Genomic DNA, 72089 nt, shown 5'->3' on the forward strand with positions numbered 1-72089 from the left:
GCTGACAGGGGAGACAGAGCAACTAGAGACGACAGAGACATAAACCATAAGACAGAACTCAAAGAAACCAAAGACTAGAAATTATAAATAATATAATAAACTCAAAAGCCCTGGGTCAATGACCCAGGCATCCTAACAGTTTTTGGCAGTGACTTTTATATATCCTTTATTTATCCAGTTAAAAAAAAAATCTTATTGACATTAGAAATTTATTTTTTAAGAGTGATCTGGCCAAGAGGACAGCAGACAGCGCAACACATATATCAATTGTACCTACATTATAACCAGAGTTATAAAGATACTTGAACAACAGGTAATTATTGTATATATAAACCCCTTAGTAAACCATGTTCACCAAGTCTATTTACCAATATACATTACACATATTACACTCGGAAACATTGGAAATCAGTTTTGGCAGGCGAACACTTTTTTGGCACAACGCCGGCAATATTTCAATTATCCGTGTAATTAGCTAAGTAATTCCTAAATGCGTGTAGATTAAAGGAAATTATTTTACCTGGATATGATTGTCTCTGATGAGCCTAAGGTACAAAACGATGGGCGGGCGACGAGGATAAGGTTTTTCTAGCTCCTCGAGAAATAAAATTGTCCAAACAACGGAGCAACATTTCTGGGTCCATTTTAAAGTTTTCACGCTGTGGCGCTAGCGATCGGGAAAAACACGCAAGTAAGGGCGGAGTTGAAGGCTAGGAGGCTGTCCACAGCCCATCTGTTATGTTGGATACTCATTGTTTGTTCAATAAAGTTTCTATGGAGAAAAAAAGGGGGCTGTCCAAGCCGCTCACTTCCTGACTACCCGTCCGTCTAAGGACACTACCTTGTGACGTAGGTAGGTAGTGTCCTTATGAGCATCCTTCCCCTGAATTCGGACACAGCCGCCATCTATGTCCACTGTGAGTGACCATCTTTGAACAGAGGTGGTGGTTTACGACACCAACTGTCTGCCATCTATAATCCAGTTTTGAGTTCCCTCCCCAGACGCCTTAACGCCCACTCACATCCTGGGCCATCTGACCTCAGGAATTCACATAACAAGGTGGGGCCAGGTTTCACAATGAGCTCACTCGGAACCCTGGCTGATTAGGTCCCACACCCGCTTTCACACCTTGGCTCGTGTGATTAGAGGATCACCAGGGGGTCCTTTGTCCCTCTTTGGGGGGGATACTCCCACTGGGTTTAAATCTGGGACTCTCAGCCATTTGACCTTAGAACTGAAGAAGCTTCTCGGATGAGAGGTGAAACGTCTTCAAGCAACTTAAAGAAGTCCAGACGCTTTTCTTCGCAAACTCCTTTGACTACTTGTAAATCAGTTTTGTACTTGTAAATCAGGATTTGTATGTGTAAAAAGAATTTGGGTGTGCGTAAAAGAGATTTGTATTTGTAAAAAGAATTTGTGTGTGGACTTAGCCAAAAAATACCTGTGAAACTCTGCACTCAAGTTTCAAGTTACAAGTACGAATTTTGACCCTATTTTTCTTCCTTTCATATGATTGGCCAATGTCATGTCAATCACAAATTTAACTATCCAATCAGAGAACAGATGTTTTTGTCCATGTCTCAGAATTGTCACAGAATTGTGACATGGACAAAAACAATAATTGCTAAAAGAAATTTTATTTGTAGTTGTAAATAAATTCTAAATGCATTTAGGACGTTTTTTACTCACTTTATGTCTCTTCCACGATGTTATTTCTCTCTCCAACAACGTAGGTTACAATTACATTAGCATGACCAATTATGCAAATTAGGCAATGACGTCATTTAGCGACTTCTAGCGACTTTTAGGACAGCCAATAGCGATTTTTCCTTACTGAGGAGTTGGCAACACTGCTGTTTAGTTTTAGCAGCGGCAAGCCTGCGCTGCGAGAACCTGCAAGGAGGAGAGGAGGATGGCAGCCAAAAGGAAGAACCTAGAAAGTATTTTTCAAAGAAACCTGTAAGTCACTTAAAGCCAAGTTAACTCATAAAATGTGTCCGTCATAATAACGTTACAGGCTATGCTAGGCTTTGGCCCACATCAGTCTAAAATTGTATGTAACCATGAATAACGTGTTTTGGAAACTGCACAACAGGCAGCACTATTAGTTATCTCAGTCTCCCAGAGTAGCATTTCTAATTTTGACTGAAACTGTCAGAGAAAACGGCAGCCTCGAGCAAGCCAGGATATTAGTTTACAGAGGCTGTTAAAATTATATGTCTAACGTTAAAATGTTGGTGACACAATAATTTCATCCTAATGGTACTGACATATTCATAGGGTTAATTTTTGAGACAAAATATCATGAGGTAGTCATGATTTTGCAAGTATTCCACCTTGTAGTGCAGTTTGCACAAATTGTTTTAAAAATGCACTCACCCTACAAACATTACTGATGAGTCAAGATCTGCTCAAATTGACAGAAACACTGAAGCAGCTACCCATTTTATTTATTTATTACCTATTTTTCAGGTGACAGAAGAACCAACACAAAGCTCAAAGAGTCATGGTGATACAAGATCACAGGTGAAATTGGATGATGACTTGGTGGTTCATTACTGTATTTGAAGCACATGTGTGACTGCATGTATTTGGAATGTCTCACTGTTATTTATCAGGTGACAGAGGCAGCTCTGCCATGTTGTAGCGCGGACAGAGGTGAAGAGGCAAGGTCACGGGTGACTGACTGGTGTTTTGGTGCTATAGATTAACGAGAGGAGAAGACATGTGTTTGGCTCCTTCACATAGTGGACATTGAGTTGTTGTGTGGGACACCAGTAGTCCATGTCTGTTGCTGTAACAGTAGTTCATGTTTAGAATAATACATCCCAGCTCAGTGACTTGATAGGGGCAATAGTGTGCCTAAAATGTTGCATAATTTTGCTGAGAGATCTTTTACTTTATGGACAAAAACCACCAGGTCATTCAGTGTTCCCTTACTGCTAATCTATAAGAGATGTTGGTGTACTATAACTGAAGTAATGTTGTTAAGTCCTTAAAGTCATATTCTTTTACTGTCATGACTGTATTTGAAACTATTTTTATTTTTGTATGATACCTGATTTATATGGAATATGGCTGAAGTAAACTAGTCTAAAATTCTTAGTCAGTCATTTGTTTAATAGTAATTTAACATTATATAATTAACATATAAAACTATGAATTGTAGTTTTAAATGGTTTAAAAGCATGTAGAATAGCATATTTAGGCAAGTATATTTCTCCTTTATTGATCAAGAAGCAAAGACAAAAAGGAAAAAAAAAGAAACAGGGCAGGGTTCGGTGGTTGAATCATCCGTCCCCACCAATGCCAAAACCAAATCTATGCCCTTGGGTTCTTTTACATTTTGAGAGAAGCCAATTGAGTCTAATAACAGATTAAATGCCATGTTGAGGCTGTCATTTTTAGCATCTACATGGATATGTCTGTGAAGGTTCTCAGTCATCCAGGTCATCGTAGTCAAAGGAGTTTGCAAAGAAAAGCGTCTGGACTTCTTTAAGTTGCTTGAAGACGTTTCACCTCTCATCCGAGAAGCTTCTTCAGTTCTAAGGTCAAATGGCCGAGAGTCCCAGATTTAAACCCAGTGGGAGTATCCCCAAGGAGGGACAAAGGACCCCTGGTGATCCTCTAATCACATGCGCCAAGGTGTGAAAGCGGGTGTGGGACCTAATCAGCCAGGGTTTCGGGTGAGCTCATTGTGAAACCTGGCCCCACCTTGTCATGTGAATTCCTGAGGTCAGATGGCCCAGGATGTGAGTGGGCGTTAAGGCGTCTGGGGAGGAACTCAAAACTGGATTATATATATATAATTATATAGTATTATAGTATATATAATACTATTATATATAGTATTATATATAATAGTATTATATATAGTATTATATACTATTATATAGTATCAGAGAAACTCAGGAGAGTTTTCTCCAAGCACGACATCCCAGTTTACTTCAGACCCAGCAACACACTCAGACACAAACTGGTTCACCCGAAAGACAAAACTCCAAAACACAGACTGAACAACGTGGTGTATGCTGTACAGTGCAGCGAGGAATGCCCAGACCTCTACATTGGCGAGACCAAACAGCCACTTCACAAGCGCATGGCACAACATAGAAGAGCCACCTCCACAGGACAAGACTCAGCAGTCCACCTGCATCTTAAGGATAAAGGTCACTCTTTCGAGGATGCCAACGTTCACATATTGGACAGAGAGGACAGATGGTTTGAAAGAGGAGTGAAAGAGGCCATCTATGTCCACTGTGAGCGACCATCTTTGAACAGAGGTGGTGGTTTACGACACCAACTGTCTGCCATCTATAATCCAGTTTTGAGTTCCCTCCCAGACGCCTTAACGCCCACTCACATCCTGGGCCATCTGACCTCAGGAATTCACATGACAAGGTGGGGCCAGGTTTCACAATGGGCTCACCCGAAACCCTGGCTGATTAGGTCCCACACCCGCTTTCACACCTTGGCGCATGTGATTAGAGGATCACCAGGGGGTCCTTTGTCCCTCCTTGGGGGGATACTCCCACTGGTTTTAAATCTGGGACTCTCGGCCATTTGACCTTAGAACTGAAGAAGCTTCTTGGATGAGAGGTGAAACGTCTTCAAGCATCTACATGGATGTTAAAATCACCCACAGTAATTATTTTATCTGAGCTGAGCACTAAATCAGATAAAACGTCTGAGAAATCAGACAGAAACTCTGTGTAAGGCCCAGGTGGACGATAGATGATAACAAGTAAGACTGGTTTCTGAGTTTTACAGCTGGGTTGGACGAGGCTAAGCATCAGGCTTTCAAATGAATTAAAAGTCTGTCTTGGTCTTTTGTTGATTAATAGGCTGGTGTGAAAAATTGCTGCCACACCGCCCCCTCAGCCTGTGCTTTGAGATTTCTGGTAGTTAGAATGACTCGGGGGTGTTGATTCATTTAAACTAACATAATCATCCTGCTGCAACCAGGTTTCTGTAAGGCAGAGTAAATCGATTTGTTGATCAGTTATTAAGTCATGTACTAACAGAGACTTGGAGGAGAGAGACCTAATATTTAATAATCCACATTTCACTGTTTTACTCTTTGGTTCAGATGTGGATACTGTATTGTTCTTTCTTTGTGATTTTTTTTTTTTTTTTTTAATGTTTAAGTTGTTTGTTGCTGGTTTTTAGTTTGTTTTTTGTCTGTTTGGGAGCTGACACAGTCTCAATCGAGATGGGTTTTTTGGGGGGTAGCAGGAGGAGAGAAGCTGCAGAGAGGCGTGTAAGACTGCAACTCTGCTTCCTGGTCCCAACTCTGGATAGTCATATTTTGGGGGGTTTAATAAATTGGTCCATATTTCTAGAAATGAGAGCTGCTCCATCCAAAGTGGGATGGATGCCGTCTCTCCTAACAAGACCAGGTTTCCTCCAGAAGGTTTGCCAATTATCTATGAAGCCCACATCGTTTCTGGGACACCACTCAGACAGCCAGCAATTTAAGGAGAACATGCGGCTAAACATGTCACTCCTGGTCTGATTGGGGAGGGGACCAGAGAAAACTAGAGAGTCCCACATTGTTTTGACAAAGTTACAAACCGATTCAATATTGATTTTAGTGACCTCCGATTGGTGTAACCGGGTGTCATTACTGCCGACGTGAATTATGATTTTACTGAATTTACGTTTACCCTTAGCCAGCAGTTTTAAATTTCCTTCAATGTCGCCTGCTCTGGCCCCTGGAAGACAATTTACTATGGTTGCCGGTGTCTCTAGCTTCACATGTCTGAAAACAGAATCGTCAATTACCAGAGTTTGACCCCCGGCGGGTGTGTCGCCAAGTGGGGAAAAAACGGTTAGACACATGAACAGGTTGGTGGTGTACCTGGGGCTTCTGAGTCTCCAATTCAGTAATCCTGGCCTCCAGTGCTGCAAATATGCTACATTTGTTGCAAGTATCACTACTGCTAAAGGAGGCTGAGGAGTAACTAAACATCTGACACAATGAGCAGGAAAGTGCAGGAGGGACAGGTGAAGAGGCCATGCTGCTAGTGAGTTGGCCACAAGTTGAGTTAAGCTAGCGAAAGAGTAAAGACAGAGTGAGTGAATACTTTGGCTATAAATTAGGTAGTGAGTACACAGAGAGTGTGCTTCAGATGAAGCACGTGAAGATTATACTATGAAAAAAGAATGTATTTAAAAGTTTTTAATTAAATTGCTAAGCAGATAAGCTACTCAGAAACACCACTGTGTGTTGAGCAGGAACAGGAATTGATACTCTACCGCAGAGAGAGCGAACACCAAGTGACAGCGATGACCAGAACAAGTAAGTTCTGCTTCTTTGCCACTTTTCAGCACAAAGTTAATCTTTCTTTGCCTCATTTCACAAGTAAGTTCTGCTTCTTTGCCTCATTTCAGCACAGAGGTAATGAAAGCAGAACTTTGTGCTGAAAAAAGGGAAAGAAGCAGAACTTGCCTGTGAAAGAGGTAAAGAAAGATGAACTTTGTGTAGTGAAGTAGATTTTGGGGTAGGATTTTATGTGGTGTCCGCGAATGCAGCACTAACATCCACATCTTCCCAGCTGATAATTAGAGGCCCTATAAGAAACAGCTGCGCTTCACTACCACAAGGAGGCATCTGGCAGTTTTTTCCCCATCCAAGGTGGCCAAGAGCGTTACATGGTTAAGCACTGCAGAGCGGTTTGCTTTCTTTAGGAAAGCTGCTCATTGTAGTATTCCCCTTTAGAGAGTGGTAAGTGGGACTCTTGTTTACTATAATGTGGCATATAGTAGGGTGGACCTTGACGACTGTTTCCCTCTTTTGTTACAGGATTGTGCCATACTGCTGCTGTCTTGTTTCGTTTTGTTCTGTCTTGTTCGGTTTTATTGTGTCTTGTTGTGACCTGTTGTCATCTTACAAACGTTTATGGACTGGCCTCGACTGACTCCTGGTTTTATGGTCTTTTACTCGGAATTGTTTTATATATTTTAATCATGCTTTTGTAAAGACCTGTAACTTGGGGTGTATTTGTTTTATTTATCTCTTTTACTAATTTGTTTTATGCTTTGTTGCTTTAGTGGAGGTGCGGCCGCTTGTTGAGGGGCTAGGCACTTGAGGTGGAATCCCCTCCCCGATGCATGAGAGTGTACACACCGGGCATAGGTAGATTGCACCTTTTAGATTTCAGTGTGAGTGACAGTGAGGTTTGCAGTGGAACTACACAGGTGAGTAATTGGTGGCACCCTTGGGCACTCCTCTCTGTAGGTGGCCTGCTCAAGTGGCCGGTCTCCACCATTTTTAGTTATTTTATCGAGTTGTTATTTTACTAGGGTGGCAGCGAGCCTTGTCGCTTTAATCATTGTTTGTTAATAAAGTGTTTTAACTGTCTTGCAGTCTCAGCCCTGCTACCTTAAGAACTTTTCTGATTTTTACAGTTCTATGCTTTTTAGTAGTTTTTCTGCTGCTAATAACGAGCCTGTGGTCTTTGGTAGCTAGTGTAACATCTACATTGGCTTTAGAGATCTTTCCTGGGGTGTCAACCCCCCCGCAGGTGGCGTTGTCAACATTCCTTAGTCACGTTTACTGGTTAACCTCCTTCACGCCGCCACATTCGTGCTGAAAAGAGGTAAAGATCCAGAACGTACTTGAGGGCGCCAAACAGCCTAGGACCGCCACTGTGAATACTGCTCTGGTTACAACAGTCAGAGTGATATTTTAGAATTGTCATTTGTACTTAGCATAAATGATTGTTTCTAAGAGGTATATAATCATTTGTAGATTGCTAGAATGTCTGCTCCTCGGTAATCTGCAAAGACTCTCTGTACCATAAAAAGGGGGGTGCGTTCACTCCTTTTCCAGAGTGGTCTGGCATACCACACATGTCATGAGAGAGGTCGTACCTTCTCTTTCTGATATATAGTATGGGAGGACACCTACTCTTTATCTGTTTAGGTATAAGGGCCTTTTGTTTAGGTGAACTGCTGGGCTCCTTGGTGCCAGCAGGTCCGGGGAGCCTTCACAGGTGACAGAGCGTTTGTATCAGTGGCTCCCAGACTCTGGAACTCGCTCCCTTTGAGTTTGACACACACACACACACACACACACACACACACACTCACTCACTCACTCACTCACTCACTCACTCACTCACTCTTTGTTCACATGTATGCCTGTTTAAGATGTCATATGTTAATGAGACTATGCATATTCATGTAACCACAATAAAGAGCAGTGTCATGGAGGGGCTGACCGAGAGTGACTGGGGTTTGAGCGGCAGGAACAGCGCTTGTCTCGGTCATCTCCCTCGTGCACCAGATCACACAAAGAGCTCTGGTGTCTGATGTGGTGTTTTTGCCATTGTAGTGAATTGTCTCAGTTGTTCCAGCAATAGGTTTATCTAGGCACAAACCTATCAACAACTGTACAATACACACCTTGAAATGTATTATTCCTCATTTATTCCTTTCTTATTTATGTCCTTCTTCCAATAAAGATCAAGGTCTCAGCATCAAAGCAAATTATTTTTCCATTAGTTCAATCAAAGATTGCTGTTGTTCTAAACCACGGGGCAAAGGACACAGACAGTAAGTAACTAAGCAAGTAACATTTATAAAGGTTATCAAAGTGTTTCTAAAGTGCCTTTCATAGACAAGTGGGCACAAAACATTTTTATTTTCTTAAAATAAATAAAATTAAAATGAATAAAAAGATGCATAATAAATTAAAATCAGTAAAAGTATCAACTGAAAACCAAGTTTCAAAGTCCACAGAGTCATCTAAATGTAATTTTAATAGGTGACTAGCCCAAAGCCTTGGTGCCACAGACTTTCAATCTATAAACTGTTGAAAGTATTGTTTCAGAGCTCTTAGAAATGATCCTTAGTTACTTATAAAAGACAAAGGCTAGAGAGATGAGAAAAAGAAATGGATGGTACGCTCTTACAGCTTCAGCCATACGAACAATTGATTACTGAGAAAGGAAGTCAAATAATATTGTGATTTGGAAATGAAGCAGATAAAGAAAGCTGCAAGGAGGACACAGTGAAAAGAAGACTGCTTTTTTTTTTTTTTATCCTGAGCAAAAATGAAACTGAACAGCTGAGTCTTGATTTATTTTTGAAATAGAAAACAAACGAGCACCACATCCTGAAGATGTGTGCGCGCCATGTTTCTGCAGAGCATCCGTTGACTGGATTAGTAACTTGGTGTTAAAGCAAGTTGAAGCTATATTGAACGACAGCCCATTACCAGAGTTTCAGATGACTCAAATGATCTCAACGTACTGACACCCAATCATTTGTTGTTGCTGAAAAACAAAGCACTTTTACCACCAGGACTGTTTGTTCAAAGTTATCTTCATGTCAGGAAAAGGTGGAAACGGGTACAGTACATGGGAAAGTTGTTCTGGAAAAGATGGCTTTCAAACTTTTGACAACCTTGATGGCTTTCGAAGATTCCTTTCAAACTTCTGATGCAACAAAGACAAAAATAGACGATGACTAAAAGATGTCTTATGCCTGGAGATGTTGTTTTGATTGCAGACGCTACAGCTCCAAGAGGATCATGGATGATGGCAAAAGTCTTAAGTGTAAACCAGAATGCAAAAGGCTTGGTGCATTCTGTGAGACTACAAACAAAGAGCAGTGATTTAGAAAAGCCAGTGGCAAAACTACTTTTGCTACTGGCGTCATCATCTTGAAGAAATAACATCATCAACAAAGATTAAGGACCTGCCTGAGGGAATAGCTCCTTTTTAAAACAAAACAAAACAACTTTAAAGTAATTGTGATTGAATGCACAATTAGGGGCCGGAGCGTTGGAGCTATTTATTCTTTACTTTTATTATTTTGAAATTTGTTAAAGTTTGTTGTTGTTTTACATACATTTTTGGGGGTTATTTATGAGTTTTATTTGTAGGTTAATACTTCCTTGATTTCTTTTGTTTTATTTTGTTGTTTATCTTGTTAAGTCAGCCAGGAAGAACTGTAGGGCCATTTTTTTAATAAGGGACTGGTGTAGGACCAGCATGCTGGGGTGCATGGGCCCACCCCAGTATGGTTTAACAGAGCTGGGGAATCAGCAGGAAGCAACAAAAATGGATCTTTGTTAATTGCTTTTCAAACTGGATAAATAAACCATAAAACTTGACTTTCAAGTTTTGGACATTGGACTTCTTTTGCCTGCATACAAAATATTACAGCATAATTGTTGAATGTTGGTTGAACAAACAAAGGAATTGCAACCACAGTGAGAACTGAAGCACGGTTGTTACAAGATAGTAGTGAGACTTGATGAAATGTATGATTTGGAGATGGTGGTGCTGACAAAAAGACGAGAGTGCGAATTGGACGGGATAGGGTTGAGGATGTTCAGATTTTCATTAGGAGTGATCAGGCTATCAGAGGGTCAGCTCAGGCTGAATTATTTGGAGACAAAGTTGATCTTGATACTCACAGTTTTACAGCTGAAATAAAGATATTTACGGCGTATCACAAAATTATTTTCATTGCGCACAGAGTAATGCTTCTGTGACATCTGCAATGGGTTTTTGTAAAAACAACAACAAAAAAAAAACAACTTAAATTGTTTAAACTGTAATAAAGGAATGGAGGGACTGAAAGTGCCTTGCTTGTGTTTTTTCCTAATATTATGTGTTATATAGGTTTGCCTGCTTTAGCTGACAGGTGAGTGCGGACATGCAATCTAGCTGTAAGCTCAACAGATAAGAGACATGAGACACTGTGAGAAATAATAGTGTTACACACAGTGGCAAAATACTGACTGCACATGTTCTGCACTGCAATTTTCTTCTTTTTTTTTCAATTTTTTATACTGAACTTTTCTTTTGTCTTGAGTCTTTAGGCATGAAATATCCTTCTGACTGTAGTACTCTTTATCTTTAGCCTAACACTCTGTTGTGTTGTGAAATCAGGACTGAACCGCTTTAGAGAGGAGAAACCAGGCCAGTGATATTAGGGATGTTTCCCAGTAACATTGGCTTTGGAAACTGGGATTTCCGTCGTGTTAAAAATGTGACCCTGCATTCCTTCGACCTGCGTGGCCAAGTTATGGGAAGAATGTAGAATTTCATCGAGGAAAGAGGTAAGGCAGGCTGATAGTTGATGAGGAAGCAGTTAAAGCTGAAGTGAGGAAAAACTGAAGAGAGATGGACTACTTTCTTTGAGCGACACACCTCTCTGCACAGCTCCTCCCCGTGAGGAAAAGCTTTCTCCTCTCACTTTTAACTTTCCTGATGTAGCAACGGTTTGACTCAGTTGTTAGAAGATAGTCCACTGTTTGTCTGTTTTTTTGTTTGTTTGTTTGTTTGTTTGTTTTTGGAAGCGAAAGCGAAGTTTGGACATGAAAGTGCTCAGCGAGTAGAAAAAGCAGTAGAATCCGTTCTCGCAGCGTGCGTCATCATGAAGCCGTTACTGCGCTTCAGCGTCCCTCTGTGGACTCTTCTGGTCTTCAGCGCCGTAAGAAAACTCAATCCTCTTTACATTATTACAGAAATTAAACACAGCACTATAGCATTTTCACAACTATTGCAATGCGCTCTGTGTCGGTGGTTCCTGCACCTGTTGCGCAGGTACTAACACATCCACAGCAATCGGTGGAGTGTAGCTCACGCTTAAAGGGCAAGTTTATGGAAAAACATTTCTGCTGTTGTAACACAATAATTTTGTGCTGATACCAACAAAGATGTAATAGCAGAATAAAACTTGATCCTCTGAGTTTCAACTGCATAAAGATTTATGTCAGCAGGTAGATAAAACACCAGCTCTAGTCCAGCATATTAACAATGAAGGACTATTAAAATGCATTTCTTTCTAATAATTAAGGCCAAAGTAGACTAAATGACTGTTTTTGGATCAAACACAACCATTGTTGGAAACTGGAATTGGCTGGGCCGCGCTATGAATTCTGGGATGTGGTGGGGCACGAAGGATACACCCGACCCATCCTTCAAATTTGGGGCAAAGGAGGACGCATGTGGAGGAGTCTTCAAATTTGGACAGTCTTCGTCGCATCACTGTCACGTAATCCGCCTACAAATGCGGCTTCAGAAGGATGCGGTCCCTAAATTTGGACACAGCTTTCTTCTTTGACGTTGCTACCATCTTCTGTTTCAGTCCGTTATTACATTCTTAAATCCTACTATTACTATTCTTGCGTCTTTCACGATCTTACAAAGCTTCAAACGACGCGTTGACTATTAAATTTGCCATCGCCGATTTTGGCAGTGGATGTAATCGTGACTAGTCGACTAATCGTGGCAGCCCTACATTAAACAACAAAGACTCACCACATAATTCTTTGGCAGATACAATAAAATGCTTACAATTATCCAAGAACCCTATTTTGAACCCGAGTTGCCTCTAATGCATATATCGGCATTTGAGTGTGTGCGTGAATGTTAGACACACTGCTTAGGTTTAGAAAAAAGTGCTTGTATGTGCTTGTGTGTGTGATTGGCTGAATGAGGGGTGTATCAAAAAGCACTTTGAGTGGTCAGTCATATATATATATATACACGAGGGCATATTAGTTTCAAAGACTTTTTTCATTGTTGCATCTCTAGACTCCATCAGATGCCACAAAGCATTGTTCAGCCAAGGTACTTGCTGCCTTTTATTGTGTTTAAGATACATCTCTCCATTTGGATCATAGCTTTGTAAAAGTGCTAATTTTCTCCTGTGTGTTTTATCAGGCCACTTCATATTAAAATCTCAAAAATTCAAGTTTGGAGTCAGTCAACAACTCAAGTTGTGCAGTCTTTAATAAAACACTCCTGATGTTCAAGCGACTAAGGATCAAAGATCGTAAGACCCATACAGTTGTGCTCATTATTGGACCAAATGTAAAAAAGTGTCATGATCTGTGAAAGCACAAAGAAACACTGCTGAGCTTTTGAGTGTTTTTTTGAACCATCAAAATAGAAAATGTGATACCTAAACTAGTGTGTGTGTGAACATTTTGAAGTTTGTAAATGAATTCCTGATTACTAAACACTTAAACATTGTTTGTGGGAAAATGTACAGATGAATTAATTGTAATATTGAGATACTGGATGTATGGGAATCTCAATCTTCACATCAGTGTGATTTCAAGTGCATGGATTTTTGCATAAAGAGAAACAGCTTGACGCTGCCATCAGGTCAAGTCATGTTTTCGCTGGATTGACCTGATAACAGGTTCACCCTCATTTCACACAGAAGGAACAAAAACATCCTGCATACATATCCAGCTTTGAATTTCAGCAGTACCCTGTGACATTGAACAGCTGGTTGGTTTTGATGCTTTCAATTTGTTCAAAACAAAATGCTGACCTCTGCTGGTGCAAAAATTACCTTGTTTTTTTTCTGTGTTAATCTCTGCAGAGCACCCGAGCACAATGTATCTGTAAGTACTGGTTCCTCATTTATTCATGTGCTCTCAGTCTGATATTTTTCCTTTGTATAGATTAAAACTAAAATTGTTCTGGTTTCTCACTGTTGTCTTGAATGTCTTATTTTTCTTGTTCTTCCTTCTAGCAAATTGTTCAACAGGAACATTTAATATTATATCCACAACAACGACAAATGTCACCTTTGAACTTAAACCAAACTGCAGCTTAACAGTTGGGAATATTGCCTCTGGAAATGGTTTAATAACTGGTCTGACTCCTGGAGCTGTCTATGAAATTGTCTTAAACTGTTCACACTGCTGCAATGTGTCACAAATCACAACAAGTAAGTCAGTTTACTTTTCTTAAATATATACACCAATGATTCTGTGAGTTGGATGATAGTGATGATAATATTGTTTTATAACCAATTATGAGAATATGATGAACTGATTCTTTTCCTGTTGACATCTCTCTAATTCACAGAGCCAGAAACTGTCAGTTTAACAGTCACTAATATCACAACATCCTCTATATTTGTGAACTGGACTGAACCAGTGGGAATGAGCTCCTTCTATAAAGTACAGTGGACAGGTGGAGGAAGGAACGTCCCTGTAAATGTCTATGAGACGTTTTATAACATTACTAACCTGACTGCTGGTGTCCAGTATGAAATAACTGTCACTGCAGTGGCTGGTGATAATTATACTGAAGGACAGAGTGCTACTGTCATCAAGTACACAAGTAAGTGAGCATTTAAATGTTTTTCATACTGTGAATTAGTGACTGTCTGCAGAGGATATTAGAGATGGTATCGGTCCGATACTGACCTAAATTACTGGATCAGATATCAGAGAGAAATAAAAAATGTAATCCGATCCGAAGTATCACAAAATCACCTCACAAAACGCGCTACTTGGTGTAACCCAGATCGGCGCATCGGAGCAGTATGTGTCACGTGATAGAGCGGCTGTTGTCTGCGAGACCTGTCGGCGGTCTGTTGGAGCATTTGGAGCCTCGCTACATGCTTCCTAACCGCGGCATTTCATCTCGGCGAAAACTATCCCAGAGAAGTAAAGCAAGTGTGTAAGTTCATCCCTGAATGTTTGCATAGTATTTCCACGTTAAGCTTAAAACTGATATACTGAGCCACAGCTGGACTGGCCATCGGAGTTCCATATAGAGGTGAAAAAGAAGCGATTTGTCCTGTACTTCAGCTAGAATTAAAAAAATAGACAAAAAGCTGGACTTATTGTCTTTGCTGTGCCGTTGCATCTACTTCTCTCATTCACTCCCCCTTCCTCTCTTGTTATTACTTCAAACATGAAACTGATCAATGATCAGCTGATGGGCTTTTCTGCCGCAAGTCCCGTCTTTCTTGTTTGTTTATCGCCCACTTTGGGCTAGAGAGAGGAGACCAGCGGATAAAAAACAGCCGCACGTTTAGGTGACATGAATGAGTTGAAGGGAAGTTATGAACTGTTTCTGAGAGACAAATAACACCAGGATCCTTTTCTACATAGCTGACGGCTGGTAACTGTGCAGGGGCGGGTGTAACAACAAAGTTTTGTTGGGGGCCAGGTTGGGCATTAACAGGGAAAGGGGGGCACAAAGAAATATTTTTGTTTGTTATGTCATTTAAAAACTTTGAATAAATAATTATCTGAATCTTACAACAAAAGTGCCCATCTGATTAAATGTATAGAAATCCATTATTGTATATAGTAACTAATAAGTCTAATATACACCCTTGTCACGGCTGGGGAGCAGTCGTGTGGAGTATGAAAAAAGGATCCAAAATGCAGGTACTGGCTGGGGTGCGAGTGAGAGTTTATTTACAGTGGTGATAAGGTGACAAAACAGGTAGAGCAGAGCGGGGAGTAAACAAACCTAAACTGGGAAAACTAAAGAACAAAACTTAAACCAGAAACTCACGAGAAGAGGAGCAAAAGGCACAAAGAAGGATGGCGGAGAGACGCAGACTGAACACCGGGTTACACAGAGAAGAGATGACGGATACGGAGTAACACAGACGACGCGACAGTGAGCACAGGAAAACACAGGGCTTAAGTACACAGAGGGAGTAATTAGGGGATGAGCAACAGGAGGGAAACACAGCTGGGGGAAATAAGGCTAACGAGACAGGGGAGAGGTGAAACTGAGCACACTCACATAAGACACCAACCTTCATAATAAAACAGGAAACTCAGACACGGGGAACCAGACAAGACGCTGAACTAAACAGATTCATAAACAGACGGGGTGACACCATAGACAGACAGAGACACAGACTCAAAGGCAGGCCGAATATAACACATAGAACTCAAACAATAATAATCATCATCATCATCGGATAGCTAAAGAAACAGAATATAATTATAATCAAAACAGCATCCCCAGAGAAGAACTAATGCAAAACTAAACCAAAACATAAGAAACTCAAAATACTGGGCCGAACCGACCCAGGACCGTGACAACCCTAGTACGCTATAGTACTTTTTCCTTTAGTAAGGTACCATCTGTGCAGTCTGCAATTCTGTTGAAGAAAGATGTTGAATCTATTTAATTATTGTAGAGAAATAATTGATTTCTGTGCATTTGTTTTACACTTGCATTAAATTAAAGTTGATTACATTGATTAAGGGCGGGGGGTGGTTCCCTAGTATTTTTGCTGGGATTTGGCAAACCTATTGGTTAGGTAGGTAAGTACTCTTTAAAATACCAGAATAGTGAGGAGGGTGTAGGTTTAAATTTATTAGATTGATCACTGTTGCTGAACTATAAAATGTTTTGGGTGCAGTGTATTTTTTGAATACAGGTATAACAGAATAGCTTCAGTCTCTTGTTTTTTAAAACTTGAGTATGAACTTATACAAAATGCAGCAAGATATTTATAAAAAACAGTTTTATTGATTACAAAATGCGCTATATCGGATTCATATCGTATCGGGAGATATCCAAATTTATGTTATCGGAATCGGTATCGGACATTAAAAAGTGGTATCGTGCCATCTCTACTATTTACAGAACCTGCTGTGGTCAAGGATCTTACTTTGACCAATGTCACAACAACATCTGTGACTATAAATTGGACTAAACCAGATGGGGGTGTCGACTGGTACATAATCCGGTGGAACGGGGGACATCATTGTGGACTTCCGGAGGAAGGGTCACAGCAACCATCTGCCTCTCTTTATTGGCGGTGGGGAGGTGGAGAGGGTGAGCAGTTTTAAATTCTTGGGGGTAACCTTGACCGAGGACCTGTCCTGGGGCAACCATACTACCTTAGCTGCACGGAAGGCCCAACAGCGCCTCTACTACCTGAGGAGACTGCGGAGTGCACATTCCCCAGACCTCTGATGCTGAACTTTTATAATTGTGCCATTAGCAGCGTTCTGATGTATGGATTGCTAGTGTGGTTCCCCAGCTGCACCAAGGCCGATCAGCAAGCACTACAGCGGGTGGTGAAAGAAGCTGGCAGAATTATTGGAACAACTCTGCCAGAGATTAGTAATATCTTCCGCACTCGCTGTTTGAGGAGGGTGCACAGTATCCTGCGGGACCAATATCATCCTGCGCGCCACCTTTTTCCATCTGCTGCCCTTAGGGAGAAGGTACAGGTCCATACAGGCCAGAACATCCAGATTGGCCAACAGCCTGTATCCACAGGCTGTGAGGCTTGAACTCTTGCCCCCTCTCTCACGGACAATAACCATATCCAACTTCTAAATATTACTTGTCATGTCGTATGTTGTTGCTAAGGACTGTTTTATTGCACTGGAGTCATATTTACACTTATTATTATTTTATTCACGGGTGTATGGAAGCTCCAAACGCAATTTCATTGTTTTCTGACAATGACAATAAATATTTGAATTGAATTGAATTGAATTGAACCAGTCCCCAGCCGCACAAATGAAACTTTCTTTACTATTCAAGGCTTAACCCCTGGCACCCAGTACAACATTACAGTGGCTGCTGCTGTAAACCAGGCAATTGAGGGCGATAACAGCTCTACATCTACCTTCATAAGTAGGTCCTTGCTGTGTATCATACTAGTGAGATATTTCCAAGATTCAGTTTGGATGATTATACACGTTTTGTGGTTCATGGTCCAAACTGTTTACACATGTATGACGTTTTAAGGAGTATCTGATACATACATAGAATCCAAATGATATTCTCCTGCCAAATCAGATTTCTTCATCCAGTTAAGATTGCATTGTTCCTTTTAACAATTTCAATCCAACCAGACCCATATGTAGCAAAGCAGTCAAATTTGGCTACATCATCCACAAAGCAGCACAGATGAGACGAGGTTTTGGTGTAGCTTTGCAGTGCATTTTTTTTCTTTCACACATAGTGTTGTCCTAATAGTTTTATCTCTAAAAGGACAATATTTTAGAGCTTTTATATAGACATTCACTGTAATACAGATTTCTAAAAAACAAAAAACCCAACAATACAGAGGATGAGACCTCCTTAGGGAGAGAGAGACCAGATCTTCAAAAGATGAGGGCTTGTCGTGTGAGGCCAATCGATCCTTCATCTGTTCATTTAAGGCTTGGAGAAAAACTGACTGGAGGCCATGATCAGGCCAGCCGGATTCTGCAGCTGCAGTGCAAAAGTCTATCACAAATTCTGCAACACTGCACTTTTCCTGACACAAATGTAGCAGTTTTTAGGCTTCACTGCCGTCGGAGATGGTGTGAGAGAAAGTCTTTTGCAATTTCCGAAGAAACTCATCGTACGGGCAGGATGAGATCGGGAGGGATAAGTGAAAGTCAAATTTATTTATATAGCACATTTAAAATAACAACTGTTTTCCAAGGTGATGTACATTTAAGATAATCATCATAATTAGCGTTTCAGGGGTCTCGAACTCCAGGTCTCGAGGGCCAGTGTTCTGCAGGTTTTAGAGCTCACCCTGGGTCAACACACCTGAATCAAATGACTAGTTCATTACCAGGCCTCTGGAGAACTTTAAGACATGATGAGGAGGTAATTTAGTCATTTAAATCAGCTGTGTTGGATCAAGGACATCTAAAACCGTCAGGACACCGGCCCTCGAAGCCTGGAGTTCGAGACCCCTGGCATAGAGGACAAGGGAACTGAGCATAGGAGGGTGGGAGAAAGACTGAGGTGAGCGATTACTCGCAGGTGAGGTAGTTTCAGGCATGGGGGAAGCAAGCCGAGTGAGTGGCAGTCTGATAAGCGTCTCTGCTTTCTACAACCTGAGGTTGTGGTAGCTCCAGAAGAGGAAGTGGACAGGAGGAGAAGCAGGCTAGAGAATGAATGTCCAAATAGCTGACTGACTGACTGGTGACATAGAGATGGCCACGGCGGGTTTAAGTGCAGCCTGGCTGATTACTGCCGATGGGAGACAGGTGAGTGGAAGTGGCCAGGACTCCACCCCAGGGCGGATCCAGAAAAATAAACACAGCAGGCAGAGGAACAACACCAGCCGCGGGGGGGGGGGGTATACATATATATACAAAAAACTTGCATTTTACAGTGTTTATTTATCGGATAAAAACAGTTCAATGTCACCGTTATTATTGTCCGGACGGAAACAGTGGGGGTGTCCAAATTCAGAGGCTGCATTCTCCTGAGGACCCGGCCTTCGCGGTCTAACTGGGCCGGGTCCTCCGAAAGCCAGGTAGGCCGGAAGTGAGTGACTGTGAAATTGGTAAATGGTAAATGGCCTGTATTTGTATAGCGCTTTACTAGTCCCTAAGGACCCCAAAGCGCTTTACACATCCAGTCATCCACCCATTCACACACACATTCACACACTGGTGATGGTAAGCTACATTGTAGCCACAGCCACCCTGGGGCGCACTGACAGAGGCGAGGCTGCCGGACACTGGCGCCACCGGGCTTTCTGACCACCACCAGTAGGCAACGGGTGAAGTGTCTTGCCCAAGGACACAACGACCGAGACTGTCCAAGCCGGGGCTCGAACCGGCAACCTTCCAATTACAGGGCGAACTCCCAACTCTTAGTTTGCCTTGTAATTGGCGAACTAAGGCTACGTTCACACTGCAGGTCTTAATGCTCAATTCCGATTTTTTGATCAAATCCGATTTTTTTGTCTGCTTGTTCACACTACACATAAAATGCGACATCAAACGCGCTCTAGTGTGAACGCTCAAAGCGGCCCGCATGCGCAAAAGAAGATGTCACACACAACGCACTGTGTTTAGTCCCAGAGCAAACAATATTGTTTGACTGATGGCCTTAATATAAAGACTTCGGACTTTACGTTTCCCAATTTTTGCTTTAAGTTATTTTGTTATTTACATAATAATGTAGATAACCTAATAATGATCCTTATTGCTGTTTTAGAGAGGAGCGGTGCTTCAAAGGATAGTTGCAGATTTCTGTCAGAATCTGCAGATTATACAGTACAAATAAAATGTTCACGTTGTCTTCCTAACAGTTTCAGTGACATCTACACTGGATGGCCAGGAAGCCTTCGATGTCTTCTCCGGCGCTGATAATTGGCGTCTGCCTTGTGTCAGTGACGAAAAGACGGATTTAATGCGACATGACCGTTCACACAGCAGTCGCTTTCTAAAACATCGGATATGTATCGGATTCAGTACCACATACGAAAAGTGACCCAGATCGGATTTGAAAATATCGGATTTGTATGCGTTCACACTGTCATACCATGATCGGATATGGGTCGCATAGGGTAAAAAAAAAATCGGATTTGATGCGCTTTCGCCTGCAGTGTGAACGTAGCCTTAGATAACTTAAAAATGTTATTGTTTGGCTTTTTTCTGTTTTATTTGTTGATGAGTAAATCGGTTTGACTGAGATTAAAGTTATTAGATTAGATTAAATAAAACTTTATTAATCCCTTGGGAGGGTTCCTCCGGGGTTTTCACACAGCTGAATAAACGTCAAACAGAAAACTGATTAAACAGAAGTGTGAGATAGTCAAGAATTTACCCCAGTGTCCCGTTATATTTTAGATAGCAAGGAGCAGACGGCCGAGTTTCACTCCACCGAGAGAGCTTGTGACGTAATTCTGAAGGCTAGACCGTCCAATTCTTAGGCTACGTTCACACTGCAGGTCTTAATGCTCAATTCCGATTTTTTGATCAAATCCGATTTTTTTGTCTGCTTGTTCACACTACACATAAAATGCGACATCAAACGCGCTCTAGTGTGAACGCTCAAAGCGGCCCGCATGCAAAAGAAGATGTCACACACAACTCGCTCTGTTTAGACCCAGAGCAAACAATATTGTTTGACTGATTGCCCTTAATATAAAGACTTCGGACTTTATGTTTCCAAATTTTGCTTTAAGTTATTTTGTTATTTACATAATAATGCAAATAACCTAATAATGATCCTTTTGCTGTTTTAGAGGAGCGGTGCTTCAAAGGATAGTTGCAGATTTCTGTCAGAATCTGCAGAAAATACAGTACAAATAAAATGTTCACATTTCTCCAACGTGGTCTTCCTAACAGTTTCACCGGATGGCAAGAAATCGTTCGCGATGTCCTATCAGGCGCTTCTCCGGCGCTGATAATTGGCGTCTGTCTTGTGTCAGTGACGTAAAAGACGGATTTAATGCGACTTGACCATTCACACAGCAGTCGCTTTCTAAAACATCGGATATGTATCGGTTCAGTACCACATGAAAGTGACCCAGATCGGATTTGAAAATATCGGTTTGTGCCGTTCACACTGTCATACCGTGATCGGATATGGGTCGCATAGGGTCAAAAATCGGATTTGATGCGCCGCCTGCAGTGTGAACGTAGCCTTAGGAGTGTGCAGTGTGAACGTAGCCTTAGGAGTGTGCAGTGTGAACGTGGCCTTGAGGTGTGCAGTGTGAACGTAGCCTGGGCTACGTTCACACTGCAGGCGCAAGCGCATCAAATCCGATTTTTTTGACCCTATGCGACCCATATCCGATCACAGTATGACAGTGTGAACGGCACAAATCCGATATTTTCAAATCCGATCTGGGTCACTTTCATATGTGGTACTGAATCCGATACATTGTGGAGCAGGGCTCTAGACTAACTTTTTGACATGGGCGCACCGGTACGCCTAACTTAAAAAATTTAGGCGTACCGGCACAAAAGTTAAGCGTACCGGCACAAAAGTTAGGCGCACTCAAATTTTTCAACCGCTTAAGCTTAACACCGCAGTTTTACATGTGCACCTTCTTTGGGGGAAGTCCATACAGACAATATTCATTTCTAAATTATTAACTAACAATCTTGTGCTTAAAGTGCTTTGTCAATATTGTAGAAAATGTTAAACTTAATCATCATCTTGGCCTCCTCTGACAACCTGTTTGCTGTTGCATGCTGCTGAAAGGCAGTGGGGAGAGGGGCACTTGGGCAGTGCATTTATTGCAGCATAAAGTGTGTTTTCTGGATACACTGCTGCTTTTTCAGCATTCAAAGATTGATGGCACCATGTCAGAGCTGGCTATGAATTTCAGACGGATCAGTCCTTAACTTAACACAAAAGTTATCAATAGTTCTTTTCATCTTTTCTTATTACCCACAGCTACATCCACTTCTCTCAGGCCTAGGCTGCTCACTAGGGCTGGATATCATCACTGATTTCTATAATCCATTCGATTCCGGTTCTCAAAGTCCTGATTCGATTCAGTTTAGCCTCAGACAGTCAGAAATATTATAATTCTGATCATTTATCAGTACTGACACTTGTGAGACTTCATCAGAATTGTGAACATCACAGCAGATGCCTTTGTGTCATAGTAACTGAGAATAAAACACAGAAAAACATGAAGGAGATTTTCCTGGTCTGGCTTTGTATAGCAGATAACCTTAAAAATATTCTGCAATATTCTGCAATTTTGCATAATTTTAAGAAGTTTAAATTTCTTCAGTATTGAACAGCAGAAATTAGGCTTTCTTGTCAGATGTCATTTACGTGAAAAAAGAAAAAGACAGCGCTGTAAACAACAGTAGACTGATGGGTAATAAGCGAATGAATAATCCAGAAAACAGAGATTTGAGACGGAAACTGTTCTTGAAGTACACACAGGGAGCTGTGTAGGAAGTGTAATTTTATCGTGGTGGAAGCAAAACAGCAAAAGTCAGAGGGAATTCATGACGACATTGATCAAATGTGAAGCGCAGTTTGCTGCTTCTTTTTGGCTCGGCGAATTTTGGTTGGAGAGACAAAACCTGCAGCTCAGAATCAGCGCAAAAAGACGGAAATACAGTGCGGACCCGACGCATCAGAATCGCTAAGCTCCGACAGCGTGTCCGTCTCATGGGCCGTCCGGTGAGAAAGCCGAGAAAGACAAAGCTGATTCTGATGCGTCAGGTCGCTCTGTGTTTACGTCTTTGTGTGGAATCCGTTAATGAATTGATATCGCCTTATTAAAGCTACTCACCTCCCTCTTCTACCTGCACTTTCCACTGGACCACGGCCAATCAGAGAGGTCCGGCCCCTGACTATCTCTGATTGGTTTAGTCCACGATAGGGGCATAATGTGTGTCTGTTGTTGACCACATGGAGAGTTGCAGAGATTTTTTTTTGTTACCCAAACAGGTGCGACCAAATGTTGGTAACAGTTGGTCGCACCGGTGCGACCAAATGTTTTTTTTTAGTCGCACCACGGAAAAATTTGGTCGCATTTACGACCAAATTGGTCGCACTCTAGAGCCCTGTGGAGGTAAACACAGACGACACGAGAGCTCTCGATTATCACTCGTCGTTTAATCTCATCACCACAGAACTGAACTCTTTTCCCTCCAAAACATAACAACAACACTTCCTGAGGACTGGGTGTGAGTGGAGCCCTCCAGTGGTCCACCACACATGCCCCCGAACACCCAGTAGGGTCATCCCCAGTCCAGAACCCTTGCCTTAATCAAGCGTCCAGAACGGCTGAACCGGGAGGTGGAGAGCTGGCTGAGGGGAAACGTGCCTGAGGACCAGACTGGCATGGGCGGCCAGGAGAAGCTGAAGATAGCTCGGGCCCTGCCAGGTGGGGGTGCTCCCAGAGGAAGAAGCAGGGTTGTCCAGTCCAGTGGAAGGCGGGCGGCCACGGCGGGGGCCTGAGCCGGCACCAACTGATCATCCTGCAGCACATGTGCCGGCTTAAGTCTGTCAATAGAAACAGTCTCCTGACGACCCCAAAGTCCAAAAGGAAATGCTTCCGCCCGGTTGAATAACCCTAAAGGGGCCGTCATACAGTTGACGCAGCGGAGGCCTATGAGCGTCATGCCTGACGAAAACAAACTGCGAAGAGTCCAACGACCTCGGAACAAAGGTGTCGGGCAGACAATGGTGCACTGGGCCAGGAAGAGAAAACGAGTCTCTTGGGGGACGGAGAGACAGCACAGAGGGAGCGAAGCACGGGGTGGGCTCTCGGGCAAGAATTTCCCGGAGGGCTGACCGAGGACAAGTTCAGCCGGGAAACCCTGAGGTCTTCTTTAACCGCGCAGCGCAACCCCAGTAAAACCCATGGGAGGCGGTCAACCCAGTTGCCATCTGTGAGAGAAGCATGCAACGCGCCTTAAGCGACCGGTGGAAACGCCGCAGCACATCCCGTTGGCCTGCGGGTGGTACGCAGTGGTTCGGTGGATCTTGACACCCAGGCCGTCCAGCCATGGCAGACCAAAGCTCGGAAACAAACTGGGGCCCCTGTCTGAGGTGATGTCGGCGGGGGACCAAACGCCGAAACCCACGTTGACAAAAATGCCCTGGCCACTGCTGCAGCTGTAGTGGACGCCAGAGGCACTGCCTCAGGCCAACGGGTTGTGCGGTCCACCACAGTCAAAAGGTGCGTGAAACCTTGTGACTGCGGCAGGGGACCAACCAGATCCACATGTACATGATCAAAACGCCTCCCTGGGACGCGGAAGGATTCGAGGGGCGCCTGTGTGTGCCTGTGGATCTTAGCGCGTTGGCATGGGATGCACGCCGCTGCCCATTCTTTCACCGATTCACGAAGGCCCGCCAAACGAACCTAGAGCTGACCAGCTTGACCGAGGCCCGGACGCCTGGATGAGAGAGGGCGTGTACGGTCGAAAACGCGACGACGCCACGAAAGTGGAACTACAGGGCGTGGTCGGCGGTGGAAACGTCACAAAGCAGGCTAGGCCCGCCGTTCCACACGGGGTCTGTCCTCCCGTTTGCTCAGACCGAAGGGCAAGGGCGTCCGGTCCGCCCGTTGATCAGCGGCCATAGCGTCCAAAGTCTATGCCAACATAAACGGGAGAAACCAGCGCGCGGATAGACAGTCGGCCACGCAGTTGGACTTACCAGCCACGTGCTGAATGTCAGTTGTGAACTCGGAAATGGCTGCCAGCTGGCGCTGCTGGCGCCCGCTCCACGGGTCAGAGACCTTGGACATCGCGAATGTCAAGGGTTTATGATCAACGTATGCGGTGAAACTCCGACCCTCGAGAAAAAATCGAAAATGCCGGGTCGCAAGGTGCAGGGCCAGCAACTCCCTGTCAAAAACGCTATATTTGCGCTCACTGTCCCTAAGCGTGCAACTGAAAAAGGCAAGCGGTTGCCAGACACTGGAGACCCGCTGCTCCAAAACTGCGCCCACCGCCACGTCCGACGCGTCGGTGGTCAACGCGATCTCCGCCGATGGAAACGGGTGGGCAAGCAGGGCGGCGTTTGCCAGCGCGGCCTTGGCATCAGAAAACGCCTGGATGCGTTCAGGGAGCCAATCAATCGGGTCCTTAGCAGTTTTACCCTTCAAGGCAGCATAGAGAGGCTGCAGCAGGTGAGCGGCTCTGGGGAGAAAGCGGTTGTAGAAATTGATCATCCCCAAGAACTCCTGCAGTGCTTTAACGGACGCGGGACGCGAAAAGCCGAAACGGCCCGGACCTTGTCCGCAACGGAACCACACCGTCAGCGAAATGCGGTGGCCCAAGAAATCCAGAACCGCAAGCCGAACTGGCACTTGGAGGGGTTGACGATCAGGCCGTGTGCCGCCAAGCGCTGGAAAACCTGACGCAAATGCGACGCGTGCTGACTCTCAGAACAGCTGGCCACCAAAGTATGATCAACCTATCTCTAATAATCGGCTATGTACCACAGGCCTTCAAGCTGGCTGTAGTTAAACCTTTACTCAAAAAGCCATCTCTAGACCCAGCTGTCTTAGCTAATTACAGGCCAATTTCCAACCTTCCTTTTATATCAAAAATCCTTGAAAGAGTAGTTGTCAAACAGCTAACAGATCATCTGCAGAGGAATGGCTTATTTGAAGAGTTTCAGTCAGGTTTCAGAGCTCATCACAGCACAGAAACAGCTTTAGTGAAGGTTACAAATTATCTTCTTATGGCCTCTGACAGTGGACTCATCTCTGTGCTTGTCCTGCTAGACCTTAGTGCTGCGCTTTGATACTGTTGATCATAATATCCTATTAGAGCGATTAGAACATGCTGTAGGTATTACAGGTACTGCGCTGCAGTGGTTTGTATCATATCTATCTAATAGACTCCAATTTGTTCAAGTAAATGGAGAGTCCTCTTCACACACTAAGGTCAATTATGGTGTTCCACAGGGTTCAGTGCTAGGACCAATTCTATTTACATTATACATGCTTCCCAAGGCAGCATCATTAGAAGACATAGCATAAATTTTCACTGCTATGCAGATGACACGCAGCTCTATCTATCCATGAAGCCAGGTAACACACACCAATTAGTTAAACTGCAGGAATGTCTTAAAGACATAAAGACCTGGATGGCCGCTAACTTTCTGCTTCTTAATTCAGATAAAACTGAGGTTATTGTACTCGGCCCTGAAAATCTTAGAAATATGGTATCTAACCAGATTCTTACTCTGGATGGCATTACCTTGGCCTCCAGTAACACTGTGAAGAACCTTGGAGTCATTTTTGACCAGGACATGTCCTTTAATGCACATATTAAACAAATATGTAAGACTGCTTTCTTCCATTTATGCGCAACATCTCTAAAATTAGAAATATCCTGTCTCAGAGTGATGCTGAAAAACTAGTTCATGCATTTATTACTTCCAGGCTGGACTACTGTAATTCATTATTATCAGGATGTCCTAAAACTCGCTGAAAAGTCTTCAGCTAATCCAAAATGCTGCAGCAAGAGTACTGACAGGGACTAGGAAGAGAGAACATATTACTCCTGTTTTGGCTTCCTTCATTGGCTTCCTGTTAAATCCAGAATTGAATTCAAAATCCTGCTCCTCACATACAAGGTCTTAAATAATCAGGCCCCATCTTATCTTAATGACCTTGTAGTACCATATCACCCTATTAGAGCACTTCGCTCTCGCTCTGCAGGCCTACTTGTTGTTCCTAGAGTATTTAAAAGTAGAATGGGAGGCAGAGCCTTCAGTTTTCAGGCCCCTCTTCTGTGGAACCAGCTTCCAGTTTGGATTCGGGAGACAGACACTATCTCTACTTTCAAGATTAGGCTTAAAACTTTCCTTTTGCTAAAGCATATAGTTAGGGCTGGACCAGGTGACCCTGAATCCTCCCTTAGTTATGCTGCAATAGACGTGAGCTGCCGGGGATTCCCATGATGCATTGAGTTTTTCCTTTCCAGCCACTCACTATGTGTTAATAGACCTCTCTGCATCGAATCATATCTGTTATTAATCTCTGTCTCTCTTCCACAGCATGTCTTTCATCCTGTTTTCCTTCTTCACCCCAACCGGTCGCAGCAGATGGCCGCCTCCCTGAGCCTGGTTCTGCCGGAGGTTTCTTCCTGTTAAAGGGAGTTTTTCCTTCCCACTGTCGCCAAAGTGCTTGCTCATAGGGGTCATATGATATGATTGTTGGGGTTTTCTCTGTATTTATTATTGTGCGATCTATTGTACAATATAAAGCGCCTTTGAGGCGACTTTTGTTGTGATTTGGCGCTATATAAATAAAATTGAATTGAATTGAATTGAATTGAATTGAAAAGTCTGGGCGGCGCCTTTCAGGCCGAACGGCATGCGCAAAAATTCAAACAGGCCGAAAGGGGTAATAACGGCAGTTTTCGGGACGTCTTCGGCGCCACGGGAACCTGGTGATACCCCGCACTAAGTCGATTTTAGAAAAAATTGAGGTGCCGGCGAGGTGGGCGGAAAAATCCTATATGTGGGGAATGGGGTAACGGTCGTTCTCCGTGACATTATTCAAATGGCGAAAATCCCCACACGGCCGCCACCGACCGTCGGACTTGGGCACCATGTGTAGCGGAGAGGCCCAGGCACTATTCGAGCGCTGCACAATGCCAAGGCGCTCCATGGCGGCAAACTCTTCCCGAGCGACGGAGAGTTTCGGCGGGGTCGAGGCGGCGCTGCGTGCGAACACCGGGGACCGACCGTCGGAATATAATGTTCAACCCCGTGCTTCGCTGCCATGTTTGAGAAATTAGGAACAGTCAGTGAAGGGAACTCAGAGAGCAAACGCTGAAAAACATTCCCAGAAGTCACCAAATTAGCCTGATTCAGGGGCTCGATGGCGCGAGTGAAACAGGGTACTGAAGAAAAAGACTGGGCCTCGATTAAGCGTCTGTTAGCGACATCGACCAGCAGTCCGTGAGCACAAAGAAAATCAGCGCCCAAAATAGGAACAGAGCTAGCGGCAACAACAAAGGTCCATTGGAAATCCCGACCATGAAAACAAACAGTCACGAACCTTTCCCGAACGCTGCGATGGGAGAGCCATTAGCCGCAATGAGCTGCGGTCCGCAGCCCGCTGCTAAACTGTCGGCGCCGGACGGGGAAGGAGGCTCTTCTGTGAGCCGGAGTCGACCAGGAAACGCCTCCCGAGCGCGAGTCTTCTATGAAGAGCAGCTTTTCTTTGTCGCCAGCGGTCGCGCCGCTAGCGCGCTGTCGGGTCCCGTGTCCCAGGGTAGGAAAAACACAAGGCAGCAAACAGCGGCGCGCTCTGGGGCCAAAACGCTGATGGTAGAAACAGAGGTCCCGTCCGCGGTGTGGCTGTGCTGCGACCTTTGCCGCCAGCGAAGGAGCGGACACGCCGGGCAGGTCAGCGGGGAAGTAGGAGGCGAGGCTGGAACTACGTCGTGATCGTGGAAAGCACGGGTAGCCAAGAGAATACGGTCCGCGTCCTCAGCCAGGGAGCGATAATCCTTCGTGCCCAGAAGTGGAGAGTTGGCGAGGCCGGCTCTCACGGGCCGCCGGCAGCTGTCGGAGGAAGATGGGGCGAACAGGAATCCCCGTCGTCTGGACCGAGAAAGGACAGCATGCGCCCATCAGTTCGAGAGCCGCACCGCCACCTAGGCCTGAGAGGGAGAGGAGCTTCTCGGCTCGCTCTGCGTCGGAGAGGGCATAGCGCTGAAGAAGCAGCTCCTTAAGGGCGGCGCATTTCCCTCGGGCAGGTGGGTCCTGGAGGAGAGGCAACGCACGACGGGTGGCTAGTGGGTCGAGAGAGGCCACCACCTGGTGATATTTCGTGTTGTCAGCCGAGATGCCACGAAGGGCTTAACTGAGCCTCACGTGCACGAACCACGGCGGGGATCGTGAAGCCAAAAGTCCGCAGCTCGAGCGGCACAGCAAACGCAGCCGCAGCCGGAGGCAGAGGGCTGGCAGCTGCTGATGCATCCAGAGCGGAGTCGGTGCCACCATAGGACTGCAGCATGTTCGAGTCAGGGGTCACCAATGTGGAGGTAAACACAGACGACACGAGAGCTCTCGATTATCACTGTCGTTTAATCTCATCACCACAGAACTGAACTCTTTTCCCTCCAAAACATAACAACAACACTTCCTGAGGACTGGGTGTGAGTGGAGCCCTCCAGTGGTCCACCACAACATATCCGATGTTTTAGAAAGCGACTGCTGTGTGAACGGTCAAGTCGCATTAAATCCGTCTTTTACGTCACTGACACAAGACAGATGCCAATTATCAGCGCGGAGAAGCGCCCGATAGGACATCGCGAACGATTTCTTGCCATCCGTGAAACTGTTAGGAAGACCACGTTGGAGAAATGTGAACATTTTATTTGTACTGTATTTTCTGCAGATTCTGACAGAAATCTGCAACTATCCTTGAAGCACCGCTCCTCTAAAACAGCAAAAGGATCATTATTAGGTTATTTGCATTATTATGTAAATAACAAAATAACTTAAAGCAAAATTTGGAAACATAAAGTCCGAAGTCTTTATATTAAGGGCAATCAGTCAAACAATATTGTTTGCTCTGGGTCTAAACAGAGCGAGTTGTGTGTGACATCTTCTTTTATGCATGCGGTCAGCTTTGAGCGCTCACACTAGAGCGCGTTTGATGTCGCATTTATGTGTAGTGTGAACAAGCAGACAAAAAAATCGGATTTGATCAAAAATCGAATTGAGCATTAAGACCTGCAGTGTGAACGTAGCCTAAGAATTGGACGGTCTAGCCTTCAGAATTACGTCACAAGCTCTCTCGGTGGAGTGAAACTCGGCCGTCTGCTCCTTGCTATCTAAAATATAACGGGACACTGGGGTAAATTCTTGACTATCTCACACTTCTGTTTAATCAGTTTTCTGTTTGATGTTTATTCAGCTGTGTGAAAACCCCGGAGGAACCCTCCCAAGGGATTAATAAAGTTTTATTTAATCTAATCTAATAACTTTAATCTCAGTCAAACCGATTTACTCATCAACAAATAAAACAGAAAAAAGCCAAACAATAACATTTTTAAGTTATCTAAGGCTACGTTCACACTGCAGGCGAAAGCGCATCAAATCCGATTTTTTTTTTACCCTATGCGACCCATATCCGATCATGGTATGACAGTGTGAACGCCACAAATCCGATATTTTCAAATCCGATCTGGGTCACTTTCGTATGTGGTACTGAATCCGATACATATCCGATGTTTTAGAAAGCGACTGCTGTGTGAACGGTCATGTCGCATTAAATCCGTCTTTTACGTCACTGACACAAGGCAGACGCCAATTATCAGCGCCGGAGAAGACATCGAAGGCTTCCTGGCCATCCAGTGTAGATGTCACTGAAACTGTTGGGAAGACAACGTGAACATTTTATTTGTACTGTATAATCTGCAGATTCTGACAGAAATCTGCAACTATCCTTTGAAGCACCGCTCCTCTCTAAAACAGCAATAAGGATCATTATTAGGTTATCTACATTATTATGTAAATAACAAAATAACTTAAAGCAAAAATTGGGAAACGTAAAGTCCGAAGTCTTTATATTAAGGCCATCAGTCAAACAATATTGTTTGCTCTGGGACTAAACACAGTGCGTTGTGTGTGACATCTTCTTTTGCGCATGCGGGCCGCTTTGAGCGTTCACACTAGAGCGCGTTTGCTGTCGCATTTATTTGTAGTGTGAACAAGCAGACAAAAAAAAAATCGGATTTGCTCAAAAAATCGGAATTGAGCATTAAGACCTGCAGTGTGAACATAGCCTAAGTGACTTATATGCAGTGTTGGGACTAACGCGTTATTAAGTAACGCGTTACAGTAACTACGTTATTATTGTGGTAACGAGCACGGTAACTAGTTATTATGCCAAAACCAGGAACCCGTTACTCGTTACTGGGATTTAGATAGGCTCGTTACTCGTTACTGCGTGTGGTGGATATCGCGGAGCTTCCACAGATTCAATAACATTAGCAAGTGGTGGAAGCCAGCAGGTGGATGAAGGAAAAGGGAGGCAAGAGGAGAGACCCAAGCGGCCGCCGGTCAGCGTGTCAGGTGAACTGAACTTCAGGTAAGAAGTTATGACCTGCAGTCTATCTGAGTCAGATATAAACCAAGTTTAGGTGCAGTTTATTTTCGGTATGCTGACATTTTCGTACTGCGTGCTAGCTAGCATGACGGAGTTTCTATACAGCTGTGTGGGTGCTATGTTACTGATGTTGAACTTTATTTTGTTCATAGGGTTAATTATTAGAGTTTCCAACCGTCCCTAAAAAACAGAATCGCCTGGTATTCAGAGAAAATATTACAGCGTTTCGTACTGAGGTGAAAAGGAACACAGTTTGTCCCGGACTTCAGCTACAATGAAAAAGACACAAAGCTGAAGCTGCACAGCTGCCTCTTCTTCTCTCATTCTCTCCTCTCCGTTTCTACTTCAATCACGAAACTGATCAATGATCAGCTGATCGGCTTTTCTCTCTTGTTTATTTATCGCCCACTTTGCGCCAGAAAGAGGAAACCAGCGGATGTCGCGTTAAACAACAGCAGCACGTTTAAGCTTGATCAGCTGTTGTTAGAATTTATTTAATATTAATTTCTAGTATCAGCTGATGTTTGCTGGAGCCACAGCTGTAAAGCTGCTGGTTATGATATCGGTTTGGATATGTGGTGAGAGGAAACATGCAGATGAAACCAGGAGATGTCCTTACTGAATCATCAGAGCTGAACTGGTGATGGAGAAACAGGTTTACCTTTTAGGTGACATGAATGAGTTGAAGGGAAGTTATGAACTGTTTCTGAGAGACAAATAACACCAGGATCCTTTTCTAAGTAGCTGACAGCTGGTAACTGTGCAGGGCGGGTCTAGCAAAGTGTTGCCAGGGGGCCAGGTAGGGCATTAACAGGAAAGGGGGGGACAAGGAAATACTTTTCTTTATTATTCTCATTTAAAATGTCTCGCTTTTAAAAAATAATTATCTGAGTCTTACAACAAACAATTGATAGATTGATACATATATACCATCAGAACAGTGTACATCACTGTCACAACAGTGTTTATTTTCATTCAAAGGCTTTATGATTTTTCCTATAATGGTGGGCGGTCTCTAGTCAAAATGCCGGGACGATTTTTTTGTCCCAGTCCAGCCCTGGATGCAGCTCATCTGCAGCCTGGTGTTACCTACATCTTCCTATTCAGAAGGCAGAATTTCCAAGTTCTGAGTACAATCAAAAGCACCACGACTGCAGTTTTTGTGTTGGATGTAAAAGCAGGCTAGAATCATGGCGGCGGTCAACGACGGTCCAGGCGTGATTTCTCTCGTGGAAATGTGCACATTATTTTTCCTTTCTGTTGGTAGGTGGCACAGTGCACTTGTGGCAAGTAAGCAAGCTAGAAGACTGGCAATCTTGCTGGGTATCCAGTTACAGAAGCAACACATTAACAAGAGAATTCTGAGTAAAACCAAAGTGACTTTCCCTAGTAACTAGTTACTTTGAAAGTAACGAGTAACTTGAAGTAACTGAGTTACTTTTTTAGAGAAGTAACTAGTAATGTAACTAAGTTACTAATTTAAAGTAACTTACCCAACACTGCTTATATGTCATTTTTAATTTGAAAATTGGTCAGATTTGACCCGAACACAACAGGAAGGTTAACCTGAGTAGCGAAAGACCGCGGGGGTTTGAAAACGATGTGCCGGGAGTTTGCTGTTCTCGTTGGCTCAGATATTTGAAGTTTACACATTCTCACCTGAAAATATGTTAAAAGTTTATTTTGCAACCCAGAAAGAGTAATAGGAGTAATATTAACACTAAGTAGCTGCCGCCATTGTTGGAAACTGGAATGGGCTGGGCCGCGCTATGAATTCTGGGATATAGTTTTTCAATTTTGTTGTCCGGGCAGAAAATCAGGAGAAATTTGGGAGAATGGTGGCTCCAGGAGATTTTTGGGAGGGGAACTGAAATTTGGGATTTTCCTGGAAAAATCAGGAAGGTTGGCATGTATGGACATATTGTTCATACAGTGAATCAGTTCTGTGAGGACACTTTTTAAATAAAAAACTTCCATGATAGCAAATGAAACGGTATTATTGCATGTCCAGATAAGAATATTTCTAGTGAAATGAGGGTCACATATATGTCAGCTGTGTGTCCTTATGTGCAGTTTTGTTTATGTCACGTGTGGCTGTGGCAGGCTGGATGTGGACCCAAATGAAGACACTCGTGCACGAAAAAATAAACTTAGAACGGCAGCTTTATTCGCTGGAAAAAGTCCTTCATAACATAAACTCACAGAAAACGAGAAGTGAAAGTTACCAGGCTATATTTTAGTTTTTAAGGCAGACTAATTTGTTTGGGAGGATTTGAATGGGTTTTTTTTTTTTTTTGTTTTGTTTTGTTTTGTTTTTTTTACATTTCGGTCCACACTCCACACCAGTTGGTGGCGGTAATGCACCTTTTGTTGTTTGCCAACCGCGAATAAACAATATAAAGAAGAATGTGCAGCTAATGCAGACTTCAAAAGGGGACAGGGCTGACAGGGTAGACAGATGACTAAACAAAGAACAAAACCTAAGAACATGGAATCACCAAGACACAGACTAGACACTGACTGAGGAGACACAGGGAACATGGAACACAGAAGGAGCACAGAACAGAAACCAAGAGACTAGAACCTAAATAGCAATGAAATCAAAGACTGTATAATAAGCCAAAACACAAAGCTCTTGTTATTGCTTTGCAATAGTGTCCTCATGGCTGGATTCATATTACTGCTTCATTTTTTTAAATAATTATTTTTCTTAATTTGTTGACTGTTTATTAAAAGTTCCTTTGTCTGTCTCAAAAAAGAATAATGATTATAAAGATGCCAAAATCTTTGATTCTACAAGTGATCATATTTCTTGAATCAACTGGCTGATTGTGATTGTTATTACCTTTACTCACATATCCTCTCACGTTGCACTTGAATCAGTTCTCTTGATTCTCATGTGTTGCAGTCAGGACTTGTCTTTGTTGGCCTAACAATTCTTTTACTTTGTTGATCTACAAGGATGATTTCTTTAGTCACCATTTTCTAAGTTAAATATAAAATTATCAAGAAAGTCCTTCCAGAGTTTGACTAGTTATACGTATGCGCTTTTTTCATTCTATTTACAGAACCTGCTGTGGTCAAGAACCTTACTTTCACTGGTTTCACAACAACATCTGTGTCTATAAATTGGACTAAACCTGATGGGGGTGTTGACTGGTACATAATCCAGTGGAATGGGACACAACAGGTCTCCAGCCGCACAAATGAAACTTTCTTTACTATTCCAGGCTTAACCCCTGGCACCCTGTACAACATTTCAGTGGCTGCTGCTTCTGTAAACCAGTCAAATGCGGGAGATAACAGCTATATATCTACCTTCACAAGTAGGTCCTTGTTGTGTATTGTATTAGTGAGATATTTCCAAGATTCAGGTTGGATGATTATATACGTTTTGTCCTTCATGGTCCAAACTGTTTACACATGTATGAAGTTTTAAGGAGTATCTGATACATACATAGAATCCAAATGCTATTCTCCTGTCAAATCAAATTTCTTCATCCAGTTAAGATCGCATTGTTCCTTTTTACCAGTTTTTATCCAACCAGAACCTGATGCAACAAAGCAGTCAAAGTTGGCAACATCGTCCACAAAGCAGCACAGATGAGATGAGGTTTTGGTGTAGCTTTGCAGTGCCTTTATTCTTTCACACATAGTGTTGTGCTAATAGTTTTAACTCTAAAAGGACAATATTTTAGAGCTTTTTATATAGATATTCACTGCAATACAGGTTTTTGAGAAAATTAGCATAGAGAAAAAGGGAACTGAGCATAGGAACGTGTGAGAAGGACTGGGGTGAGCGTTTATTGGCAGGTGAGGTAGTTTCAGGCACAGGGGAAGCAAGCCGAGTGAGCGGTATTATGATAAGTGTTAGTTTCTACTGTCTACAACCTGAGGTTGTGGTTAGCTCTAGAAGAGACAGTGGACAGGAGGACAAGCAGGGTAGACAATGAATGTCCAAATAGCTGACAGACTAGTGACGTAGAGATGGCCCCGCTGGGTTTAAATGCAGCCTGGCTGATTACCACTGATGGGAGACAGGTGAGTGGAAATGGCCAGGAATCCATCCCAGGGCGGATCCAGGATAAAGGCAGCAGGCAGACGAGAAACACCAGCTGCTCACTCGGACCATGACATGTTATTCATACAGTCAGTCAGTTCTGTGAGGACACTGTGTAGCTAAAAGACTTCCATGATGGCAAATATCATGAAATGAAACTGTATTGTTGCATGTCCAGATATGACAAGGGTCACATATATGTCAGCTGTGTGTCCTTATGTGCAGTTTTGTTAAGCTGACTCGCCTTTTGAGCTACCGTCTTATACTTGATATGTGTTCTAACCGCACTCCTTCGTGTGGGTTTGTTGTGTGTATGCTGTGTCTCTGCTTTTGCTGTTGCTTTGCATAGTGTCCTCGGATTCATATTATTGCTTCATGTTTTGTTTTGTTTTTTGTTTTTTTAAATAATTATTTTTCTTAGTTTGACTATTTTTTAAAATTCCTTTTTCTGTCTCAAAAAAGTAACGATTATAAAGACGACAAAATCTTTGGTTCTACAAGTCATCGTTTTTATTAAATCAACTGTCTGATTGTGATTGTTATTACCTTTACTCACATATCCTCTCATGTTTGCACTTCAATCAGTTCTCTTGATTCTTATGTGTTGCAGTCAGGACTTGTCTTTGTTGGTCTAACAACCTTTTACTTTGTTAATCTACAAGGATGATTTCTTTATTCACCATTTTCTAAGTCAAATGTAAATTATCAAAAAATGTCATTTCAGATTTTGACTAGTTATACGTATGCTCTTTTTTCATTCTATTTACAGAACCTGCTGTGGTCAAGAACCTTACTTTCACTGGTTTCACAACAACATCTGTGTCTGTAAATTGGACTAAACCAGATGGGGGTGTTGACTGGTACATAATCCAGTGGAATGGGACACAACAGGTCTCCAGCCGCACAAATGAAACTTTCTTTACTATTCCAGGCTTAACCCCTGGCACCCAATACATCATTTCAGTGGCTGCTGCTGCTGTAAACCAGTCAAATGCGGGAGATAACAGCTATATATCTACCTTCACAAGTAGGTCCTTGTTGTGTATGTCTGTGAAGGTTCTCAGTCATCCAGGTCATCGTAGTCAAAGGAGTTTGCAAAGAAAAGCGTCTGGACTTCTTTGAGTTGCTGAAGACGTTTCACCTCTCATCCGGCTTCTTCAGTTCTAAGGTCAAATGGCCGAGTCCCAGATTTAAACCCAGTGGGAGTATCCCCCAAGGAGGACAAGGACCCCTGGTGATCCTCTAATCACATGAGCCAAGGTGTGAAAGTGGGTGTGGGACCTAATCAGCCAGGGTTTCAGGGTGAGCTCATTGTGAAACCTGGCCCCACCCTATCATGTGATTTCCTGAGGTCAGATGGCCCAGGATGTGAGTGGGCGTTAGGCGTCTGGGAGGGAACTCAAAACTGGATTATAGATGGCAGACAGTTGGTGTCGTAAACCACCGCCTCTGTTCAAAGATGGTCGCTCACAGTGGACATAGATGGCCTCTTTCACTCCTCTTTCAAACCATCTGTCCTCTCTGTCCAATATGTGAACACTGGCATCCTCGAAAGAGTGACCTTTATCCTTAAGATGCAGGTGGACTGCTGAGTCTTGTCCTGTGGAGGTGGCTCTTCTATGTTCTATGTCTATGTTGGACCTCTACATTGGAGAGACCAAACAGCCACTTCACAAGCGCATGGCACAACATAGAAGAGCCACCTCCACAGGACAAGACTCAGCAGTCCACCTGCATCTTAAGGATAAAGGTCACTCTTCGAGGATGCCAGTGTTCACATATTGGACAGAGAGGACAGATGGTTTGAAAGAGGAGTGAAAGAGGCCATCTATGTCCACTGTGAGCAACCATCTTTGAACAGAGGCGGTGGTTTACGACACCAACTGTCTGCCATCTATAATCCAGTTTTGAGTTCCTCCCAGACGCCTTAACGCCCACTCACATCCTGGGCCATCTGACCTCAGGAAATCACATGATAGGGTGGGGCCAGGTTTCACAATGAGCTCACCCAAACCCTGGCTGATTAGGTCCCACACCCACTTTCACACCTTGGTGCATGTGATTAGAGGATCACCAGGGGTCCTTTGTCCTCCTTGGGGATACTCCCACTGGGTTTAAATCTGGGACTCGGCCATTTGACCTTAGAACTGAAGAAGCTTCTCGGATGAGAGGTGAAATCTTCAAGCAACTCAAAGAAGTCCAGACGCTTTTCTTTGCAAACTCCTTTGACTCCTTGTTGTGTATTGTATTAGTGAGATATTTCCAAGATTCAGGTTGGATGATTATATACGTTTTGACCTTCATGGTCCAAACTGTTTACACATGTATGAAGTTTTAAGGAGTATCTGATACATACATAGAATCCAAATGCTATTCTCCTGTCAAATCAAATTTCTTCATCCAGTTAAGATCGCATTGTTCCTTTTTAACAGTTTTTATCCAACCAGAACCTGATGCAACAAAGCAGTCAAAGTTGGCAACATTGTCCACAAAGCAGCACAGATGAGATGAGGTTTTGGTGTAGCTTTGCAGTGCCTTTATTCTTTCAAACATAGTGTTGTGCTAATATTGTCTTTGCACATGCCACAAGTACAAGGCAACGAAATGCAGTTTGCATCCATCCAGAAATTGCTTTGGCAATAATATAGATGTATTACAAAATATGGATCTATTATAGGTATGTTACAATGTACACAGTATAAAGGTATGTTATGAATATTCTTTAACTGTAAGTATGTACAGGCTATCAACAGGATATAAATATGGTTAAAAATATAAAAGCTATATAGAAATATGAAAAATTAAACTATACAGATTGTTGATACGAAATTGTGAGTATTAATAAACAGTTGTAGAACTATAGTTATTGTATTGTATAGAATGATAGTCAGAATTTAATTAGAACGTTTACATAGACATTTGTTGCAATATACCTTATAAAAAAATAAAAAAGACTGAACTATGCAGAGGATGAGATCTACACCTTGTGTCAGTGTTTACTTTGTATGTAGTTGTATTGTAGTCAGCTTCACAGTGGAAAGTACAGAAAATCATACTAGAGCATCTTAAAGGGCTATAGAAGCTGTTTCTGAAGTCATCCTAAACAAAATTAAAATTAGTCATGATAGCTAAAGACAGAAATAATCGCCAGAGCCAAGAAAACTAGAGGAAGACATACAGTTTTCAGAAAACTAAAGAATTTAATTTATCATATTTTCCAGCTCATTCCAGCTTTTTGCATCCCTGTAAAGCTTTTATCCAAGAAGGTCCTTTGAGTGTTGCGACCAAGGCATGGTTCACATATAATGGTGTTTCTCGTGACCTTAAAGGAAACAACTGGCTCCAATTAGGATTTGGAAAATTAATCAGTTTTTAGTTATTTTTTTCAGCATAGCTGTAGATGAACAATCATTGTATTCAATAGAGATAATACAAGTACAGATATGTCTGTGAAGGTTCTCAGTCATCCAGGTCATCGTAGTCTAAGGAGCTTGGAAAGTTGAGTTTAAAGTTGCTTTAAGACATTTCATCTCTCATCTGAGAAGCTTCGTCCATTCTAGGGTCAAATGGTGGAGAGTCCCAGATTTAATGTGCACATTGGCATCCTCGAAAGAGTGACCTTTGTCCTTTAGATGCAGGTGGACCGCCGAGTCCTGTCCTGTTACGTATACGTTACGTATGGCACAACATAAGAGCCACCTCCACTCGGCGGTCCATCTGCATCTAAAGGACACATTTTTGGTCTGTACACATTTTTGGTCTGTACACATTTTTGGTCTGTTCACATTTGGACAGAGAGGACAGATGGTTTGAAAGAGGAGTGAAAGAAGCCATTTACGTCCACTGTGAGCAAACATCTTACACAGAGGCGGTGGTTTACGACACCAACTGTCTGCCATCTATAATCCAGTTTTGAGATCCCTCCCCAGACGCCTTAACGCCCTCTCACATCCTGGGCCATCTGACCTGAGGAAATCACATGATAGGGTGGGGCCAGGTTTCACAATGAGCTCACCCGAAACCTTGGCTGACTGTGACCCATACCCGTTTTCACACCTTGGCTCATGTAATTAGGTAGAGGATCATCAGGGGGTCCTTTGTCCCTCCTCGGTGAGATACTCCCACAGAGCTTAAATCTGGGACTCTCCACCATTTGACCCTAGAACTGAAGAAGCTTCTCGGATGAGACGTGAAACATCTTCAAGCAACTTAAAGAAGTCCAGACGCTTTTCTTTCCAAGCTCCTTAGACAACAAGTACATATTTAGTCAGATTGTCTTTATTTAATTTTGTGACTTAAATGAAGGTGAAGCTTTAACAGGAAGTTAAGTTGCCGCTTGTGTCGTTACTTTTAAACTGCACTAAATAATGAAACAACTAAAGTCAATCAAGTATTTCTTTAAATGTTAATGTGAACCTATTCAAATCAAAGCTCAGACTCTACACATTATGCCCTGTACATAATTTCGAGTAGTGAGGGAAAGTCAAATAGTGACTGTATATGCAGGCTAAAAGTTGTAATATTATGTTTAATATGTTTTTTGTTTTTAATAATGCATTTGTTGTGTTATTAAAATGCGATTTACATCTTTATTCTACAGGGCCTGAAAAGCCTGGGACCATTAGTGTTACACAAGGAACCAACACCTTAAGCATCAGCTGGATTTTGCCTCGAGGAAACATTAGTTATTATCAGGTCAATATATCCAATGAAAACTTAGTGTTTACAAACTCCAGTCAAACAGTGGCCACAACAACCAATTTTACTTATTTAAAACCCGGGAGACTCTATAATATCACAGTGACTGCTTTTGCTGGAAACTTCTGGAATACATCTGACCAGGTGTCATTTGCCACTGGTAAGCCCAACAACCTAATCTCTTTTCTTTATCGCCATGTTTTTTTTATACGGTGGCTGGGAAGTGCAAATCACATTACAACATCAACAACAAAAGCCACTGTATTTTTAAGACCATGAGAACAACTTTGGATTCCATTAGAATGCTTCAAACATGAATTGCTGTTTTTAAATGTGTTATGCAGAAACATCTAAACAGTTAAAAACAACAACTACAAAAAACCCATCACATGTGTCTGTAGATAAAGGGTGGCACCCTACCTGGAAACATAGGAGTAGACTTAATTTATTATATTTTAGTGGGACTGATATGTTTTGTACTTCTTTAAATTAGCAAAATGACTTTAAGACGATGTTATTTGTCCCCTTTAGTTCCCAAACCTCCTGGCTCCATCATCTTGAGTAGACAGAGCAACTCCTCACTCCAGCTGCAGTGGGCAACACCTGATGAGATGATCGGAGCTCCAGACATCATATACAGTATCACCTATCAGGCTGTGGGTGGTCCCAGTCAAAACACAACTTCCACACAAAATAACACTTTGCTTTCACTCCTTGACTCTGGAACCAACTACACTGTAACAGTAAAAACTATTGGACCTGGAAATTTAAGCAGCACGGTTGTTCAGAATTCTTCTTTTACCTGTAAGTACAACAAAAAAAACACCAAAGCCATCAGACTGTCTGTTTTTAATGCATGATTTTATTGGCCAGCAAGAACACTTCATATTAATGAACATAATATCAGTGTCAGTGTTGGACAGTTTATCGTTAAGATATAGACAGGAAATATGGTGTGAAGAGTTTGGTATGACATGCAACATGGGTCCTTGTTTCCTATCAAATCAGGGATATTGATGTTATGAGTGACACTCATTTAACTTCTGCTGTTTAACATTGTTTCCTAATTTGTCATCCTTTTTAGTGCCAAACCCAGTGAGGAATCTAATAGTCAGCCCTGAATCTACTACTTCACTAAACGTGAACTGGTTAAACCCACTGGGGGTCAAATCATATTACAGATACTTAGTTGACACTTACAATGACACAGGAGGACTTATTTACTCAACAAACATCACCGATAACAGCACTTCTGTACTGAATCTAAACCCAGGAACTAACTACAGTGTCACAGTCAGAACAAAAGCTGGAGAAGGAAGTGAATCTACGGTGGAAAAGGCATTCAATTACACAAGTAAGAACTAATATATAAACTCAGTCAAACTGTTGACGTATCAGTGCTGTTTGGTCTGTGTTTTGTTACTTGAATACTTCAAAAAATTAAAAATGCTCCTTTTTATTGTGAACCTTGATTTCTACAGTGCCCGAACCAGTGGCCAACCTCACAGTGGAGACTGTGACCATGACCTCTATCACATTGACGTGGTCCAGACAAAATGATTACAAGCCTTCCTACTCCTACCTGGTCATAGCAAGACAGAATGGCAGCGAGATAAAGAATGATTCAACAAAGAATGAGACCTACACCTTGTATAATCTGACCCCTGGAGAACTGTACACATTTTCTGTGTTCACAGTTATAGCAGGGGTCAAATCCACAGAGGAAAATGCACAGAGTTACACAAGTATGTCTTACAAATCTCTGAAATGTGCTTCCAAGTTAAGTCTTCCTCATCCATCTTGCAATTTAGTGATCTCCAACAAACTGTCAGAGCTTGGTTATGTGTGATGATCACTTTGATATTGTAGTTTTTATATTTATAGCATTGTTTTTTTCTTAAAGTGGAATTGATAGGAGAAAAGAGACAGAGAAAAATGGCCAAATTCCAGGCACCGCAGGCAGATATAAAAGCTTCAGAAAAGCTGAAGCCTACAATTTTCATAAAAAATTGTCCTCCCTGTTTAATAGTCAGTAGCTGTTAGCTCGATACCTTTGCTCTTTAGTTTCTAACCTTTCTGTGAAAGGTCTCAACCTCAAGCCAAAATATAACAATATCAGGGTTCTTACTGATGTCATATAAACTTCTAAAAGTAAATCTTTAAACTTGTTTTTGGTCAGAATACAAGTAAATTTGGTTGACATTTTCTTTTTGTTACTACTCAGCCTCTAGTAATCAATACTAATGTTCATTTAATTTGAATCTTCCTTTTTTTTTCCAGTACCTGAAGCAGTCTTAAACATTACAGCCATAACAACCACAACTAGCCTTTCAGTGAGCTGGACACTGGTGACAGGGAAGGTCTCCAGTTACAGTGTTGTGCTAAATAGTGCTGGACAGTTAGTGAACAGCACGGATGTAAACAATCAAACTACAAACACAGTCTTTGTGGACTTGATACCAGGAGTAGTTGATCACCAAAAGTGGACCTTATGAGAGTAACAGTTCACCTGTTTGCAACGCAACCTGTGAGTTGTATTTACATTTTACTCACAGAGCCTGAAGTAATCAGGGATCTTACTGTCAGTGAAATTAGGACATCCTCTATATTTCTGAATTGGACTCAACCAGTGGGTCAAAGGTCATTCTATAGAGTAGAGTGGACAAATGGAATAATAAAAATAAATAAGACTGTGACTGAAGCTAAAGTAAATGTTACTGAGCTGACTCCTGGAGTGTGCTACACTTTCACTGTCACAGCAGTGGCTGGAGATGACAGAACAGAAAGTGACATGGCACAGATTTATCGATGCACAAGTAAGATGAAAACTATTATTTTTGCTGGCTGAGAATGTTTTTCTTGCCCCTTTTTTAACAGCTTTATCTTTTAATCTATTTATTTTGTCTTTCCTTCGTTTTATTTCATTGCTGAAGGTGAAACAATTACTTAGAATAATGTGTCATTTTCCTCACAGTTATGAAGCTGAAAAAGGTTTTTGATATTCAGGTGATGTTTGTTTTTTAAATCAGAGTGATGTTAGTGGTGTGTCATCTGATGTCACACTTCATTCAGTCCTCTTATATCTTAGTTTCCACAGTCAGTGGTCACTTTTTATGGCTTTCATGTTCATCCTTCTGGCTGGAGATAACAGAACAGAAAGTGACATAGCACAGATTTATCGATGCACAAGTATGTTGAATACTATTATTTTGGCTAACTGAGAGTGTTTTTCTCACCCTTTTTAAAAAAAATTTTTTTTATATCTAATGATCTGATGATCTATATATAAATATATGTATATATTTATACTTTTACATACACCGTTCTTTTTTTTTTTAATTAAAGAGCCACACATGCCAGACAATTCTGCTAGCTTGGTGAAATCGACTGGTGTCACACAATATTTTCACACTGCAGATTGTTTCCACGATGTTTAACAACTCTAATAGAGCACAGTATTGTTTGTTTGTTTTGCGTATAAGGTGATTTTACAAATGTCTAATGACATCTTTCTTCATTTCTCCATTACAATTTTTCCAAACATTGTAGCTATCACTAGTGTTGCTGTTGGTGTATCGGTACCGGTTTTTCCCATTCTCTTCAGTGTCCTCATCGGCTTTATTATCTACTGAGAAAGGTTTGCCACTATCACCAGCGATATAAAAATTATCGTTAAATCTCCGTGTATATGAATAAATTCTAAATTTACAGTTTACATACTTTATCTACTCCTGTAGGCCAGCCAAAAAAGAATCACCAGACATCCAGATTCAATCTTTAAGGTAAAATTTGTGTGTTTGTCATTTTGTTGTACTGTATGCATGATATACTTAAACAAAATTGTTTCTCTAATTGCTGCTTTTTCTTCTTTTTCTATTTTTTTAATAGAGACAAGATGTAAATACGAAATCTTCAAATCAGAAAACATGAGCATATCTTTCAAATGTAATGTGATGCCACGGTGCTGGGTATGTGACCCAGTGTTGTGAGTGGATTCATTTTTCTTTCCTTTGCATTAAGAAGAGGATTTAGGTTTAAGGTTTGATTGGTTTAGTTCTTTTAGTGACTCTTAGTTTATCTATGTTTCTGGGCCATGGTTTCTTGTTTGCTGTTGTTAGGTTCCTTTTGTGTATTAGTTTCTGTCGCTCTCTTTTCTCTCGTGTTGTCCTCACCTAAGTCTCTGGAGTCGTGGATTTGGGTCCTCTCTCTGCTTGCCACACAGCATCATGACATGTTAGTGTTTTTCTGAACAAACCTTATCACTAAACTGTGGTTCAAGCAGAAATGTGGCTGTGAGTGTTGAGGACTTTGAGGCTTATTACACGAAGCAGAGAGCAGACTCCAAATATGGCTTTGCAGAGGAATTTGAGGGAAATCACAAAAACTGAATATTCATTTTGCTAGATTAATTTTTATGCCTTTCAGGCTTTTGATAACAGTCATTTAGCTTCCTGGATTCAAACACTGAGGGGTTTTTTTTGTTTTGTTTTAACATTAATGAATGTTGACAGTGGACGAAACTGCAATAATGGATTATCTGTCTTGGACACTTTGCTATAATTGCATATTTTTGTATTGCTAAGATGTTTTATAAATGCTTCTTAATACTGTATATGTCTCACTGATGATTCGATCCTTTTGCTCAGTGTTGGGAACCACTAGTGCTTGGAAGTTTAGGCTTCCCACGAATTTGTGTTGCATGTTAAATTACTTATATAATCAAAATAAAATGTATTTATTGTACCACTAAAAGTGCAGTCTCTAGCTCAAACAACACCTTTGCATTCAAACACAGAAGATTGGTATGTTGTAATATTTTAAGCATGGCTTGTTTCCAGTCGTGCCATTACTGCCTGAATGACTGTCATGGATTTAGGTGATCCAAATGTAAGTGCAGAAGAACGTCTTTAACATCGTCGCAACTTCCCTTAAGTACAGTAGCAGTGCATGTGGGTTGGAGATACAATGACCTTGAACCTGCAGGTGACCATCCTCACTGATCACACCATCTGTGACAGAGGGCTCATCTCTCCTGGTTTCCTTAAAGGAAACAATCATACTATTTAGAACACCAACTTATTTGCTTACTTAAAACATTGTTTCTAAATTTGCTATAGAACAGAACTTAAGTTAAACAATCTTAGGCTCCCTCCCCACCGGAGAGGTGGCATTCAATGTTCTGCTTGTTAGTCTCGATAGCCCTGATCACCACCCGACACACAATTATATCATGAAAGCATTTTTTTTTTTTTTTTTTATAAAGGGCTATGCAAACATGGTCACTAACCTTTCATTGTAATGATCTGCAGAATAATTTGGGCACAAAACAAATGTAACTGTTCAAAAACTTGCAGACTTCACGATATACTGTGCGGACGGTGTGAACCTTATAAACTGAGTTTGTGAAATATGATCTTTCAAGAAGTGCAGACCAAACTCTTGTTGTTTGTATTTACTTACACAGCATGTCTTGTAGAATGTTGCTGTCACAGTCAAATGTGTTTATTTGTTCTCAATTATAGTGATTATACAGGGTGGGCCATTTATATGGATACACTGTAATAACATAGGAATGGTTGGTGATATTAAAGTCTTGTTTGTGGCACATTAGTATATGTGAGGGGGCAAACTCCTCAACATGGGTGGTGACCAGAGATGGGCAGTAACGCATTACTTGTAACGCGTTACTTGTAACTGCGCTTAACACCGCAGTTTTAAGTGCTTTGTCAATATTGTAGAAAATGTTAAACTTAATCATCATCTCGGCCTCCTCTGAAGACCTGTTTGCTGTTGCACGCTGCTGAAAGGCAGTGGGGAGAGGGGACACTTAATGGGCAGTGCATTTATTGCAGCATATAATGTGTTTTCTGGATACACTGTGCTTTTTCAGCATTCAAAGATTGATGGCACCGTGTCAGAGCTGGCTATGAATTTCAGACGGATCAGGCCTTAACTTAACACAAAAGTTATCAATAGTTCTTTTCATCTTTTCTTATTACCCACAGCTACATCCACTTCTGTCAGGCCAAGGCTACTCACTAGGGCTGGGTATCATCACTGATTTCAATAATCCATTCGATTCCGGTTCTCAAAGTCCTGATTCGATTCAATTTAGCCTCAGACAGTCAGAAATATTATAATTCTGATTATTTATCAGTACTGATACATGTGAGACTTCATCAGAATTGTGAACATCACAGCAGATGCCTTTGTGTGAAAGTAACTGAGAATAAAACACAGAAAAACATGAAGGAGATTTTTCTGGCCTGGCTTTTTATAGCAGATAACCTTAAAAATATTCTGCAATATTCTGCAATTTCGCATAATTTCGGCTCGGTGAATTTTGGTTGGAGAGAGACAAAACCTGCAGCTCAGACTAGATTCGCAAAAAGACGTAAACAGCGCGGACCCGACGCATCAGAATCGCGGAGCTCCAACAGCGTGTCCGTCTACGTGCCATCGGGTGAGAAAGCCGAGAAAGAGAAAGCTGATTCTGATGCGTCGGGTCCGCTCTGGGTTTATGTCTTTGTGTGGAATCCGTGCACCTGCTCTCATTTACTGTTTGGTGGTTGTTGAAATAGTTTTGAGCTTTAATCTGAGAATCTGGAGTTTCTGGCAAAACACATTTATATTTAAAAGTCGATTCAGGATTTAATGAATCGATATCGCTTTATTCAAGCTACTCACCTCCCTCTTCCACCTCCACTTTCAACTGGACCACGGCCAATCAGAGAGGTCCCGCCCCTGACTATCTCTGATTGGTTTAGTCCACGATAGGGGCATAATGTGTGTCTGTTGTTGACCACACGGAGAGTTGAAGAGATTTTTTTTTTTTTGTTACCCGAACAGTGCGACCAAATATTTTTTTTAGTCGCACCCAGAGATGGGCAGTAACGCGTAATCCGATTACTTTTTTCAAGTAACGGGTAATGTAAGGGATTACTATTGAAAAAACGGTAATTAGATTACTGTTACTTTCCCATAGGAACGCTGCGTTACTGCTACTACTAAAACCGTGAGTTTTTTGCGAGAATGTCTCATGATGGTGACGTAAGCGAGCGCCGACGCTTTGTGACAACAGCTGTCTGCAGATCAACAATGGATAATATATCAAGTATGGGAGAGAGTATGAGCGTGCAGCGCTTTAAAGCGTGGAAGTCCTGACCTTATTTTGAGTTTGATTCCATAAAAGTGACAAAAACATTAGCGTCCGTTGTGCGTGGAAGAAAACTTCTTTTTACAGCGAAAAACCCCTAAACTTCCAAGCAAGCGCCGAGTGCGCCACGACTGTAATGGGAAATTCACAGAGAAACTCATGAGTCTTCCACTGACCGCTGCGGCTCACCTGTACCAGGGTAAGCCTCCGCCTACCCCAGTCCTGCTTTACAGGTGAAAATAGAGCAACTAGTCTTTGACTTTATTTATTTTCTGCTGTGTTTTACTTGCATCTATTTGAAAGAGTGAGTGTAAACACAAAAAATATTTTATTTTATGTGCTGGAATGTGCAGAAAATAGGTTTAAATGTTAAACAAATTTCTTCCAGTCAGAGAATGTTGCATATAATTTAATTTTTGCTTGATGCATAAAGTTAAAAGATTAAAACTAATAAAACAAGTTTTAAAAAGAGACATTTCCATTTGATTACATTTTGTATGATGGATTATGCAGAAAAAGTAGAATTGGGCTGAAAGATCTATCGCTTTATCACCTATTCAGGTTGTAAATTGTGTTTTTAAAAAGTAACTAAGTAACTAAGTAATTAATTACTTTTGAAACTAAGTAATCAGTAAAGTAACGGGATTACTTTTTTGGGGAAGTAATCAGTAATTAGTTACTGATTACTTTTTTCAAGTAACTTGACCAACACTGGTCGCACCATTGAAAAATTTGGTCGCACTCTAGAGCCCTGTGAACAGCACATATAGTTGTTTTTTCTTTATTTATTTTTAGCTGGTTAGCTAGAAATTGACCAGATTTAATACCATGTTCATAATTTTGTAAGTGTAGTCTTTGTACTAAGAATTTTGTTTTTTTTAAATTAATTATCTCATTTAATTCTAGTTTTGTTTTGCGTATTTTGTTCAATGTTTCCTGATTTTGGTGTGACACGTAGGCTTCTTCTAGGGATTTGATGTTTTTTTTTTTAGGTCCTGAATAATTTTGTTTTCTTTTTTCTTTTTATGTGATGAGAAAGAAATGATTTTACCTCTCATCACAGCTTTCCCTGCTTCCCATAGAACAGATGCTGATGTTCCGGGAGTGTCATTAAAGTCTAAATATAGAGTCCATTCTTTTAAAAAATATTTAATAAAGTCTTCATCTTTAAGCAGTGATATATTAAATCTCCAGTTTTTACTTTGCGCAATGTTCTTCTTGTGTATTAATGTGAAAGATACAGGAGCATAATCGCTGACAGCTATAGGGTGAATCTCAGTGTCTGAAATATCACTCAGCAGTGAGCTGCTGACCAAAAAATAATCCAGACGAGAGTAGGAGTGATGAACATGTGAGAAGAAAGTATTGTGGCGAGCTCAGACACTGAGGAGACAGAGGTTTCTTGGGAGTAGGGATGGGTATCGTTTAGGTTTTATCCGATACCGGTGCCAAACCGGTACTTTTGAAACGGTGCCGGTGCTTAAACGGTGCTCGAACCGGTGCTTAAAGAATGGAGAACACAAAATTGGTCCAAAAACCTCTCATGTTCAGCTTTTTTTTGTAAAAAGATAGCAATGTTAGCCTTTTCTGCAGCTATAGGGCATATATGGTATCACTCTTGGCTGGAAGCAGTGCTTAAACAATGGAAAAAACACAAACTTTGTCCAAAAACCTCTCATGTTTAGCTGTTTTCCACTTTTTCTTTGGTCATTTTAGCCTTTTTGGCCAGGGTGAAGGGAGTATCTGCCATCAAACAAGAAGACAGCCGCATGTAACTACGACGGTGTTTGCTAGTTCATCTTACATGCATCTTACATGCAATGTAATGTAATAATGTGGTTAGCGTACTCAACGTTAATTACACACCTAACAACATGAAGCTACCACGCAGAGAAGAACGGCTGCTGCTGCTGCCATCATCATCCGTCATCATTTCTGCTACGCTGACAGGGCTAGGGGCCAGGACTCTACTCTTCGGTTTTTGGGGATGTTGCTAACTCCGGTCCGATAACAGGCACCACACCCGCAGTAGATGTGCACGGTGTGAGGTCTCGCTGCAAGTTATCAAACACGGCGCATTTCTCTGCTTTAAAAAACCGCTATGCGTCGCCAGGTGTTTAATAACATTGAGGTGTTACCTTTGACAGTATCACAGTATCAGCTTAAAGCACTTGTTGCAGGCTGCTGAGTTTGCATCTTTGCTGTGAAGTACAGCCAGACTTTTGACCGCTTCGCCTTGGGCATTTTTAATCTGTAGCTCTGCTCTAAAAGAACGTGCGCACCTGGCCCCGCCTACTATCCTCGAAACGTAAAATGATTGGCTAGAATTGGCTCAGGAAAAAAAAAGCACCGAAATAGAGCACCGAAATGTGCGCGCTGCTTTTCGGTCTGGTTACTACCGCTTATGTCAGAACTGGTGCCATCATGGCACCGGACACCGGGTACCCATCCCTACTTGGGAGCACCCATTTATTTATCTCTGCGCGAGAACACTGCCGCCCCTCACTGCTCCGCTGCAACCACACAACAACACAAAAAGGCGCCTCACTGGAAACACAGTCGCCGAGAGAGCATGTCACTCGTCACCATAACAACATGACAACAAACACATAACTGTAATAACAGAACCCCGAACAGCCCTGGCCCGCTACATAGCCCCCACCTAATCAATCAATCAATCAATCAATCTTTATTTATAAAGCACTTTTCATACAAACTGTAGCACAAAGTGCTTTACATGGTTAAAAGCAGCCCACCCCACCCTCCCACTCATTCCCCGCACTGTCATTAACAGAAGCGGTCATGATACACCCCCCACACACACACACACACACACACACACACACCTAAAGAGTAAAATTGGGCTGGGTGCGCATTAGCCAAGTGAGGAAACACTATCACAGGGAGCCGTCTGCACCGGGAGCCGATCACAGACCGCAGCCTCCAGGCTGGGCACACAGCAGGAGGGAGGCAAAGAAGCCCCCAGCCAGGCTCAGAGGACCCACAGGGCCCCAGCAGCCACGGTCGATCACAGCCCCGTGCAGAGAGCCCTCCGAGGAAACACTGGAGATATGACCTAATAAGAATATAAACAGGATAAAAAGATAAAATAAATAAGAGTGGGATATAATATAAATATAAGTATAAACAGAGTAAGAAGATAAAAATGAATAAGAATACAATCAATCGGGTATTAGGTAAAACTAAATGAATAATATAAATAGAATAGCAGGATAGAATAAATAAGCATTAAATAAATAAACGTTAGTTAAAAGCTAAATTAAAAGGTGGGTCTTGAGCCTGTTTTTAAAAACATGAACGTTCTCATGGCCCTGAGCTCCTCCGGCAGGCTGTTCCACAGTCGAGGACCATACCACTGAAAAGCTGCCTCTCCGTGGGTATGTGTCCTGACTTTAGGGACAATCAAAAGGCCAGTACCAGAGGACCTCAGGGTCCGCGAGGGTTCGTATGGTAAAAGCAGATCTGAAAGATAAGAAGGCCCAAGACCATTAAGACATTTAAAACCAATAAAAGAACTTTAAAATCGATCCTGAAACACACGGGAGCCAATGCAGCGATTCTAAAACCGGTGTAATGTGGGCCCGCCTGGTCTTCGCCAGCACACGAGCTGCAGAGTTTTGCAAAAGTTGCAAAGGTGAAATATTCTTTTGGGAGACCAGAGAGCAGGGCATTACAGTAATCAATGCGACTGGTAATAAAAGCATGCATCAACATCTCCGTGTTGGCCCGAGAGAGAATAGGGCGGACTCTGGCTATATTTTTAGATGATAAAATCCAATTTTGGTTACATGTTTAATATGTGGGATAAAACCAAGCTCAGAGTCAAGAATAACACCCAGGTTTTTCACTTGTAGTGAAGGGCATAGTGAAAATGCCTGTAATTTAGACAAGAGTTTCTCTCTCTGAGCCTCAGGACCGATGATTAAAACTTCAGTTTTGTCCTGGTTAAGCTGTAAAAGTTTTCTGCCATCCAAGATTTTATATCTAAAATACAGTTAAAAGGGCATCCATTGGCCTGGTGTCATCAGGAGACACGGAGATATACAGCTGAGTATCATCAGCGTAACTGTGGAAGTTCACCCATGCCTCCTGATGACGCCGCCAAGAGGGAGCATATACAAATTAAAAGTACAGGGCCTAAAACCGACCCTTGAGGCACACCACATGTCATTTCATGGATCTTAGAGGAGCATGTATCCATACTCACCATAAAAGTTCTGTCTGAGAGATAGGAAGTGAACCAGTTGTGTACAGCACCAGAGAGGCCCACCATGTGTTTCAGTCTGTTTAAAAGAATAGCGTGGTCTACTGTATCAAAGGCTGCGCTTAGATCCAGTAGCACCAGGACTGAGAGCTTTTGGGAGTCCCAGTTACATCTAATATCATTTAAAACCTTTAGGAGAGCGGTCTCTGTGCTGTGGTTCACCCGAAATCCAGACTGAAATATTTCTAGGATCTGTTTATCATTCAGAAAATCATTAATCTGAATAAAAACAAGTTTTTCTAAAATTTTACTTAAAATGGTAAGTTGGATACAGGTCTGTAGTTATTAAAATTATTGTAATCCAAATTGCTCTTCTTCAGAAGGGCCTCACCACCGCTTTTTAAAGGCAGCAGGAAGACACCCGACTGAAGAGAGCAATTCATCATGTATAAAAGCTCAGCTTCAAAAATCCATAAAGTGTTTTAAAAAGTGGAGAGGGATTGGATCTAAAAGACATGTGGTGGGTCTCACTGTGGAGAAAACTTTCTTAAGGTTCTCAGCATTAACCAGGACAAAGCTGTCCAGTGTCTCCTCAGGTACAGTCGAGCCCTCAGATGTGTTTAAAATCATATCACGAGAAGATAAAATATCACATCTGATGGTGTTGATTTTTGCCCTGAAGTGGTTCTGCAAACTGCTCACAGAGTGAGTCTGTGGGGTTCTTTGGGAGCTGTTAAAATCAGGGTTAAATAAGTGATCTATGGTGGAGAAGAGAACCTTGGGATTATTTTTGTTATTACTGATTATTTTGGCGAAGTATGAATTTCTTGAATTCCTTAGTGTACTATTGTAAATTTTAAGTTGCTCGCAAAGTATTTGATAGTTGATTTCATTTTTTATTTTTCCTCCATCTCCTTTCTGCTGCCCTGCAATTTCTTTTTGAGTTTTTTTGACTTCTTCGCTTTCTCCAGGGTGATACACGCTTTTACGTTAATCTTTTGGTGGTGAGTGAGCAACGGAGTCAAGGCTTTTCTTCAGTTTGCTGTTAAAATGATTAAAAATAAAATCACAGGGTGCAGATAGAATCACAGGGGGGCATTCGTCTAAAACCCTGGTAAAATTTGCAGCCACTTCAGAGGTAGGATACCGCCTCACAGTTCGCACCGAGGTCTCCCCGCTGAATAAAACCGGTGATGTTAAAAACACACAGTAGTGGTCAGAGACAGTTGTCAACAACAGAGGACACACTGGTGGACAGCCCATGGGTGATGACCAGGTCCAGAGTGTGTCCTCTGTTGTGAGTCGGCTGCGTGACGTGCTGGGTAAAATCCATACAGTGAAGAATGTTTAAGAATTCTTTTGATGTAGGGTCAGAAGGATTATCTATGTGCAGGTTAAAATCACCGTTAGAATTATCATGTTATATTTTGAATGTATGTTTGTTAAAATTCTGAGAATTCCTTGATAAAAGCAGCACTGTCTTTAGGTGGTCTATAAATTGTGACAGATAAAACTGGAGGGCTGCTAAAAACAACAGCGTGGAATTCGAAAGTGGTAAAATGATCAAATAAAACGTGTTTGGTGGTGAGTGTGTTGTTGGTTAAAGATGCAGTCCCACCACCTCTTACCACTTCTAAAGGAAAAAGAGAAATTAAAATTTGGTGGGGAGGCCTCAGTGAGAACAACTGGTGCATCCGAACCCAGCCATGTTTCAGTTAAAAATAAACAATCAAGTTTATTATCTAAAATTAAATCATTAATAATAAAAGACTTATTCAACAGAGAGCGGACATTTAAAAGTGCCATACTAATTGAGACTGGTGGATTTTTGACAGTAGAGTTCAATGAAGTCTGAGATTTTTGAAGAGGCCGGAGGTTATTAATGTTTTTGGAGTTACTGGATTTATGATAATTGTGTTGCTCTCTGTTTGTGATTATGACGGGTATTGTGTTGACTGTGGGAGAGAGAGGTCCGAGTCCAGAGTTTTGTGTATTACTGTTAAAAGTGGAACAAATGTAGGAGCTGGGACCACGGGACATCAGTCAGTGGAGGACAGATCAGCGGGTAGTGTCGGTTTGGGGTAATGACAGGGTCAGTAGGCGGAGTGCTGTACGCCAAATACCAAATTGGCGGACAGCAAACGACGCCCCCAGGCGTTGAGGTGGAGTCCGTCTGCCCCAAAAAGATGTCTCCTCTCCCAGAAGGCATCAAAATTGTTAATAAAACCCACGCCGTGGGAGACACAGGCGGAGGAAAGCCAAGTGTTAAGGCTGAGCAGCCGGCTGAAACGGCCTATCCTCTGCCGCAGGTGGGGTGGGCCCGAGATAAAGCACTCACCTGCAACTGACCAAGGAGGCTGAAGAGTTGGAGGAAGTCCAGCTCAGCAGCTCAGATTGCTGTTTGGGGATGTCATTGGTGCCGATGTGGATGATAAGCCGGTTGGCCTGTGGGTGGGACGCCAGGATGTTGGGAATTCTGTCCACTATGTCGACAACGGTGGCTCCCGGGAACGACAGCGTGAGCGCCCCCCTCATCCGCACGTTCCTGACGATGGAATCTCCGAGGACCAGCGTGGAGAAAGGAGATGCCACCGGGGACTGCTGGCCATCTGAGATGCCTGCGCCACGGCACCGGGGTGTTCAGATGGAGATGCACCAGCCGGACCGCGTGCGTGACTCCCAGGTAGCTGCGCCGTGGGTCCTCTTCTCCGAGGAGCCGGGTGAAGAACAGTTCTCCACGGCGAAGTTTGCGCCACAGCGCCGGGCTGCCCGCCACGGCTCCGGGGACGTAGTGGTGGAGATGGTGCAGACTTCGCGACACAGCGGGTGGCGAGGGCTATCGGCCAGAGGAGGAAAGTCCACAGGATCCAGGATACTGAATTTATTCTTCAGCACTACCGCACCGGAGGGGTGAGGGTGCGAGAGACGGATCCTCCTGGCCCTCTGCAGCCACCGCTGTCCCAACCATGGTCCATGGCACTGGTTGGAGTGGAGTGGAGCTGACCAGAGCCTTGGGTCTGGCCCCTAGTTGAAACCAGCAGTTCTCGTCCGTGGCAGAAACACCAGCGACACAGGTTTGGAGCCTGGGTTGACTGTTGGCGGGATCTTGGGACACAACAGCTGAGTGGTGCACTGTGTCGGCTAGCTCAGCGCTAGTAGCGGTGGTTTGAGCTTTGCCAAGGAGGATCGTGTCAAGATCGCGTTCTGCCCCCTGGATTTGGTATAGCGTGGATATCCTTTGTTCCAGCTCGATCACTTTTTGGTTCAGGTTGACGCAGCTTTGTTGAGGTAAGTGGTGCCATTCCGAAATCTCGTACCGGTGACAGCGTCAACAACGAAAAACTGCCACTTTAGCTTACGTTTAGCTAGTTGTGGCAGTTGCTAGTGATTAGCTAGTTTTTCTGCAGCTTTGTAATGTAAACTGTTGGCTAACCAGTGTCAAAAATATCGATATCAGGAAAAACACCTGAAAAACACCCTTTTTTCCACTTACTCGGTTCAGCGCGACTCGCAACAGTCACAAAGTCACACCTAAGGGGTCAGTCGTCCCCGACAACCCCATTACCCAACACAAAGTCCAGCAAATGTCCATGTGTCTTCCTTCGGCTCGCAGGCCGATCTCGACCAGCAGGGGAAGAGTCACTTGGATGAGAACCTGGGTGCCACCAGCATCCCCTGCCCCGGCGACTGCTGGAGCGGGCGGGCGGTACAGTGAGAGCCTGTCCTGGTGCAACACCGCCACGCGCCCTGGGCCTGGCATGCGGATCCGGTACACCACTTCTGTTAGCCGCCCCACGGCCCTTGCCAGTGACCACACAGCCTGGGGACACCCTCTTGCGAACCGGCAGTACACCCAAACCTTGTCGCCAGGCACGAAAGCTCCCTCGGCACCTGGTGTCGCAGGCTCTATTCTGTCGCATCTCGCGCTGACCTGGGCCTGGCAGGTGTAGTCATGAACCACTGTGGCCGCTCCCTCAGCCTCCTGTAGCAGTCCCTGGCCACCGACATGCGCTGGATCCCTGCCTCGGGGACGGGGAAAGGCCCTAGGACGTGTTAGGGTTCAATGTTGAGAGAAGAATCCATAAAAACCACAGATCCAGGCGTGTGCAATTTAGACGGCATTTTAATGAACACATGTGAGTTCAACAACCCAATCAGTGTTGAACTGAACTTACAATCATGAGACAAGGTTTTATATGGGTACAATAACAAAGCCCCCTTTTTACAAAATAGACAATAGTACAGCTTACGTCAATCCAAACCACAAAATGTTCCCTGACCTTTAACATTGCTCTAAAAACATTGTCTTCGGTCGGTGCTTCCCCTCTTCACTGTCGCCGTCTGGTGCACTTCCTCTAAGTACGTCGGCACACTTCTGCATTTCTGTGTGTATGTGTCTGCAGTGTATGCTACGTGCGTGTCATGACCTCTCACTATTTGTCTGTGTGTACGTGCAGAGTTTGCATCTGCTTTCTGAACCTTAGTTGACCTCAACTTAAGCAACCAACCAGGCTAAGGCCATCCTGTGTGTAATGATCTTGACTTATATGTGAAATATATAAACAACTGTTTCAATCTACCACAACTGCTTAAGGCTTAATCCGCAATAAATGCATACTAAACACCCTTGCACTTAAACTTCTGGCTTCAGTTTCACTTCTGCAAAACATGCTCTGCAGACGCTGCTTTTGTTTCCTGTCTCATTTTGGCACAGAGAGTATTTTCTTGTCTCTGCCCTCTACACAGAGATCATAAAAGCATTAATAACATTTAAATTATAGATTCAACAGAACCATTTAAAATGGTTCTTCTTTGGACCTGTAATAAAGGCTATAACCATATATTTGAACATCTGAATGCATCTAACTGCAACCTCACTATTAATACTGAAATGTTAATGATGATTATAAAATAGCAGCAACTAATAGCAGGACAATATTTCTATTCCTGACACTCCCACTCTTGACCTCTTGACCACAAGAGGTCACCATACTGTGTGTTGGGTCACCCTTGGCCCATTCAGCTGCTCCCCTGTCCATCCCAGACATCATGGACATTTAGGATCACTGTTCTTAGCTCTGACCCTCTCTTGACATCCTGTGACTTAACAAATCAGACAACCTCATGTCATCTAGGTGGTCTTAGTTATAAAATGCCCGCTCCCACTTGAGAACACTTCATGCTTAAGTGGTCTCTGCTCCTCTTCTGGGTCCCACTCTAGTGGAAATCTGGCCACCTGCAAAGGAAACAAAACACTTTCTCCCTACTATGCTCTAAGTTACTCTGTTCCTCGATTGTTCTCAAAACATGAACCTAATTTCGTATTTGGTTTTGACTTTTATTCCTATATAATCTTAAACATCACTCATCTCAATCTACAGCTTTCTAACAGTCTTACAGCACTGCTGTCATACGTTTCCTGTTTTTCCTTATCTGATCATCAACATCCTGTGCACAAAACTGTCCCTGCTGCTGCAAGTGCCTCTCATCTAAAGTCACCTCTCACCAGCAAAATCATCATAAAATCATTATAAGGGCTTATTCTACTAAAAGGATCAAAGAAAAAACGACCACTTTAATCACTAAGTGTAAGCACATAGTTAATTGCTCCTAGATAAACTTCATCATAGCTAAAACTGAACTCTAACAGTATTTTGAACTCCCATTTTCTGGGTAATAACCTGTTTGAATATATCATTTTATTTCATTTTGCTGCTTTTAATGTAATGCCTCCTCTAACTTAAACTTTATCAGACTTAACCAACATATATAAGCTTTCTCCCTTTGCTTCTGTTTTCTGTATTTCTGTATTCTGTAACTGCTTTTTATATAAGAGGACTAAGTTAGAGCTGCATCTGTTATCTCAATATTTTATATGTCACTCAGTTTAGTTACAAGCAAAACTCCTATTCAGTTCCTCTTTCTGTCATTTGTTATTGGGCCAACTCAAATTCAGTTAAAAGCTAAAGGAATTTCAGGCCCTAGGCCTCAAATCAATACTGTCCTGTGTGTTGATGAACTCTGTATGTCTGTAAGCGCAGCAATCCTTCAAAACTCAGGTCATTCTCACAGTAGATTGGCTAATCATAACGTTAACCAAAAGTTTATGACCCTCAAGAGACGACTCTCTGAGCCACAACTCCGTTAAAGGCACCAAAATGCAATGTGTATGAAAAATCATTTCTACATATATAATCTCCAATATTATTCATTTGAGTCAGCGAGACTTTTAACATCCTCATAAAAGCTCTCCTCTACCCTAAAGCCTACCTTATAACAACATTCTAGCATTATGTCACTGTTACAACTTATCCTAAAATCAAAAGAAAAATCCCACATTTTCTACTCATAAAATGTTCACTATTTTCCCAAAGCATATCCTTTATTCCCACAGTTTCCCCTTTAAGTTTTGTATACAACTTCTTATGAACACCGCATTTTATCTTCTAAACCTAATTCAGTTCATTTTAATCCTTTCTTTTAACAAATCCTCAGTTTTACTATATCTAGATTATCAAACAACCCCAATCATTATAAAATCCTAGTAAAACCCCTTCAAATTAAACAAATTAAATCTTAAATCCTCTCTTTTTGACACATCTCATGTGGCAAAAACTCAACATGCTCCACCCAAGCTTAACAAATTAAAAGGAAAAAAGGTTAGTCATTTCATTTCCCAGAACAGCTCAGCAATTCTCCTCTCCGGTGTTTTGCTTCAGCCCTGAAAACCTGTGTTTAAAGAACAAAATCAATTTAATCATCATGTCAAATCTCCTTCACTCGTTGCTCCATGCAAGGTCTGGATCCTTGGAACTTCCTGAAAACAAAACCTGTAGTTTACATTTCATACTCAACTCTCCCTTTATGATCCGGTCTATGTCATAACAAAAAATAAACTTGAACAGAACAGTTATTAATCCTGAGTTACCTCAGTTAATGGTAACTTGAATCTCATCAAACAATGTTTCCCTTTTAGCATTTAGCATTCTCCCAACAATATAATGTAATCCCATAATCTAACCCCCGTAAAAGAAATTTTCTCAAAGCAAACATCAGCATCCCAAAATCAGCCTCCCAGATTTAAGTCTCCCACTTGTCCTGCCTATGGCAAAAGCAAAACAAAGCATCCCCTTTCTTTTCCTCACATGATAAATCTGTCCACATTTATTCATTCCCACCTTAGTCCAGTCACTCACATTCACTCACATGCATTCACATTACGATATTTTTGCTGATCTGCAGCCTCCTGCGCACGCCATCAGATGCTCCACATCAGCAAAATGAGCTCTATCATTCGTTTTATTTCGTTTTCCTGTTTAGGAAAATAGTTCTCTATACTTTTGACTGGATTGAATCGATACAATCCATTTTTAGACAGAGACTTGCCGCCAATCAGTCTCTGATTGTAATCAATTATAATTCTGTAAAGCCCACCTGATTTTCAGATTTGGTAATTTTGTCAGCGCCCGTCCGCTCACTCTCTTCCAGGCCTGCTTAGAACAAAAATGAAAAAAGAGAGCTGATTATTAGCTCCTCAAAGTACAAAACAAAATCACCTGACAGGTTTTTTCTAAGTGCACTGTTATAAAAACTATGGGCCCTTTTAGACATGTCCATGTTTATCAAAACTCCCTCTATTAAAAATAAAACAACAACCTCAAAAATCTTCAACAATCTTAAATTTCACCCGCTCAACACAATCGAAAACCTCGTCAAAAGATCAAAGACCGCTTTTCATTCAGCACAAGATAAAAACCAATTTCAACCACATATCATCCTTAAATTATAAATTTCCTGTCCAAATCTGCCCTCTGAACAGACCTGACCACCGTAATCAAATATCCTGATACTTTACCATTATATATTTCTCCCAATACTCTTCAACAGCCACTGCTCTCTCTTGAACTGAACCGAAAGCCTCCGACACACACGCACACAGGAAGTGTCTTTGTCACTCACTCACTCCAGCTAATTTGCATAAACCCACAGCTCAACAGCCAACTTAACAAGAGGAATACATGTTTAAACTTTATCACGTTATTGAATTATTTTCATTTTCTTTCTATACTAATCACTTACTTTGATAAATCAGTGCAAGAGCACTCCTGAGTCACTCTTATAGACACTTTTCTTTTGTTTTTTCCATCTATTTTAAATCTTTCCATCAATTGTATTAACCATTCACACCATTCTCTCACTCATACAAGCAGCAAGCAGATCTTCATTGCATATGCTTATGTTCTTAGCCAGGTTTTTAATCAATATCTGTTCATTAAGCTTCAGGAGCTTGTCTTTATAAGGTTAATGCATTTTCTGTTTGTGTGTGTATGGGTATATGTTATTTTGCATCTATGACTTCACAGTCTCCCAGACTTCTTCCCAACTCTCCAGTTAAGCAGTCAGTTTTCTTTTTCCCCGAGTTACTAACCCACATTTTGATTTCCCACCTTAAATTACCGCCCTCCTGGTCTTCAGCCAGGAGCTGGGGCTTGCTTTTCAGGTTCCTGGACACATCATGCTGTGAACAATTCAACCAGAAACTTGCCTTAACATATCCATTCATGTTAACCTGTAATTTCTTCAGACTCCTGCATCTGGAGAATTGGCCTGGGTCTGCTTTTACCCCTGAAAATAACAAACTAAGACATTTTCATTATTATCACCAGTGGTTAAATAACCCATTTCTCTATCTCTGATCAGAAACACCAATTATGCCAGGCATGTAAGCGTGTTCTTCCCTGCATTTTATGTTAATTGGGTGTAAACTGCTTCTTCATTAAATTAATTCATTGAGTTCTTCGTTGCCTTGTGATGTATTCATGTTAATGTACACTACGTGTAAGCTGTTTCTTCATTGCATCCTATATATTCATATTTAATTTATGCATTTCACCACTGAGCTTTAGATTCAAACTATCTCACTTCTGATTCATTTCAAAAATAATCTCACATGTAACAATTTGTATGTGTGTTTTCTATTCATTAAGGTAATGACAATTATTTTCGTTCATTATTCCTACCTTTTCTAATGTTTACCTCTTTGTTATGCTGTAGTGGACATCCCTAAACAATTCATGAGTTCAGGTTTCAATTTTCAATCCAATTATATCCTATATTCTCACAGTCAAACTCGTCCAGCTTCATCTCTCACTGGTCCTCTCTGCACAATGTCCTGTTCGGGCTTCAAAGCTCCAGCAAACACAGTCTCAACTCAGCTGTTGTCTTCTTCTGTTTCTTTACAGTCTTTCTTTCAGATTAAGTCCCAGCGTGGCAAAATATCACCAATGTCCAGTGCTCTTCCACAATTCTTTATCCCACTGTTCAACTGCCCAGCCTGTATTTTCACAGTACATGTTACATTACTCTTACATGCTGCTGCTGGTCGTCAGTCGTCATCAGTGTTAATGGATCAGTGGCACTGCCGTTTGCCTGCTGTATTCAAGTTCACGATGTTCTATCGGTCTTCATCAGGCGATTGACTGTCCTTTGAACTTCTTCTCCGCTTCAGGGACAAAGTGAGAGATCCAGCCGCACAATTTCGAGCCAAAAAACTGGCTTATTCTCCCAATTCTTTAATCTACTTTTCTGCTGCTGAACTCAAGGTTGCAAAGTTGAAAGACGCCCACCTGTATTGACCATATAATTAGTATTATATTCATTTTTCTTAAAGGCTTCATTTGCTCCCATTTCCTCGTCTGTCTCTCTGTGTTCTTTCTGCACACACTCAGTTCCCATATATGGGCATGCACAGTTCCTGTTCACTATTTCCTGTTGCTGCAGCCCCGATACACAGAGCAATATTTCCTGTTCCTCAAACTAATCTAACTCCTTTGTTTTTGTTTTCTTGAATTAAAAACACTTTCAAACTTTAGCACATCCTACTTTTTCATCACCCAAGAAATATATTTCACACTCCTTTATTCCATACACACCTTTTAAATGCTCTAACCTCTTTCAGACGCCATAAATCGCTCTCACACGCACTGCCTTTCTCTCACTCAGAGAACTCACGCAGAGTCACTCAAATCAAATACTGACAGCACTCACACAGTTAAAATCACTCGAAATACGCTTTCATATTTAGTATTTTGGACATGCCTTCCATGATCAGAAAGAGCAAGTCAAAAGAAAAAGAAAAAGAAAACTGAAACCTCTCATCATCCTCACGGCTTCTCCCCACACACATAACTGAAAATGAACACACCAACATTTATGGCTCACGAACTATACATCTATCAAAATTCAGTCATTTACTATGCATCCACACTAATATATTCACACTGTATTTACACTCTCATAATAAGCAAAACCAACCTCTTATATACAGGCATTTAGCAAAAGCTCAGTCCTCTCGAAAACTGAAACCACCCTCTCTGCGCGTCACTGCTGCTCATTTGCATTTACACACACAATCAGTGCACATCCGGCTGTGCATGACTGACATAGAGACTGATCCTACTCATAGATCTCATATTTTATATTACAGACGCCTTAAATTACAACTGCACAGATTTTTTTTTTAGGCCTTGTCGCTCCTACAAATTTCGAAAATTTACCATAACCGACTCGAACGGGCAAACCTCAGGTTTTTTGCAATCAATTCACCAGACCAGACTCGAACTGCTCTGTCCAGATTTCTAGCCCTAACTTAATTTACCGGTAGCCAAAAAGCGCAAGAATAGGGACTTGAACCCCTAGCTTATCTCAGGATGCCCTGTACCCCACGGTCAAGCCAAACCGAGCTAACCCTACTCGCCGGTAGGTCAACAATGCGCGTCCGCATCGAGGAGGGATCGCAACGTCCGGCTATGCGCGCTTCTTAACAGACGCCGCTGTCGTTCTAGAAAAATTTAGAATAATTTGAAACAACAATCTACACCCAACACAGGATTAAGATTGAGGACAACCTCAACAGTTTTAGAGATTCCCCAGTCCTCTTCGGATGTTGCCCGAAACTATCCCTAGTCATCGCTAGGTGAAGGATAGATTTCTCTCCAGCAGGGAGCGCCACCTCCGAGAAAGTTCTTAAGGGTTGCATAACCAATGGGACTTGAACCCACACAATGACCAAATTCCCTATCATTCTAAAGTTCACTTCGCAGTCCAACTGCTTTAATTCTCTTTTCATTCCTTTATTCTCATTACTCAGTACTGTCACTTATACTTCATTATCATTACTTCAACCGTAAACTTCATCAAAATTTCGCCAAAATTAAAAAACAGACATTTACCAGTAATTCCAGTGAGTAGACTTTAATTTGACATGCCCAATGTGACACCTTTTGAAATATATTTCAACAGGCAGTGTCTTACCTTTAAATGCCCCGGGAATGCCTGCTCACTTTCACCACTGATTACCGCCTGCCCGTCCAATTACCACGGACCCCGGATCTCACCAAAACCCCAACATTCCCTCTCTCTCACCGGAACGAGCCCCCAAATGTTAGGGTTCAATGTTGAGAGAAGAATCCATAAAACCACAGATCCAGGCGTGTGCAATTTAGACGGCATTTTAATGAACACATGTGTGAGTTCAACAACCCAATCAGTGTTGAACTGAACTTACAATCATGAGACAAGGTTTTATATGGGTACAATAACAAAGCCCCCTCTTTTACAAAAATAGACAATAGTACAGCTTACGTCAATCCAAACCACAAAATGTTCCCTGACCTTTAACATTGCTCTAAAAACATTGTCTTCGGTCGGTGCTTCCCTCTTCGCTGTCGCTCGTCTGGTGCACTTCCTCTAAGTACGTCGGCACACTTCTGCATTTCTGTGTGTATGTGTCTGCAGTGTATGCTACGTACGTGTCATGACCTCTCACTATTTGTCTGTGTGTACGTGCAGAGTTTGCATCTGCTTTCTGAACCTTAGTTGACCTCAACTTAAGCAACCAACCAGGCTAAGGCCATCCTGTGTGTAATGATCTTGACTTATATGTGAAATATATAAACAACTGTTTCAATCTACCACAACTGCTTAAGGCTTAATCCGCAATAAATGCATACTAAACACCCTTGCACTTAAACTTCTGGCTTCAGTTTCACTTCTGCAAAACATGCTCTGCAGACGCGTTTTGTTTCCTGTCTCATTTTGGCACAGAGAGTATTTTCTTGTCTCTGCCCTCTACACAGAGATCATAAAAGCATTAATAACATTTAAATTATAGATTCAACAGAACCATTTAAAATGGTTCTTCTTTGGACCTGTAATAAAGGCTATAACCATATATTTGATCATCTGAATGCATCTAACTGCAACCTCACTATTAATACTGAAATGTTAATGATGATTATAAAAATAGCAGCAACTAATAGCAGGACAATATTTCTATTCCTGACAGACGTCTCCTCCCAATCTCTCCATCGGGGCCCCCACCCAATGCTGCTGCAGGGGGGAAGTGGGGCGTTGAGTGGGGCCCTTCCGTGCCGTACAGGCGTCACAGCAGTGCACATGAAGTTCCACATCCCGTCGACAACCAGGCCAGTAGAACTGTTCCCTGAGACAGCGGAGAGTTTTAGCATTCCCATAGTGGCTGGCCCCCACCGAGCCGTGGACAAGCTCGAGCACCTGCAACCGCAGCGACCGAGGCACCAACAGCTGCGGGAGATCCTTGCCCTGTTCGGGGGCCCGCCATCTCCGGTACAGGAGGCCATCGTGGGTCTCCAGATTGTTGTAGGCCTTCACTTCGGGCCCCTGTCCTGACACCCCTGTCCAGCCTGGGCGTCGTGCTACCTCCAGCCAGGCCCCCACCTGAACCAACGTCGCATCAGCCTCCTGCTCCTGCTTCAGCTGCTGCATGGTCAACGAGAGCCATCCCCCTCCGCCGGCTGTGGCCCGAGCAGTAGCCATGCCCCGTGCCTCCTGGGCCCGCTCTCCCTGCCATTTCGAGAGGGGCAGCTGGCGTGGGCGCAGACAGATGGGTTGAGCACAGCCGGTGTCGATGGCGTGTTGAACCAGCCGCGTCTGCCTGCAGTCTCTGGTTCCCTGCTTTTGACCGCACTGGAGGGCCAGAGTCTCTGTACCAAGAGTGATAGCCAGCTTCGCGGTGTCAACGCAGGCCCCCCAGCGGGTCAGCAGATCAAGGCCGATGATGCACTGGTCTTGGATGTCAGCAAGCCAGAAGTCGTGCACCAGCTCCAGATCCTTCACTCGGATCCGCAATGGTTTCTTACCCTGCATGTCAGTTCTCTCCCCCGTCACTGTCATCAGCTGGGTGTCGGTGGGCGACCAACCCATCACAAGCAGCCCGGATGTTCCAGGAAACACACCAGGTCGTATTAGGGAAATGGTGGACCCCTGTCCACCAGGGCCTGGCAGGGCTGGTCCTCAACACAGCAGCTCAGGTAGAGTCCCTTGAGGTGCCCGACTAGGCCCGCCACCGCATCGCTTCTTGGAGGGGGGCAGGAAGCTGGAGCGGTGGTCCCTCGCTGTACCGCCCCCTCTCATCCCCTGAGGCCACATAGTTCTGGCCTTTGGGGCGGGCGCCAGGCAGTCGCGCGCGCCACGTGGCCAGGCTCATTGCACCAGTAGCAGCGGTCGGTCGGTCGACGCGACGCCCAGGGCACCGAGGGCTGCGGCTGGCATATCCTCGCGACCTCCCCTCACTGTCGCAGTCTGCAGCTCTGATTTGAGGGTAGTTTGTGGGGCGCAACTGCTGGTCAGGTCGCGAGGTGAGCACGAGTTTGGCCCTTTAACCCATCCACGAGCACCTCACGGAGAGTCTGAGGCATGGCCAGGCGGACGTGTTGGCGTAGTTGCTCTGGGAAAAGTCCTCGCAGGAATGCATGCAGGCTAAGCTCCTCACGGGCTGCTGCTGGGAACTCTGGGTAGCCACGACAAGCATACAGCAACACATCCGCTGCAAAGGTGCCCAGGCTCTCCCCCGGCCTACGGCTCCGGTTGGTCAGCTGCTCCCTGCTCTGATCAGTGGAGTGCCGCTGCCCAAATCGCCTCTCGAGTGCTATAGTGAGGGCCTGGAGCTCATGCTGCTCTGACGGGGCTAGGTTAAGGAGTACCTGCAGTGCATCTCCTTCCAATGCTAGCGCTAGGTGTGTAGCAGCCTCTTCGTCGCTTCAGCCATTATGCCTCGTGGCTAGCCGTACTTGTGAGAGGTAGGGCTCTAGCGGGGTTAGCCCGTTGTATTTCGGTACCTTAGCTGGCATTGCAGGCATCACTGCTCGCTGTTGGGGGCCCGGCGTGTCGGTCGACAGAGGCAGCCCATGAAGCACTGTCCCAGCGTCGGTCGCGACGGGCCGCTGCCACAGTGCGCTCGCGCCGTCGGGACCCGTCGGGGGACTTACATGGCCGCTCGCTTGCTCCCTCTTCAATCGCCCACTTCCCAAGCAGCGAATGCTCTACTCGACGGCTTGCTCCAGCCTCTGAGTGTCTCTCTCCATTCCGGCGAGGGTGAGCTATCCCACTTCTGACACCAATGTGGCGAGCTCAGACACGGAGGAGACAGAGGTTTCTTGGGAGCACCCGTTTATTTATCTCTGCGCGAGAACACTGTCACTCCCTCACTGCTCCGCTCTCTCACCGGAAACACAGTCGCCGAGAGAGCGCGTCACTTGTCACCATAACAACATGACAACAAACACATAACTGTAATAACAGAACCCCGAACAGCCCTGGCCCGCTACAGTATATTCCTTTCTGTTGGGGTGAAGGGAGCAGCATGAATTGCAAAGACCAAATTTGCTCATATACTATTTGATTATATTTGTGGACTGCCAATTGCTCTGAGTTCCTGCTGTATTGAGCCTATCCATTTCTTCATTTAGTCCAAGTTTGAGGTCGCCTCCAAGAACAAGTGTGCCATCTAAGTGTTCAGAGAGTGCACTGAAAAAGCTACTGTGCTGTTTGGCTGGGGTCATCTGCTTTGGTATCTACCATATCACCCCATTAGAACTTACTTGTGCTGCAGGGTTACTTGTTGTTCCTAGAGTATTTAAAAGTAGAATGGGAGGGAGAGCCTTCAGTTTTCAGGCCCCTCTTCTATGGAATCAGCTTCCAGTTTGGATTTGGGAGACAGACACTATCTCTACTTTTAAGATTAGGCTTAAAACTTTCCTTTTTGCTAAAGCATAGGGCTGGACCCTGAAACCTCTCTTAGTTATGCTGCAATAGGTGTAGGCTTCTGGGGCATTCCCATGATGCATTGAGTACTTCTTCACTCACCTTTCTCACTTACTGTGTGTTAATAGACCTCTCTGCATTGAATCGTACCTGTTATTAATCTCTGTCTCTCTTTCACAGCATGTCTTCTATCCTGTCTTCCTTCTCTCACCCCAACCGGTCGCAGCAGATGTCCCCGCCCCTCCCTGAGCCTGGTTCTGCCGGAGGTTTCTTCCTGTTAAAAGGGAGTTTTTGATTCCCACTGACGCCAAAGTGCTTGTTCAAAGGGGGTCATATGATTGTTGGGTTTTTCTCTTTATCTATTATTGTACGATCTACTGTACAATATAAAGCTCCTTGAGGCGACTGTTGTTGTGATTTGGGGCTATATAAATAAAATTGAATTGAATTGAATTTAAAACTGACTTATTTTGCTTTGAGTTACAATAAGATGGGTTATACTTGAACTACTAGTATCTGCGGCAGCAGTTGTTGTTGGTTTGGGAACAGACACTCCAGGGTCAGTAGACCTTAAGCCAGTTTGCCCTCTCTCCTCCAACTGCACTGTGGGATGGACAGTCTTGATGTGTCTGTGCAGGTGGAACCCGCTCTTACTGTTATTTTTATTTTACAGTGAAGACACTCTGGTCTGCTACTCCCAATATCTTTAAACTGCAGCCAGATCCTGCTTCATTTATGGGTGTCAGTCATATTTATGTGTTTTTGCGATGCACTTGCACTCTTCTCCTCACCGCTGTCTACCGTCTCACGGGTAGTGATGTGTGGAGCCATCCTGAAATATCGATACTTCCAATACCAGCGTTTCATGTTACAGAATCAATTCACATATCAATATCTAATTTGATCACATTTATTTTTTATTGTAAATATGACACAGAGACAAAAATAAAGTCACCAGTTAGCATGATAGTTGGCAATACCCTGTTAACAGGAACTATTTGCCTTCCGCTTCTCATTCATGTCTGTGCTACAGCTCTGCAAGCGTGTGAGCCAAAGAGAAATCAGAGGCACAAAACATTAGACCACAAAACACGGAATCTTGACTTTGTTCACAGGTCATAACTGCGTTCATCAGGCCTTTTACCACCACTTGATTAAATCCATGGCTGGTAGATAATTTTTTTTTTTTTTTTTTTTTTTTAGATAAAAATTCTAATTTATTGATTAAGATAGACCTTCCAAGTTGCAAACTTAATTTTTTTGGGTTGTGTTGAATTAATAATGTTGGTAATTACATTAAATTAATTTTGTATGTAATCTGAAATTGAATCCCAATGTTAGTGGGTTCAAAACAAAATTCAAGTTGTAATTACTTAAAGAAATTGAATAGATGACTTATTTTTTCTCCACTGTAACTTCTGATTTCAAGTTCCCTTTCCTCTACCCACTTAACTTGCCCGGGCAAATTCACATATTAAGATGGCGCGTTGCACTTGCACTGGTGGAATTGCAAGCTTATGTAAAAGACATTTCAAGGTAAGTAACTTTTCATTTACAAATAGCAGTTCTACCAAAGCAAAGCCTTGTGCTAGTCACGTGTAGTGGATGTAAGATGTAAGTAAGATGTTACGCTCACACAGTCTGTCTGGCTCACCTATTTTTTGTCTTTATAAAACTTGCATGACCTATACGTAATATTACATTGTAAATGATTTTGGTTACTATTGTAATACAGCTTAAAGTAAGTATTGTTCTCAATCTTAATCATCTATCTTTGTTTCTATTTTTAAATACATCAGGTTGTGTGAAATATTGTTAATGTGATTCCGACAGCATCATTCTGGCATGGGGTATGTGAATCTACTTAACATTAAGACTTTATGTAAGCAGTTAGTATCTAGATAGTGTGATAATCTAGGGTCATTAGTGCTTTGTTAAGTTGGGACACATTCTTTACTTGGGGATTGATCACATCTATCCTCTTTAACTAATGTATTAGAGCATTCATTAATGCAATATAGCTAATAGTCTGCAAGATTTAATTACTCTGTTTGTGTGGTCAACATATAAAGGAGGAGTTCAAGAAAATAGCTACATTTGACCATTGCACCCCAAAACTGATGGGTGTTGTTTTCTCAAGGGGAGGAGCTAAAGGAGTGAGAATCAGGCAGATGAAGGACCTTCTTCTTGAGGTATGTTAACTATTTAGACTTTAGGTAGCTTTGAAATGCACTTTGTTGGCTGTCTCCCATGTAGTTTGTACTCATACTTTATCTGTTTTTTCTTAAATAGCACAATACAACTGAAATACTCAGAGAAGTAGCCATCCGCTGCCTTATCACATACCTTAGAGAGAAGGAAGAGGACCTTTTCATGGAGTTTGGTGTAAGTAATTCAGCATCGTGTGTGTGTGTGTGTGTGTGTGTGCGCGCGCTCCACTGATCATCTGAGTTCATTAAGATTCAGTAAATATAAAATTCTAATCTATAATCCACTAACCTATTTTTTAAATTTGCTTTACAAGGACACCGAAGAATTTAAGGCCATACTTGGAAGGCAGGTGATGAAAATGTTCATCATTAGTGACCGGTACACCTCTGGATATGACCATAAGACTGCAATCATTGTGGTGGAGGGAACAAAAATCCTGTAGGGCCAGGATTTCCCAAGGTGCTGTGTGTTACTCATGGGCATAATATATGCTCTCAATCTGAGCTATTGCATGGATCTGAAATATACTTTTGAAGTTTTCAGAAGCTGTTCCTTGACCTTGATGGACTGAGAGCCAGTGCAAAAGTAATAAGTCCCAAGAACAGTATTTTCTAAAGATGTCACTTGTTTTAGAGAACTAAGAGATTTTATTCAGATTGTGTTGCTTTGTATTTGAAAGTTTTTTTCTATCCAGTTGGTTTTTATATTATATTCAACAAACTGTGTCTTGACAGTTGTTGTACTACCTTTACAACTGTCCTTAAGACCTATCCTGTATTTAATCCTCAGAGAGATTTGCTGATAAATGAACCAGCATTATGTTAAAGATGTTGACTCTGTTTCAAAAATTGTTAACTGTTTTGAATCCTGTATGTGTAACATTAATCTTAAAGGTGCATTGTGTAAAAGAAAGATGCAAGATCTTGTAAAGGTTGGTAGGCATTGAACGTTAACATTTACTGAACACTTTCTTGGAAGTATCAATCTAACAAAATGTTTTCTAAGTGGATTTTTTACCAATTGAACACATTTGTTTCTGTGGTCTTAATTACATAAAGCCATGGTAAAGATGATTGATCAAAGGCCAATTTGTTTATGTATATATATATATATATATATATGGGGGGGCAATCTATATTTCTGGTTTATTTTCACTATTTAAACATAAAGTGTTGAAATGCCAACAGTTAAAACATAAAATAAAAAATTTCTAAAAAATATGTTGAATGAATTCATTTCTTAAATCTGTTACAATAACAAAAATAAGAGACAGCTAAAATGATGATAATAATGAAGAAAATCAGCAACTTAATATTTTAAGTGATTAACTTAAAAAATTATTTTTGTAATTGCTGCAATTAATTCCATAACACTTAAAAATCATTGTAAATAATGTGGAAAAGTAACTGGAGGAACATAATTTTTATGAGTAAATAACTTAAAAACATAGTCTAAGGAGCTTGGAAAGAAAAGCGTCTGGACTTCTTTGAGTTGCTTGAAGACGTTTCACCTCTCATCCGAGAAGCTTCTTCAGTTCTAAGGGTCAATGGTGGAGAGTCCCAGATTTAAACCCAGTGGTAGTATCCCCAAAGAGGGACAAAGGACCCCCTGATGATCCTCTACCTAATCACATGAGCCAAGGTGTGAAAGTGGGTGTGGGTCCCAATCAGCCAGGGTTTCGGGTGAGCTCATTGTGAAACCTGGCCCCACCCTATCATGTGATTTCCTGAGGTCAGATGGCCCAGGATGTGAGTGGGCGTTAAGGCGTCTGGGAAGGGATCTCAAAACTGGATTATAGATGGCAGACAGTTGGTGTCGTAAACCACCGCCTCTGTTCAAAGATGGTCGCTCACAGTGGACGTAAATGGCTTTTTCACCTCTTTTCAAACCATCTGTCCTCTCTGTCCAAAATGTGAACGTTGGCATCCTCGAAAGAGTGACCTTTGACCTTTAGATGCAGATGAACTGCTGAGTCTTGTCCCGTGGAAGTGGATCTTCTGTGTTGCGCCATGTGCTTGTGAAGTGGCTGTTTGGTCTCTCCGATGTAGAGGTCTGGGCATTCCTCGCTGCACTGTACAGCATACACCACATTGTTAAGTTTGTGTTTAGGAGTGTTATCTTTCCGGTGAACCAGTTTCTGTTTGAGTGTGTTGCTGGGTCTGAAGTACACTGGGGCTACGTCCACACGTACCTGGGTATTTTTGAAAACGCAGATTTTTCTATGCGTCTGCACCTTTCGTCCACACGTAAACGGCGTTTTCAGTCACTGAAAACGGAGATTTCTAAAACGCCTGCCAGGGTGGATATTTTCAAAACTCCGCTTTTGCATTTACGTGTGGACGAGAAAACGGAGAAAACGCAGCGTCAAAGGTGTGCGCCTTTTGACGTCACACTGTGCACCACGTTATTGTTTCGGTGAAATGAATTTCTACAATACTGTTACTGTTAATTGTACTCTCTGCAGTGTTTAAATGCTCACATACACACACACAGTTACTGTCCCTCCACACATACGACTCGGTTCTGCTTCTATGCCCCATCTTTGTTTACTATTTCCTACCGAGGCTTCTAGACTTCTGATTGGCCAACATTTCTATACGGTTAGGAATATATCGCCACCTGTTGTTTTGGCATGTTCCTAGCAGCGTTTTCCTTCATGTCTGCGTTTACGTGGGGACGGAATTATTTTTTAAAACGAAAACGGAAAATCTACGTTTTCAAAAATACCCGTGTACGTGTGGACGTAGCCTGGGATGTCGTGTTTGGAGAAAACTCTCCTGAGTTTCTCTGATACACCGGCTACATAGGGGATGACAATGTTGTTGCGTCTGTCTTTCTTATCCTCCCTCGCTGGTGTCTGATCTTCAGAAGAACGATGACCTGGATGACTGAGAACCTTCACAGACAACTTAAAAACATGTTTTTAAGCTACCAATTATTAAGTAAGTGGTAATTAAAATCACCTTTGATTATGGAGGAAAGGTTAATTCCCCTAAATCAATATAGGTTGTTGGTTCAATATAATTTCAACAGAAGTTATTGTAACTCAAAAAGAGTAATGGAAACTGTTGCGTTAATTTTTTTTGTTGAGTTTAAACAATAGTTTTTAGAGTGTAGAGTAGTCGGCCTTGTGGGTCCTCATGGATTTCAGTCCTTTTCGGCGTAGTGTGTTGCCAACTGTTTTCATGGTGACCATGGTCCCAGCTGCCTTGAGATGGACTGCTTCCACACCATTCTCATTATCATTGAAACTCCACGAGGTGAGATCTTACATGGAGCTCCAGACTGACGGGAATGGCAGTTATTCTATGGTTCTTCCATTTGCGAGTAATCGTACCAACTGTTGTCGCCTTCTCACCCAGGTGCTTGGCAATGGTCTTGCCCCCATTCCAGCCTTGTGCAGGTCCATAACATCCTTGGAAAGCTCTTTGGTCTTGCCTATGGTGTAGATTTTGGAATTTGGATAGATTGATTGCTTCTATGGACAACTGTCTTTTATACAGGTTACGAGTTAAAAAGGCTCCCAAAATACACCTGGGAGCCAGAAAACTTCCTGATTGATAGGGGGTAAAATACTTATTTCCTTCATGAA

At 42.5% G+C, this 72089-nt stretch overlaps 1 protein-coding gene across 1 annotated transcript; it reads left to right on the plus strand.

The window, feature by feature from the left end:
* The first annotated feature begins 11231 nt into the window (after nucleotides 1–11231).
* On the plus strand, nucleotides 11232–44581 carry LOC120441057 (receptor-type tyrosine-protein phosphatase eta-like). The gene is made up of 13 exons (XM_039614721.1): nucleotides 11232–11452; nucleotides 13358–13379; nucleotides 13511–13708; nucleotides 13849–14106; nucleotides 34135–34392; nucleotides 35896–36153; nucleotides 39727–39984; nucleotides 40356–40628; nucleotides 40909–41178; nucleotides 41306–41569; nucleotides 42105–43461; nucleotides 43562–43606; nucleotides 43713–44581. Exons 1-11 carry the CDS (start codon nucleotides 11396–11398, stop codon nucleotides 42317–42319), a joined length of 2331 nt encoding a protein of 776 aa, XP_039470655.1. The 5' UTR covers nucleotides 11232–11395; the 3' UTR covers nucleotides 42320–43461; nucleotides 43562–43606; nucleotides 43713–44581.
* The last annotated feature ends 27508 nt before the right edge of the window (nucleotides 44582–72089 follow it).

Source organism: Oreochromis aureus, linkage group 7 (genome assembly GCF_013358895.1).
Source record: "Oreochromis aureus strain Israel breed Guangdong linkage group 7, ZZ_aureus, whole genome shotgun sequence".
Taxonomy (NCBI): Eukaryota; Metazoa; Chordata; class Actinopteri; order Cichliformes; family Cichlidae; genus Oreochromis; species Oreochromis aureus.

Excerpts from the sequence above, each read along its gene's own strand:
- LOC120441057 (XM_039614721.1), top strand. The coding sequence starts at position 11,396 with ATGAAGCCGTTACTGCGCTTCAGCGTCCCTCTGTGGACTCTTCTGGTC. Across the intron at positions 11,453-13,357 it reads CTCTTCTGGTCTTCAGCGCC|AGCACCCGAGCACAATGTAT; the intron begins GTAAGAAAACTC and ends TAATCTCTGCAG. Across the intron at positions 36,154-39,726 it reads CTATATATCTACCTTCACAA|GGCCTGAAAAGCCTGGGACC; the intron begins GTAGGTCCTTGT and ends TTTATTCTACAG.